A 72,089-nucleotide genomic window follows, 5' to 3' on the forward strand; every position below is an offset into this window, starting at 1 on the left:
TATTAGGGACATTTAATTTAGAAAGGATCCCGAAGAATATCAAAAGAAAGAATAACAGCTGTCATACAAATGAATCCCCCGACAACAAAAAGAGATGTCAGGATGTTTTTGGGAATGGTGGGTTATTGCCGCCAATGGATACCCAATTTTTCAATTATTGCAAAGCCCTTGATAAAATTGACAGGGAAAGATGTCAAAGATGAACCATATACAATCACTTTGACAAAAGAAGAACTTGAGTCATTTGTGGAGCTGAAGGAATGCATGTGCAGGGCCCCAGTATTAGGGATGCCCGATTATGAAAAACCTTTTCTGTTGTTTTGTCATGAACGTGATGCTTGTTCTTTGTCTGTTTTAACACAGGTCCACGGAGATGCAAATCGCACTGTAGCATATTTTTCAGCTACTTTGGACCCTGTCGCAGCAGCCCTACCGGGTTGTTTGCGAGCAGTTGCAGCAGTTGGTCAAAGCCTTTCCCAATGTGAGGGCATAGTCATGGGATACCCCCTAACAGTTTTGGTTCCACATTCTGTTGAAATATTGCTGACAAGAACGAAAACACAGCACATGACAAATGCACGACTTACCAAATATGAGACGATTATTTTGGGGTCACCAAATATCACATTGAAAAGATGCACAGTACTGAACCCGGCAACTTTGCTTCCCAATGAAAATACAGAAGTCAAAGAAGGGGAAGAATTTGAGCATGATTGTCTTGAGGTAACTGACCTCTGTACCAAACCTCGCCCAGACATACAGGACACCCAATTAAAAGAAAACGATTGCATTATGTTCGTAGATGGGTCCTGTTTAAGAGATTCAACTGGAACATTAAGAGCTGGCTATGCAGTATGTACAATGGCTGGCATAGTCGAAGCCTCCTGGCTTGAAAAAGTATTTTCAGCACAAGTGGCAGAATTAATAGCTCTTACAAAGGCCTGCCATGCTGCTGTAAATTTGAAAGTTACAATTTATACGGATAGCAGATATGGATTTGGAATTGTACATGATTTTGGTCAGATCTGGTCACAAAGAGGTTTCATGACCTCTTCCGGATCACCTGTGAAAAATGGAGAACGGATAAGAGACTTGTTACATGCGATTCAGTTACCTCTTGAAATTGCTGTGGTAAAATGCAGTGCTCACACCAGATCACAAGACTTTGTGTCAATGGGAAATGATTATGCAGATCAGGTAGCAAGATTTTGTGCATTAAATTGTATCTCATTCAAAGAGCAATGGGAATTGTTACCTCAGCCTGAAAATGACACAACTCTGAATCTAGCATTGCAAGTGGTTGATACTCTAGATGAGTTAAAAACACTACAGAACCGTGCTAACAAGGAAGAAAAACGCTCCTGGCAGAGAATGCAATGTACACAGAGAGCAGATGAAATATGGGTCTCGGATGATGGAAAATTAGTCTTACCCAATAGCCTACTGTCACAATTTGCCCGATTATATCATGGGCAAGCACATTTAGGAAGAGACGCCATGATCAGATCTTTTAAAGTTGATTGGTTTAATCCAAAATTCAGACATGCTGCAGAAATTATTTGTCACAGGTGCATCATCTGTCAACAGATGAATGCTGGAAAAGGAACAGTGGTAAATTTGAGCCACATTGGAAGAGCTGGAGGTCCATTTAATAGAATACAAATGGATTTCATTGAGATGCCTGTTTGTGGAGGATTGAAGTACGTGTTGGTGATTGTGTGTGTTTTCAGCCATTGGATCGAGGCATACCCTACACGTAGAAATGACAGTCTCACAGTTGCAAAACTATTACTGAGGGAATTAATACCACGATTCGGGTTCCCGGTTTCTATAGAATCAGATAGGGGAAGACACTTCGACAATGAGGTGATCAAGCTTCTGTGTGCAGCACTCAACATCGTGCAGAAGTTACACTGTAGCTATCGCCCTGAAGCATCAGGACTAGTTGAACAGATGAATGGTACCTTAAAATCAAGAATAGCGAAAATGTGTGCAGCAACGAACATGAAGTGGCCAGATGCATTACCGCTAGTACTGATGTCCATGAGAAACACACCAGATAAGAAAACAGGATTGTCACCCCATGAAATCCTCATGGGTAGAGCAATGAGGTTACCAGCGGTACCTGCCAATGCACTAGTGAATATTACAGATGATATGGTGCTGGATTACTGCAAGAATTTAGCTGACGTGATACGCTCTTTCTCTCACCAGGTAGAAGCTAACACGTTACCACCAATCAGCGAACCAGGACACTCTCTGCAAGCTGGAGATTGGGTGGTTGTCAAGAAACACGTAAGAAAATCGTGTCTTGAGCCGCGTTGGAAAGGGCCATATCAAGTGATATTGACAACCACTACTGCTGTGAAATGTGCTGGGGTTCCCAACTGGATACATGCCAGTCACACAAAAAGGGTAACGTGTCCTGTTGAAGAGGAACTTGAAAATTCCGGTACAGCAACTTCAAGAGAAGAAGTCTCGGAGTCAGAGATCAGTCAAGAAAGATCTGAGACTACAGGAGAGCCCGCTGAGAACAGCCGCGTCCCTCACACTATCAGAGAGATCGAGAGAGGTGACGGAGTGCCAATCTCAGTGGAGGCAGCAGGAGAACAAAGACAAGGAGAGGTTCTCCCAGAAGCAGACAAATACAATTCAGAACCTGAATACAGTATTGAACCAGAAGGAGAGCGAGACGGAGTAGCGACAAATACAGATCAGAACGAATCAAACTATTCTGATCGAATTCCAAGCCTGCCGAGCGAAAACACCATATCCCGAGAGGAGGGTACTGTCCAGAATCCTGAAGGAGATCACCGACACAAGACTCACAAAGGTGATACATGGCCAGAAAGGTCGTCCTTTAGAATAAGAGAATTAACAAACGAGTCAATAATAGAAGAAAGTGATACCTCACAGGTGGATGATCTGAGCGAAGGTGAACAGCAAGGTGAACGAAGATTAAAAAGAAAGAGAATAGCAAATCGAAGATACACAGGTCCTGAATGGGCATATGCTACAACCTCTGAATGGCAACAAGAATTCTTAGCATTCTGCTTTGATCGAGAAGTGCCAGGCCAATACTACGGTACCTGAAGGAAAACATCAGGAAAACTTTGTGGAAAATATATTAAAAGAAAAGAGACTTTATGAACCTACCGGAAAGAGACAATCAAATCTGGATTTGACATCAAGAAACCTGATTACGACAAGCTGCTAACCTGAATTGACAAAAAGGGTCCTGGAGTGAGAGAAGACGCTGTAAATACGCATAGAGAGTTTGCCATCTTAAGTTGATTATTGATCTACTATTCTGATTCTATACAAACATGGCTTATAGTAACAAGGGAAGTAAAGTGTGTGGTTGGTTAGGACTTATGATAGGTGTTGTATGCGCAATAATGATTGTGGGAGTGATTGTGGGAATGCCATGGAGAGAGAGAGAAACTATTAATGCAACTTCAAAACCTGAGACTACCACTACAACTAATAAATTATCACTGTGGGAGAAATTCGAACAAGATACTAAACATCTACATGAGGGAACTAATACAAAGGGGGAACTTTCTACTAATGTCTTCTATCGCTTATTGAATGAGTATGTGGAGACTATGGATACGAAAGATTGTTATGTGTGTACTAAAATTCCTTCATCTGTGCAGGAGGGGGTCACTTATCATAGTCTCCCTCTTACTTATGGGATTAGTTGTAGTTTGTTACTAACGAGATTCTATAATCAAGAACATGTACAATACTTTTATTCGAATCTAGATGTTGTGTTCTCTTTTGTGCCTGTAATTGAATTCCTAAATAAGGTAGCTAAAGAGCATGACATAAAATTAGTTAGAGGATTCTTTGAGCCAACACTAACATTTGGAGCCGCTTATGCACACCGCAACAATTTAACATGCTTACTATCTCCTGTAGAGAAAAGCTTTTTAGATCACACAGATGATAGACGCAAAGCATTAAAGGAAAAACTAGAAAAAGGCTTAGAAAAACATACCTATGCAAATGATTACGCCTTCACTGCTATTAAAACACAAGGCAAGCTAGCTATAGATGCACTACACGTAGGTAGGCTATGTATATACAGACCGAAATCTGATAACGACAATTTGTTTGTGGGTACGAGTGAATGCAGGCATGTGTTTTTGTTTCAGAGTAAATGGACCTTCATGTTAAATGGACAAGACCCAGCGATTCCTGGAATCTATTACATCTGTGGGTTAAATGCATATTATCGTCTCCCAAAGGGATGGTATGGGACATGTTATTTGGGAATAGTTTTCCCAAAAATATACCAGATTGATGACTTAAAACAAATACGTAAGTCTTCTGAAATACAACATTCTAGACAAAAATGAGAATCAGTGGCTGCTGTCATTGGTGATATATTTGGAGCAATAATCCCATCAGTTGGGGTTATCCTAAATTCTATGAAAATTCAAAAGTTGTCCACTATTGTGGATAACATGCTGACAAACTTTACAGGAGCAATATTATTAATGGATACTGATCTTGCTGCAGAAAGAGCTATGACTCTTCAAAATCGGCTTGCTTTAGACATTCTTTTAGCCAAAAATGGAGGTGTGCAAAATGCTTAATGAGTGTCACTGTTGTTCCTACATACCTGATAACAGTAAGAAAATTAGAAACATGCTTACTAACCTGACTAGAGATAGTACAGATTTGAAGGAACTGAAAGAACCTGGAGTTTGGGAAAAATTTGGAAAGGGAATTGCCCGGGTAGGAAACTGGTTTACCAATATTTGGAATGGTGTTCTTGCAAAAATTATGATGGGCCTACTAATTGTTTTAATTTGTCTACTAGGATTATGGGGAGCATGTAAAATTAATGACAAAATTAGAAGAAACTTATCAAAAAGAGCCAAACAGAATGAAGAAAGTGAAAGAGAGAAAATGTTCAATGAAATATGGGAAAGTTCACATAAAGGGCAAGATGTTGAAATGCGCATAATGCGCAAGGTGAAAAACTGAAAATGAAGAATTGTGTGATGACGTGCGTCATCAGAGGAGGGACTGAGAGAGCATAATTTAATATCATATACTATAGACGTGAAATGCTTACATTTGACTAAAACATTCTTAGAATATATTAAATAAAGGTATAAGTTTTGCTCATGTATGAACGCTAATGCTAAAAATAATAATAATCTTCAGTTATATGTAGTATTATGAGTTGAACTGCATTCATTAAAATCGTGTGTCTTAAATTAGCATGAGTCGCGAACTAGCTGTGTAACTCTCATTTAAAATCTATTTTCCTGCTTTTCCTGTATGCGGACTCGCAAAAGAACTATGACCCAGCTATTGTTCTCTTCTGTATTAAATCGTAACATGAACAAAATTTCTCATCCGCATTCTAGTAGCTTTTAGTATAAAGATATGTGCTTCGAAACAGTAATAGACACTCTCAAGGACGATGAGACGAGGGGAGAAGAACTCCTGACCCGAGACGTGTGCCAAGATGGTGAAGTAACCCCGGACGTACCACCTACGAAAATGCTGATTATAAAGACCAATTGGAAGATGAGAAAATATCTTAGAATGACAAATGCATTACTTAATGAATAATTTGATTGGTTACCAATGATGGGGTGTAGTTATTAACCAATAGAATTTTGGGGGAATGGGTTAAGAAAAGGGGATAAAAACTCATGACACAGAGGACGAAGTTCAGTTAGGAAGGGATGAAATCGATTGCATCCAGAAACTCTGTCACTCTATTTGGTGATTTGAGACTTAGACAAAGTATTACAGTCCATCGACTACCCTATTACACTGTCCTCCATATGAGGACAGGGACCCATGATTCTCTTTAGATAGATTGACGGTGAACCAACTGATGTCCTGAAGACGAAGACTGATCCTGCATGCTGACTTAGCTTGAGGAGGGTAAATATTATTGGTAACAGAATCTCTATGCCTTTCTTTCTAGGTACCAACTGCTGTATGTTTAATTAAGTATTTTAGTTAGATGTTTTTCTAAATTGATGTTCTAAATTGTTTCGCATGAAGCCCAACATGCTGATGTTAATTTGAGGTTAGGAGAGGTATTCAATTGACTGACGAAACTGACGTGACTGACATGAAGCTATGCTGAACTGATATTCTGATGTTTATCATGCACTATGGTTTAATCTCTGCTGTTATATCTATCCTATGATTCTGATTATCGCATTATTGAAAGTTTATTATAATTGCCACTCTGTGATTATGTTTTATGCTTCTTGGTTTTGAGATTAATACGTTTAATATTAGATTGTAATCAATAGGGAATAAAATCACAAACTCTTCTTTAAGGTGTGGTTATTTGAGTCAGAAGCAATTGAATGCGCCGATAATTCATTAATGATTATTGTAAAGGATATTTGATGTTTGATAATCTCGTCTTACGGAGACCTACCACTGGGTCAAAAGGTTCATCGACCTAAAACGAGTCCTGATGTGTATAAATTAGCATAGACGGACGCGTTAACATGTTCTTTGAAGCTAACTTTGGTGTCAATGGTAAATCCAAGTGATGTGAAGTTGTTGAAAGCTGGGCTTTGAATTTGTCCAGGTTCATGCTATCTTGTCAAATTTGGACTAGCTGATGGCGAATAAGAGGTTTGGTTTTTGGTGAGGTTAAGTTTCATGTAGCGGCCAGACATCCAAGTCTGAATGATTTTCAGGCAGTGCTTGAGATGTTCAAAGTCTAGAGCAGAGGGGACATTCATGTAGAATGTGTGTGTCTTCAGATGATTGATGGATTTTCATGCTTTTAATTTTGAGTACAATTCCAAGGGGTTCCATGAAGAGGATGGTGTATGAGAGGGACACAATGGATCTTTGGAGGATTCTGCAGTTGATGAAGGTCTTCTGGGACCTGGGAAAACATATGTGAATTAACTTCTATCAGTTGAAGGTGTAGTGGGAGAAAGAGTATAGCATGCTGCCAGTGAATTCTATCCATTGGAAACTTCAAGGAGTGGATGAGCATGGGATGCTTGACGGTGTGAAAAGGCAGTCAATAAGTCCATCATTATCAGGAGGCAGGGGTTATCTATATCAGTGGCCAGGAAGGCATCATTCAGGATTTGGAAAGGTGTTTGTCTCTATGCTGCAGCCTGATCTGAAGCTGGACCAGTAAACATGCAGGAGGTAATGGGCACTGATATGTCCTTAAAGTTGTGTGTGGAAATATTTTTCCATGCTCTTGCCAATGAAGGGTATGTGACTGGTAGGCCAGTAGCAGGCAAAGGCATCAGGGTCTACTATGAATGTCTTCATAAATGGGAAGACCTGACGTTTTTGAAAACTTCTCTGATGTTGCCTTTGTGAAGGATGCATTGTCAATGTTGGGTAAGGGTTTGAAGGCTTGTCCTGAGAGAAGTCATAATCTTCATAATAGATAGCTTTGAAGGAGTTCAAGATGATGGAGAGGTCTGCAAGAGATGGGCTTGAAGGATGACTTGTGTGAAATGCAGCTTGGATAGGTGGGTCTAAGAGGAGAAGCACGGTTAGTGTTGCTGATGTGCTGTCAGATCTTCTATATTTTTCACTGAAGAAGCGGTGGATGGCATTACCCTTGTATGTGGAGTATGGGATATGAGGATGAGGTAGGGATTTGTTGAAATGCCTGTTTGTCTATGAATGTTTTGCTTTTATTGGCTACTTCAATAATGAAGTTGGTTTCATCTTTGGCTGCTATGTTGAGTTGCCTGCGCACCGCCTGAAGTGACTTTTGTAGGGTAATGTCATCAAGGGTTCTTCTTTTCTTCAATGTTTCCTGTCTGCAGATGGAAAGGTTCTAGCTGGTGAGGTCACTGGAGTTCTACAGTGCTGAGGGGCTCATCTTGCACTTACATATTTGAGTTGGAGTGCGAGTGTTCACAAGGTGCTACAGAAATTAGCTGACATTCTTTAGAAGAGAGTTGTTATTCAATGTTGGGTTGGAGATGGCAGGGGGATAGATGAGTATGTGCTTTAAGTTGACTATAAATTATTTTTGAATATTATTAGAGTAGTATTCCTGTTGGAGTATTTTCATAATGATTGGTCATATCAAGTATTTATGCTCAGGAAAAGATTTCTTCAGAAACATAACTGTAGCCCCCATCAATGATCTTTCTCAGTTCAGGGTAGACAAAGTTTTAGAGAGGCATTAACTGGTGGTGTAAAAAACATCCATCTGAGGTCACCACTAGTTAATAGTAAAGCTGTTGAGAACTGAGTGAATATTTAATGCAAAAAAATATGGGCCTCATTATCACCCTGGCGGCCGGCGGTAAGCTGGCGGTGTTCCGCCAGCTATTATGACCGTGTCGCAAAAGCCACGGCCATACCGCCGGCCCCTCCACTATACCGCCAGGTGTCATAATCCAGCGGTGCAAGCACTGCTGCCCTGGGGATTATGAGTCCCCGACCACCAGCCTGGCCACGGCGGTAAACACCGCCATGGAAAGGCTGGCGGTAAGGGGGACTTGGGGTGCCCCTGGGGACCCCTACACTGCCCATGCACTTGGCATGGGCAGTGCAGGGGCCCCCAGGCATAGCCCGTCGCGCATTTCACTGCCTGAATTTCGGGCAGTGAAATGCGCGACGGGTGCTACTACACCCGCTGCACATCAGCATTGCCGCCAGCTCTATTACGAGCCGGCAGCAATGTTGATGTGACTTTTACCGTCCGCAGGCCCAGCAGAAAAGTCGTAATAAGGAGCCAGAAATACCGCCGAGGTTGTAATGAGAGCCTATGTACCTCCTTTTAACTGTGCAATAATGTAACAATATAAATTAAAAAAATCAAATAAGCAAAATACTAAATACACAATGGAGAGATGCTACAAAGGTACCAAAACAAAAAAAATTGCAAAACATCTTATACGGAAAAGTCAATTAAAAGAAAGAAAGAGAAAAAGAGAAAAATACATGAAAACATAAACACTGAAAAGGTAGCTTGGCAGCATGGAGCCCAAATAAAGGAAACCTTAAAAACAATCAAAACAAAAGCCAAAACAACCAGAAGGAGCAGAGAAAGGAGATTATGAATGTGAATAATACTAGTGGGGAAAAACAAAGGATGTAAATGAAGGAGTAGACACTATGGGATATAAAGAGGCAGACTGGTAAATTCGTGAAATGTGGGGGAAATACAAGGAAGCACATATGGGAAGAAGAGTAAAAAATATGTTGAATTTTTAAAAGTATTGTGTAAGTGCTTGTTGAGTTTGTGTGAATGCTTTACTGTGGATGTGAGAGTGGGTGCAGGGGGTTTGTGAACCGCCCCACCCCACTTAAGCAACTGTAAGGGAGTTGCCACTGGACCCAGTAACTCAGGAGACTGGGTAACACCCTAAGCTTAATTAGTGCTGTATGGGTCCATCCTGTCTGCAGGCCTGACACCAATAACACCTGACAGTAATGCTGTGACATAGCTAAAAGGTTGAGTTGAGGGCTGGCAAAGGAATTAAATATAGGGGATAGGAAACAAAAAATAAAAATTGGCAGGGAGAGTGCAGCAAATGGAAAAAGCAAGGGGGTATAGAAAGGAAATAAAGGAAACGTAAGGAGCTGTGAAAAGCAAAAATGGGGGGAATGAAGAAGGAAAAAGGACAAGGAAGGACAAAGGAACAAAGCCCCAAGAACAAAGGAACAAAGCACCCAAGAACCCTGGAGTAGGTCATACCCAGCATATTTGGAGTACTTTATATTTTGCTTTCTTTTATAGTTGCCCCTTCAGAACCATCTCAAACAAATTCACAAAACATTTGTGCTGTAAAATGCACAAAATGTCCTTCTTTAAAACAGATGTTCTAAGAGGTGAACACCCATTCAGCCCCAACATCCCTCTCCTGAACACCTTTAAGGATGGCTGCGCTCACCATGGATTTTTGGTTTGTGATCACCCAAGAGACTAGGATGGAGGCTTCAGGATTACACTACCTCAAGCATGCAAAAGAACTCAGGTGAACTACAGTTCCAAAGATGATGCTGGGCTCTCAAGACACTTGCAGCAAGGGCAGCCTTCTTCATCCTTTGAGTATAAGATTTCTCCTATTGTAGCGCATTCTTTGCTAGGTAGATTACCTATCTGTTGCTGCAGCTGTAATCCTTGTTGCTAGGAGTTTGATTTCTTTGTGTCCGAGAGATATGAACTCTATACTGGAGTCTTCTGTTTATGTGCTAGAATATCTGTACTGGAATCATCCGGTTTTGTGGTATGAAGTCAGTACTGCAATCATCTGGTTTTGTTTTATGAACTCTTTACTAGAGTCACCTGGTGTTGTGATGTGAACTCTGGAGTTATCTGGCTGTATTCTGAACTTTATACTGGAGTCCTCTTGTTGCTTTCTATGAACTCAGTACAGCAACCAATCTTAGGCCTATGCAGACTTATGTGGTACTAAAGTACTAGAGATGGAGAAATGACTGCACTTGATTAGTAGTAAACCAACAATACTAATGCATAAGTGATATTTTTGACATAATGAGCTGTGGAATGTAGAATTATTGAAATCACTGGGTTAATTCAAAATCTATTCAAGATGGTTATAGAGTGGGACATATATGTCAGTCGAGGCTGTTATATGTAGTGTTTCAAAGGATTAGTCATTTTTTTGTTGTAAGAAATTACATAGTTGTCAGTAACCTGAAAGAGTGGGCTATGCTGAGATTACTGCAAGATATATTGTGTATATAGAATCAGTGCATTGTTATCATGTTGAATCTGATCTCAAAGAATATTCTCCTCCACACTGCAGGTTGAGACCAGAACGAAGGTCAGGCAAGGTGAAGATATCTGGAGTCTCTGGGCCTTTGAGTTTAGAGGAGAGTATAATTGTTGTGACTTGAATTATTGCTATGCATTCTCTCCTTAGTTGTCAGTTCCCTGCTGCTCAGCCAGTATGTGTGTGAGGTCACGGAATGTTGATGAGTGTCTGGTTGGTGTGAATGGTCATTTGTTGAGAGTGGGCTGATCAGCAAGGATGCTGCTCCTAGTGGGACGTTACCTGTAACTAAGCTGAATAAACCTACATCATACAACCTACCAAGGATCCATTTTTAATTACAACAATAATCCATCAAAATGTATGCAAGTATCCCGTCCACAATATGACAAGAGCCATAGGCTGTAGACTACTTGTAATACAACAGACAGGACAGCCTCCACATTTGTTTATGAAGTATACCAGCCGTCAAACTCTAGAATAGGCCCTATGTTTTGCACTCTCTCTCTTGTCCTATTCCCCTTTCACCTATCTGGTTCTGACCAGCCTACTAATCCTTTGCATGGTCACTAGGGGAGCCAGTGAAGTTTGGATATTGGTATCATTCCTGTTGGATCCAAACTAGGTTACTGCAACCATGACAGTGCTGAGCTATGGTTCAACGTGGGGTATATTTTTAATTTCTGGCTATTCTACTGAGTGGATGAATGAGTCAGTGGGAGGTTGAATGGATGCCTTAATGCAAGGGTGAATGACTGTGTGAATGTAGAATGACTTAACGTGTGCCTAAATTCACCAGTGACTGAAGAAGAACTTTGTGAGAGTCAAAATGGCTGAGGCCAGATCTCATAATCAACTGCACATAGACCTTTGAGACATTGGTCAACCAAATTAACTAACTCACCAATTTGTTTAAGAAAGAATATCGCAAAAGGTAATGCAAAACAGAACACAGATAAGCACCAATCTTGAATGAACCAAGCTATACCTACAACTGATGCCAAAAGAACAAAGAATAATTTACCACACTTGTAGTCTCACCAGGTGTCTCAACAAAGAAGATGTGGGAATTTCCTTACATGTGATGACTAACCATGGATGCACTGCCACTCTATCTTTCACTATGGTAAAGCTAGGTTCAGCACCTATACTGAAGCCTGAAAAATGGATGAACATCAATCACAGGATACAGAAGGCTCAGGAATATTTCTCCTGGTATCCCTCATCCATGAAATGGAAACCAATCAACACCACAGGCCCTCTTGCTGAGATTTGTAGCCATCAATGCTTTGTACATAATTTGGTGACACAATATCAATTGCTTTGAAAATCTCACAAACAGAGCATGTGAAAAACCCCCTGCAGCAGGGTTTGACCTTTGAGAAAAGGGGGTGGTAAGAATGTCCAAATATTCTACGACAATCTGAAGTGGTGATACAACTGTGGCCTTCTCCGACCCATTTGGTTAGTGTTTAGCAAACCTGCACAGCAAGGTCTCAACCCTCTATACAAACCTTCAGGATTTCAACAGATGTATGATTACTAAGGTAAGACAGGGAATTGAATTTACACAGCATTCGTGGCCTCCATCTGTTCAAAACAAATCGCTACCCCCTTGCATTCAGTAGAAGGGGTTTTGCCTACTCTTCCATAAGCTACTTTGCCCCTGCACCCCTTACCACAAAGTATGTATGATCCCGGAAAGAAACTGGTAGAGGGTGAGAAGAAGAAACACACAAGCGCCCCATAGAGTAGCAAAATAGCAACCCGAGACACAGACCAAAGAAACCATTCTAAGGCAGAATGTGGGTTTGATAAACAGATTCAAGCCCAGATAGCACAGCTGTAAGAGTATCAAGTATTTTGTTTTATGGTAGGAACTCCAATGGAATACCAGGCCTCCATGATGTTAGTCTGTCTGGAAAGACTGTGTTTGAAAGTACAAAGAGGAGTGCAGAATCAAGTAGAAACTCGCCAGAAAACATTCCAAACAAATCAAAAATATAAATCTGAGAATTGGAACCAGTCAAGACATGAGATACAGTCAGCATAGTCTGTCACAGGGAAATAAGCAAGACCTCCAGGAGAGAGGCCAGATATGTATGTCTCCATGCCAAGGCAGAGAGACTAGAATGTTTTTTATTTACTTATGAGACAAGCACAGTTGCATCTTCCAAGCACGTGAAACAACCTCTGATTAGAAGTACAGTAACATGGAACATAATCTTGTGTACAGATTTGAAAATCCCTAACTTCTGGCAACCATTTCTGCCACACAGAACAGGTGCAGCATGTGCGTTCAGTGCAAGTTTCCATTACACTCAGAAAAGGTACAGTAATAAATAACTGTTGAAACAACCACACACACATACACAACGCTTCCCGCCTCCCCTGTCAATTAAAACACTGGCAGGAGCACAAGCTGCCTCCATATATACACACATGCAACACTTAGGACTACTGTGATGCTTGCTGGTTCCTGAAAATATGGTGATACAGAACTTGTTAGGTGTAACAGTTGGCATCTGCAGCGTAAAGAGCTGCACTGCAATGCGAAATGCACAAATATGACGTATAGATCACATGAAAGATCATTTCTGGTTCTCAAAGGTGGGCTTGGTGGTCCAGGCCCCTACAAAGGGAGCCTCCAGACCCACCCAAGACCAATTCACATTTCAAAATGTAAATGTTTCACATGGGCCTGCAGTCCTATGTTCTCTTCCTAAACACTTTAGTTGCATGATAATAATCAGACACTTGAGTTATATAGAAGCAATGAAAGAAATGAAGATAATGCATCTTTCCCCCATCCACAAACAAGAGGCAGGGTTATCCTGTGACACTCTCCATACAGAAAAAGGCAGATAATGAAAGCTCCAAGCACACGGTAAACAAGACAAAGCCAGTGGTATGACAGACACAGTGTAACAGGATTTATGATGATAAAATTCTCAGTAAAATACTGGCCACACGCCTGCTCCCTCACATGCCTCGGCTTAGACACCCGGATCAGGCTGGGTTCATAACACAGTCATCAATATTAGGCGCCTACTCTCGATCCTAGAGCAAGGGGCACCTGACCATGAAGGGGCAGCGGTGATGGCTGTTGTTATAGAAATTTAATAGCCTGGAGTGAGAATACCTATATGAAGTAATGTCGCTCATGTGCCTGGGGGACGGCTCTCTGGCATGGACCAGATTACTCTAGGCCGGTCCAACAATGCAAGTTCGAACGAACATGGTGATCTCACAGAGCTATAGGTTGGAGAAGGGGAAACAACAGGCGTGTCCTTTGTCAACCTTGCTCTTTGCTTTGATGGTGGAGGCATTGGTGGCCCAAGCTCGTCTGAGAGTTCATTACCAGGGACTGAGAGTGAGGGAGCATTGGCACGGGATAGCCTTGTATGCTGACAACCTGTCCTTATTTCTACATGATACTGGGGGCGAGCTCCATGGAACTAGGGCCATTTTAGATGCGTTTGGACTGTTATCAGGAATTAAAGTAAACAGACAGAAATCCTGGGTGTTTCCAATGATCGCGGAGCAGGCACCATCAGAAGTCATGGCCCCCATGCAGTGGGCCCCCAGGTGTATCTCCTACCTGGGGGTTAAGGTGCTTTTTTTATTGTTTATTTATGCATAGAAAGGAACACATTTAACTATGCACTACATCATAGCAGATTACATTTAAGGAAAAGTACAGTCAGTTGATCAACCAATGGCAGTACCCGTTCGAGGCCCTCACCCGAGTTCACACATTGTGCTCTGACCTAGTAGACATAGAGAAATAAACATTTATAGTACTAGACTAGGTCAAACCAACCACCGCAAACGTATTAGGTACATTGATTAGTGGCGCCAACCACTACATATTCAGTGCAGTGCACTTCAATACATTAACTATCAAACAGACAAAACACTGTGATTATAGTGAGCACTGACAGAACAGAAGCTAGTGCAACAATGCCCATATGACATCGAAGGTATCACGCACATGCGGCCAAGGGAGGGTACCCGGGGGGGCAACTAGACAACAGTCCATATACAAATCAGGGACAAGGATGAGGAGGAGTTCCACTCATAACGACCCCCACATCAAAAGCCAACCCAGGATACACACCCACAATGATACCTCGAAACTCACACCCATGCCTCTATAACCGTCAACCTCATTCCTTGAGTGGACTAACTATGTCCAAAGCTCAGCAGGTGGAAGCGTCTGTTAAGTGGTCCCCCCCCTCACTCTCTCGCTCACCAGATAACTCATTAATCATGTCATGCCAGAGCTCCAAGTTGCGGTCAGCATATTCATCCGCTCGAACCCTTTGCAGGCGACACTCCTCTGCGGTGGCCCATTCAGCCAAGTCACTCAGCCAATCAGCACGCAGCGGGGGATATGGGCTAGTCCATCGGATTGCAATACGCCTCTTTGCCAAGATAAGCCCCAGTTGTGCAAATCTATACGCCATCCTACGACCCTTCTTAGGGACAGGGAGCAGGCCCAGCAAACAGTGTTTCATTGCTACCTGCACTCGCACAGCCGTGACCTCCCTGAGTGCCTCCACTAACTGACACCAAAATGGCTGGACAGAGCTACAGACCCATGCCATATGATCAAATGGAGCCGACCGGCCACAGCTGCATGCATGCGTTGAGGTGTCAGGTATACTCTATGCAAGTAATAGAAGTGCGTCATCTTAAATCGAGCATTGCTAGTCGCATCTTGCACCAGTGAACAGGCTCTATTCCATTCCCCGTCCATGAGTTCTACACCCAGGTCAGCATCCCAGCAGCCCCTGCTTCTCTGCGTCCAAGTTAGCCTATCACCCTTGAGAGCTTTATAAGCTCAGAATAGGAGACCGCGGTCACCTCCAGGGTCAAGAAGAGTCACCAGGAGGTGGGATTCAGCTGGCTCCTCCGAAAATGTCACCCAAATCTCTCTGGCCATCCGGGAAATGTTCACATACTGTAGGAACTGCCCCCGGCCCAACCTGGGGGTTAAGGTTTACCACGATCGCAATGATCTCTTAGATGGGAATATAGGGGGTGCGCTCCGCGCCCTGGATTCCAGCATAGATTTTTGGAAGACCCTCCTGCTGTCTTTTATAGGCAGAATAGCGATGTTGAAAATGATTGCCTTGCCCTGTCTCTTGTACTTTTTTGGGGCACTTCCATTATGGATATCGCAGGCGACCTTTAGAGAACTAGTTTCGGCAATCATATTGTTTGTCTGGGGCTTAGCTCGTAGACAGGTAGCACTGACCACCTTGCAGCAGCCGGTAGCAGAGGGGAGATTGGTTGCACCGGATTTTGAGGAGTACTACCTGGCAGCCCAGCTCCAATGGTTTGTTCAGTGGTTGGAGGGTAGGCAAAGACCAGAGCGGGGCTTAGGCCCAAATGTGCCTGGGATGAATGAATTACAGCGAACCCTGTTGAGGGCTAGGCGCATCTCCATATCAGACACTGAGGAGTTCAGAGTGATTGCTAAATGTTGGGCTAGATGCCTAAGGAGAGTACATACCAAGGTCCCCTATTCACTGGACCTACCGAATGCCATGCTGAGAGCTCTCCCACATGGAGGGGACTAGATAGGCCTAACGGATAGGGTGGAGGCCGGGGCTTCTACCCTGGGAGACCTTTTTAAGGAAGGGGAGTTACTCCCCTTTGAGTACTTCAGGGTGGAATGTGACATCCCACAGGGGCATTTCCTCTTGTACAGGGCAGTCACTGCGACGATAAGACAACATTGGGGATATGGTACTGTTGAGCCTTCGGCCCTAGGTAGGTGTTGTTATATAGCCCTTTCCTCGGGCACTATCAAAGTCGTTTCTTGCCTGTATAGGGCACTCGGAGGGGACTGCTGCCTGCTTGAAAAGCAGAAAACTAGTTGGGAGGAAGATCTGGGGACTCTGATAACAGAGGATGCCTGGGACACCATACTAGATAGGACGCCCCGGGTGTTCCGCAATGCCTGCTTCAAGTTGATCAATGTTTTATGTGCTGCAGCAAGCATATTTAACCCCAAGCTTATTCAGAGATATTTTCAGGTCGCAGAGGCAGGATGGCCCAGATGTGGGAATAATGGCGCAGAACTAATGCATATGCTATGGCTCTGTCAACGGCTCCAGCACTACTGGGAGGGGATCACGGAACTAATGGTCACTGTCCTAGATAAGGCAATACCATGTGCACCGGGGCACTGTCTGCTGAGCTGGTTCCCGCACACAGCGAAAACTAAGGTTGCCAGTAGGTTCCAACATTTTGCATTCCTATTGGTGAAGCACAAAATAACCAGGAACTGGAAAGCAGCGGGGGACCAGGGGACCATGACTGCTGAAGTGGCGTAATGAGTTGGCAAAATAGGCAGCAATAGAGGGAGAAGTATTGCCTAGGGAGGCAAAGAGAGGGATTGATACACTAGAGGTGGCACATGCATGGGATGCTCTGGTTGCCGACCTTTTGGCGGCCCTACAGAAGAGGTTCGCATTGGCATGAAGAGTCTACTGGTAGAAGTGTAATACCAAACAGGCGCTGCACTGATTGGCCTATGGTAGCAGACTCCCCCTGGCTCAGGGATATACTTAGATAGTCACACTTCCAGCTAGGATCTGAATGAAGTTTGTAACCTGGAGACATACCTGGGATGTTACTGGTATTAAGGATTATTGTAGATGCAATTAATGGAGAGTGGGGCTAGCAGGGAAGGGGTGTTTTTGTTGTTAAGACTGGAGGCTTACTAAGGACAGTAGGACCAACAAATGCAAAAATATAATTAGAAGTAAATGACTTGAGTGATATGTTCATTGAAATATTGCTCCTATCTGTACAATGAAGTTGGGCCTTCTGTACATTAATAAAACATGTTTAAAAAAACAGTGTGACCGGATTTGGCTTGCCAAGAGTAAATACAAATGTGAACACATTTATACCATACTCCGAGTAATGGTTTGTTTTATTTCTTAATGCTGTGAGGCCATTGTAAGTACTGAATACTAAGAACAAGAATGTAAACTAAAAGTGACCAAACGAAAATCTCCATCCTGGATGCTGGTTAATAAAGAGTGTTCTATTGGTTATTCTATTGAATGCACATATGATATACATTGGTTTGTGGATAGGTATATGTGAGTGCTCTGCCTTCTGCAAGGATTATATTTAATCTGCAGGCCACATACTTGAATCCTATTTGAGACATTTCTGCATTGTATATGGAATTAAAGCCATTTGTATCACTGAGTGTACTTGCAGTGCTACAAAATGGCAAAATATTCTGTAATAAGCACTATTTAAAACAAACGTTACTACATATTTGTTTAATGACAATCAACAGACATTAAAGATACAACAGGAATAGACCACATTACTTTGAAAAATACCCCGCCCATCCACTGATGTGTTTTGTTTTTAAAACTGACAACACTGTGCCATACGAATTCCTTAACTTTTCCTAAATACAGGCCGGGAAGTCATGTTACAGCGAATTGGTGATCATTCTGAATTAGCTATGGGCTTTGTATGAGCCTGGGTGAAGTTTAATTATGCTGGAGTAATTTGTGTAATTGGAGGATTTCACGTTAAGCTTTTATGCGAAATTCCTCAAATTAACTCCATTATGTCAAATTACATCACAATGTAATGATGTGCCCTTTGTGTTAAAGTTTACTGTGAACGCACTGTTTGAGGTTAAAAATTAACCATAAACGTACAAGAACAACAGAAAACAAGTGGCTGATGTTGATGGTGGATTCGATTTTTGCACTATATTTTTTAGTGCAAAATGCGTCCTAAAGTCTCAGATTGAAGCATGGACGCATTTCATGTTTAATTTTATAGTGCTAAATAATAGGTGTGCATTTCACATCATTACTAGGCCTGGATGAAATTTTAGTTATGTCGCAGTAATTGGAGTAATATTGGTAATTTCGCGATACTCTTTTGATGTAAATTTAAAGAAAACCACGTGATAACACCCGTCTGCGTTATTACGAGTAATCTAACACAGAAATCCTACAATAGAAGCATAAAAATAAAGAACTTAGCAAGCGCGAGTGTCTGCTGCTGCTCGTGTTCAGTTGCATTTAGCGCAGTTATCCTAGCGCAAAGTGCATCCTCTGGTCTATTTTGTACCAGAGAATGTATTTTGAACTATGAAAATAGCGCTGGGTTACACTCCTCACGTAATTCATCATAATCACTGATAATTTTGCTGTAAAGAATCATTAGTCAAATACAAGCGGTGTTTGCACCCAATTTCCAACTCTTGCAAAAATGACTGCAATCTTGGGTTTTTACCCACACAAGTACTTTCAGTTCTGACCTGGTGGAATTGCTCTGGTAAAATAGGCAGAAAGAGTAAAAATGGAAATATTTTGAAAGAGTAAATCCATGCCTGCATGTTCTCCTTCTGTTCCACCTGATAAAAAAAACTCAGAATGAAGCAGCAATTCACAGTATCTCAGAATTAGTCCTTAAACTGAGTTATGACATGCACAGCAAGAATTTATCCAGTCTGCATACATATTTTCCCCACATTTGTTCAGTAGAGAGCATGCACACTCTGTATTGTTTTCCCTAAATAATATGACTTCCTTTACTAGGCACATGTTGACGCCTGTAAATGTGATGTGGTTAGTGGATCATGAGTGAATATACATTTGTATCTGTGAATTTACACTCATTTGTCTAAAAGAACATACTTTAGTGTGATTGCTGATTCATCTGTTCCAATTTATTTAGGTTTAAATGTTAATTGTATAGAATTAATCTACACTCATTTGTCCGGATGCATGATCATTAGCAGAATAATGCATTCTATTAAACATTAGTTCCATGTGTTCCAGATAGTTAATGAAGTGGACTCCACAGCCGCAGGAATAATTGCACTGTCAATTTGTACTTTCATTCCAAACCCACAATACAGATGTGTCTTAGGCACATTTAAAGTGTTTTGTCTTCATTGTATAATGTATTACTTTACACAAAGGCTGACTAGGTTATATGGGCATTTCACGCACATCTGATGCTATTTCAAGAAACATGTACTTTAAGGTTTCCTATGGAAAAAAAACATGTTAGAATAGTGCTGCAAAATTGACTTCCAATAATGTTCTGGTGTAACTATGAAGCTCTTAATCATTGTTCACCAGATTTCATATGTGTAAAGTAAGGTAGGTCCTAGGTAGGAAGTTTAGACAAAGATTTTTAAAGTTCTAGCCAAAAATATATTCTTCATATGGAAAATGTAACTTAACCTTCCCTATTTTGGAGCAATGTCTTGTGGCAGATTAGGGAACAGGTAAACGTACCTCAGGATGAGTCTGGTAATCCAACGTCACGAGTCCCACCCTGGATAGATGACCTAGAAAGGAAGAAATTACAAGTAAACAGAGAGTGGAAGGAGAAAGGGTGGAGACAACAAGACTGAAAGGAGGATACATTGAAAAAGGACTTGTTACAGCAGGAAGGGGGAGAAGGAGAATAAAAAGACCAGAAGGAAGAAGATTTGAGAAGGGAGACGGAGAAGCTGGACGGAGAAGCTGGAGACGGAGAAGCTGGACAAAAGGTGAAGGAGAAACAGAGTCTGGAAAGCGGAACAGAGTAGACGGATCCAAGTGGTGACAGTAGGGAGGAGGTGATAGGCTGCAGAGGAACGGAAGGACCTGGAACCTGATAGCAACCGTTGAAGAGGACGAGGGCAAGAAAGACAGAGATGGAGAGCAGCGGACGGAGGAGTGGTGGATGCCTTACACTCCCGCCACAACCCAAACAGTTTGTGGCTACCTGGGTGAGTTCTGACCACTCCTAAACTCATGCACATAAAAAATGAGCACCAATTATGGTATTTTTTCTTATGTTGATGAGGACTTTTCTTTTTCCACCTACTGCATAACTATAACAAACCGTTTGCCCTGTACAACTTGGGGTGCATGGGTGATGGTGGAATTGTTTTGTTTCACCACTCTCTTTTTCTTCCTCCCACACCTGAGGTGAAAGAATGAGCATTGGGTATTGAAATTCAACCGACCACAGAAAGACCACAGAAAGGGGTTAACTTTCCACAAACATTAAGTTTGTTTCATACCCCCATAATTTAGGGTGTGAGGATCCAGCTTCCTGGACACGATTGGCAATATGATTTGTTCCAACTCACAAACTCCATCCCTAGGGTTGCACCAATAGAGAATTTAGGAACTAAACGTTGGAGAATAGTTTAAAGGTAGTACAAGTACCAAGAAAGAAAAGAAACATTTGAGCCAAGTGAAATACTTACTTACCTGGATTATTTTTCCATTTCTGAGGAACACAGTGGCAATACCCTGGGTATCCTGCAAAGGAAGAAGTGAGAATTAGTATCAGTGTACCCTGAGGAGAACTGGGAAACCATTGCAGAAGCTAAAAATCATTATTTGTTTTGTAATTTTCACAATAAAGCCATCATTCACAAAACCTCCAAAGCATTATTTTCACCCATCCCTCCACACATCACCATTATACTATGTATATCTCTCTCTCTCATGCTCTACATATACAATTTTGGTAACTGTTTATTATGGTTTCATAATGCCAATGTGGGAGTAGAGGAGAAGTTTCAGGATAATCAACTGTGAGGCAAAGTGCTTATCACCGAAAAGCGTAACATTTTCCATTACTTATTTTTATATTACATTTTTTTTAATACGCGAATGTGTATAAAGGGTGTTTTGAAAACAGTACTACATATGACAGTATATTCCAGTATACTATACTACTTCCTATCGTTCTTATTGGTTGAAGTGCATTACTGATAGAGATAATAATTGTTCCACTAATAATGGAACTTAAATAATTCATTAATTTGACATAACGTCTTAGAAATATATGCTCTGAAACCACTGCAGAACGCACATTATCATTAAGATCCAACCACCAGCCATGGTTAGCTGTGGTATCATAGCACTGCCAATTCATTTTTCATGCCCTGTAGTCAAAATGCTTATGCCTGTGTAATCATTGGGTGTGGTTGTGCGGGTTATAGGGTACAAATACTGCATCTCCATTGTGTGTTCTTGCTTGTAATACCCGTTGGGCAGTTAGCATAATCATCGGGGATACCTTTTGTCCGGTACCCAGGGTTGCCCACTTTTCTTAGAAGGAAATATTGCCCTCATGTTTGCATTTTGCAGTTCTGGAACAGCCAGTCCATGTTGCGCAGGGTTGCTCTTATTCGCTAGAGCCAAGATACCAATCCTTGTATAATAATGGTGTAGCTGCAGCATATGATATGTCCCAGTCTCTCTCTGCCTCTGTTGATGTGCTGCAAGCTTCCTTATCTTGAGCGGCTGTTTGCAATGTCATTGTCTTCCAAGCCGATGCTCAGCAAGCCTCACAAACAGCTGGCCCTTTGCATCTAGGCTGCTCGTTGATCCTTTTGCTCTTTCACAGCTGGCAAATTCCTTCACAGCAGAATTAACCTATCATAGTGAACACTCTCAAGTTCAGACGTGGTGAGCAAGCTTCCTTGCCTTTACACTGCAGGCCCACAGCTGGCTTTTGTAGAAACTTGTTAGAAACGAAGACCAATCTTGAACAACCACTGACCACACAGGCCAGACTTTTATCACCTCTGATTAATAAGCTAATCCAACAGAGGGTCTGCTACTTTTGAGTCATTGGTGCCCCTCCAATTATGAGGCCTTTGTGTGTCATACTCACTGCATGAACAAGGCATGCACAGGATGAATTACTTTGCTTCAGGACAGGCTCATGGTATCAGCCTGGATTATTCTTCAGAGAGGAATTTGAATTAACTCCAGACCAGGAGGCACTGACCATCACAGAACAGAATCAGAGGGGTGGGGCAGGGGTCCTCCTAGCAGTTACTGCAGCTAAACACAGATAAGAGCCAGTGTTTACCCCCAGCCCACCAGGTTTCTCCAAGGAATAGGGAGGGGCACAGGCAAGCTGGAATGTCAAGCAGAACAGCTCAACTGACATTGAACACAATGGCTCACCTCACCATTCTCCCCTAGGAAGCCCAGTGGCTTGGAAACACACATCCCAGGTAGACAAAGGCAACAGGGCTACATGCAAAGGATCCTGCAAAGACTTGATCAGGAGGATGACTAGTAACCCCCTCCACCACCAAGGGTACAAGGATACAGGTATCCCTGACTATAGATTTATTGCTGCCACCACTGTCAGTGTACCGCCACCTTAGTAGAGAGGGCAGTAGCCACTCTCTGTGAAATAGTGGTGCACTATGCATGCCCCCCTCGACCTCAGTGTTAAGCTCTAGGGTTGCATCCCATGGAAACAGGGAAATACTCAGTGGACATACATGTTTGTCAAGTTCAATGAGGTAGGGATCCAGAAGCCATACAGTGTATTTGTATGTTTGTGTTTAGCAATAATGGCTTTAATTTTCAGAAATTTGTAAAAGTCTATGTCATCTAGATTGCATTTATCTTTAATTTGGGCAAATGGTAGGGGGTTTGTGGTGGTGCCTAAGTCTTCAATGTAGAGGATAACCCTACTTTTCAAGGAAGAATGTTTTCCGGTCCATTTTAAGTTTACAATTATTCCATAGTGACGCTAAGGTGGAATGTTTAATTTTTTTCATTAGTCTATTGTTGATTTTCCAGAGGGCCTGTGAGGCACCAGAGAGGATGATAGCGGAGTGGTCTTTCACTTCTTTTTATAGTAAGGACGTAAGGGAAAGTGGACGGCTAAGATTTTGTTCAATAGTGAGCTAGGCTGGAGAGAGATTACAGGGCGGGTTGAACCAGAAGAAGCCTTGTCTCAGAAGGCATGCTGTTTGAATCCTACGGTAGTCTAGGACTTTTAATTCTCTTATGTTTTGGAGGAGGTTCAGTTTTTAAGGGCTATATTTGGTTGAGGAAGTGTGATGAAGCTTTTGTGATGAAGCTATCTGATAAGCGGTTAGGGGGGTTATACTTATTAATAAGCAGAGAGATCAGCATCTTGATGATTTTGTTTGACCCCACCATATGATAAGCCTGACTGTTCATTTTTCAAGAAGATCTTTGATAAAGTTATTTTTTCATTGTAGTCAGTAGGCTTCTTAAGGTCCCAGGTGAACTAAATCCCTGTGTGTTTTATACATTTTGGAACCCATTTTAGTCCAGTAATTTCAGTTACAGAATTATTGCAATAGATATTGAGGGAAGAATTTCTGTTTTATCCTTGTAAATATTAAAGTATCATCTGAGTATGCTGCAGCTTTTTGTGGGCAGGCAGCAAAGGGGATACCCATGATGTTAGCCTTTTCTCGAATGCTGATGAGTAAAGGTTCCATAGACAGAAGAAATAGTAATGGGGAGGCGAAGTACCCCTGTCTTGTGTCTTGGTATAAGTTGAAGCTAGCTGGTAGGGTCCTGTTAATGCTCATTCTGGCTTTGGGTTCTTTCTTTAGTAAAAGAACCATTTGGAGACCTTTGGGCCGAGGCTAAAGGCAGTAAGGGTGTTGCATGATGAAAAGACCAAGAGGCCTTAATGAAGGCCTTGCTACTGCACATGTCGGTAGTGCAATAATGTGAGCCTTCTTGATGGCATAACTAAATAGTCTGATGTTGTCAACAGTTAATGTACCTTTTATGAAGCCAGTTTGGGAGGGATACATTGTAGTTTTAAGGATAGGTTCAAGTCTGAGGGACAATATTTTTGTGTACAGTTGCAGTCTGTGTTTATTAGAGATACTGAGTGGTCATTTTTGGGATCGGGGGTCTTTACTCTCTTTTGGTATGACAATAATTGTAGCCTCCAAGGAAGTGCCCTTGATTATGCCAGAACTAGTGAAGTTAGAGAAGAGGTCTTTGACTGGGGGAATTAGAACAGATCTCCATGTATTGTAAAAGGAGGTTGTGTCCCTGGTACTTTACCAGGTTTAAGGGATTTTATGGCTTTTTCAATTTCCAATTGAGGGATAGGTTCCTCACATGAGGATCTGATTTTGTCATCTGTTTTCGGTATAGGACGTTTTATGAGGCTTTGACGGCATGCCTCATAGGGTGTGTGATTGCTTTTAGAGTATACATTTTGGTAGAGTTGTTCAAAAGAGGTAAGGATATTTTCTTCTTTGGTAGATGGAGAACCCTGATAACTGATAATGGAAGTTACTTTCGGGCAACTGAAGTGTTGTTTGAGAAAGGATGCCAATAGCTTTCCCAATCTGTTACGGCCACAGAATGTGATACCTTTGCTTCTACTGACAATGAGTTGAATTTGCTTCTTAGAGTTTTACTATATTCATATTTTAGTTGAGTTAGGAGTGATAGTTGTGATTTGTCAGGGTTTGTTTTAGATTACTCTCCAGAAGTTTGATAAGCTGTTCAAGGTTATCTAAATGCGACTTGTCCTTTTTATTTTTCCTAAACATGAGTTTATTCATGTGGCCATGGCAGCTTTGAGAGCATCACAGATTATATGGGGGTTAGAGCCTGAACTTCTATTAGGGTCTACATAGTTTATAATTTCTTGTCTAACTGTATCTCTGAATGTAAGGTCTTCGTGAGGGTATTGTTCTTTCTCTCAGACCTCGTTTTAGCAACATAGGCCCTCATTACGACTTTTACGGACTTTTCACAAGACTGCCAAAGCCGCAGGTGCCAGAAGACTGCCAGTGCTGGCCCTCTTCCGGCCACCATAGTACGAGTCCTGCCAAAAGGACTCCACCAGCCGTATTACGACCTGTAATACGGCCTGGCAGTGTCCTGATGGCGGGGCGCTGCCGGCGGTGGAAGTGCCCATTCTCTGCCGGATGACCTCCTCGTAGGACAAGGTAAGTCGGGCGTCCAGCAAAAGAGGCGGGTGGGAGGATGAGGGGTGTTGTGTGTGCATGTGTGAGCGGGTGTTGTCTGTGTGTGTATGGGTGTGTGTATGCGTGTTTGTATGCGTGTGTGTATGTTTGTGTGTATGGGTGTGTGTATGTGTGTGTATGCGTGGTTGAATTCATGCATGAATGTTAAAGTGACTGCATGTATGGATGTTGAAGTGAGTGCGTGTATGAATGTTGAAGTGAGTGCGTGTATGGATGCATGTGAGTGAGTGTGTGTATGGATACATATAAGTGAATGCGTGTATGGATGCATGTGAAGGAATGCGTGTATGTCAGTGTTGGTGAATGAGTGTATGCGGGTGCGTGTGGGTGTCTGTGTGTGTACATGCGGGGAGGGGATGGGGTGGGGAGAGGGGGGTGCTGTTCTGGTAGGGGGGGTGGGGGGACTCTGGTATGGAGAGGGGTGTGGGGGGGTATTGAGCTTACTGGGGGGGGCAGTCATCTGCCAGTGACAGGAAAGACATTTCCTGTCACTGGTAGCCTTTCCGCCAGGGTTTACGTGGCAGTGCTACTGCTGTGGAAACCCTGGTGGAAATCCGACTCCTAATACCGCTGGCGGACTTCATTGGACTGCCGGGTCAGATATGCTAATCTCTGGCCCAGCAGGTCCGACCGCCCTGGTGATATAAGCAGGGATTTGGCGGGTTGGCAGAGGCCAACCCGCTACACTCATAATGTGGCGGTCTTCACGGTGAGACAGCAGACCGCCAGGGTCATAATGAGGGCCATAATGTGTGATATTGTAGAAGAGTGAGATACAAATATGATCATATATAAGTATTGGTTCAGTAGAGGTGTTGGAAGTATTAGTAATATGTGAGTCGTCCACCAGGAAGTAATCAATATGACAGAATGAGTTGTGTGGGTGGGAGAAGCAGGTGTAATCTTTACTGATGGGGTTAGCTAGTCTCCATACATCGTTAAGCCTGTTGCTATAGTAGAGGTTGAGCATTTGCTTGCAGGATGTGTTAGGTCTGAAGGAGAAACAGGAGTTTCTGTAGGTGACACCGTCCCACAGGAGAATGAAGTATCCCGCTACGAATATTCTGGAATTGTCAGGGATGAGTGAATTTTTTTAATAAACTGAATCCAGAAGTAAGGGTGATCATTGTCAGGGGGTAAATGTTCAGCACATATATTCTGTATCATCTTTTTGTAATTTGTTTACGAGACATCTACCTTCAGGATCCATTTCCAAGAAAATTACATGCAAGCCAGATTTTTTCCAAATAAGTGTAATTACACTGTTTTTATTTTCAATGGCCGGGGCGCATGTCAGATTGCTAACACAGTTTTTATATAGTAAGATGGCTTCTTTAAGGTCTGCTTTTTTTCTTGTAGGAGTACTCTGCCCTTGTTATATATAGAGATTGCCTAGTGTTTTTTGGCACTTAGTAGGATGATTTAATCTCTTCGCAATGAGGGCTAAGATCTTTATGTTATACATTTGGAGGGATGGAAGAAGAGTATGAACGAAATCATGTAGGTAAGGTTGCAAGAGGGGGGGAAGCAATGCCCACCCTGGGCGAACAAGCGAGGGAGAGAGGAGGACCACACAAGTATTGTCGAAGCTGAGGGGGGAGCAAGGGGAAGTTGGAACAGAGAGTTAAGGATTAAAGTCCAGACAAAAAGAATAAAAACCCACCCTAAACCACCCCACTCATAAAGAGACAATGGAGAGGCAGTGGAGGCCACAAGGAGGCAAGCCTGTAAGCTACCGTGCTAAAAGACTACGTCATGGTGGATATTAACAATGAGTGCATAGTAACAATAGACGATTGCCCCTCTAAACACTATGAACTGATAATCAAAGTAACTATAACAATATACTGTATGAGAGATGTGGATGTGTAATCATGTTTATCCTAGTGTAGCATTGTATTTAAAGTTAAATGTGAGCAAAGGACATGAAGGTATGCAGTCGCCAAGTGAGATGGAGTTATTGTAATTTGGTACACAGGGTGGAGTTTATATCTGTGCAAGTTATATCAGCTATACAGTAACTTATAGGTAGAAGTCACAGCAAGAGAACGTTAGTTCCAACCTGATAACGCCGGAACGATTGAGGTGAATGACTACACTTTGCAGAACAGGAAGAGGAGATTGACATCAGGACAAAATGGTTATAAATCGGGTGTCACCTGCTAGGTGGAGTGGAGAAAGGTGTATAGATGCTCCATTTATTAGTAGGTATGAGTACAGAAAGAGGATAAGAACATAGCAAGGAGGGAGTAGACAGTGCATTTAAAAGAGACACAATATACTTAAGGATTTTGGAGGAGGGAGGAGTATTAGTTAGTTAGAGTGTTGGTGTGGTTGTAGTCAGGCATTGTTGTGTTAGTGCATCAGTGGGAGTTCTTGGAAAAATAATCCTGTTTGACCTTACGTGGTATGCGTTTGCGAGGAAGAATGGTCAAGTTCCTGTGTCTGGATGAACCACAATATATTGTTTTTCATGTAACTTTATATAACTCATTACTTTTTCTATTCTTTATTTTCCTCTATTCTTTTTTTATTTTTTAAACATTTTATTGATTTTACAATGCAGGAGAGAATGAATGTGTTGAGTTTGAAAAATGTTTACAGTACAATAGCACATCATCAGGTAGTAATAAAGCACAGGCATTTTGTCACAGGACACAAGTCACCAAAGCCTCAGACAATAGTGTAGCATAGCATATTCCATGCCTCATATTGATACATGAAGAGTGTCGACTCCCAAGGGGAGCTTCTGTTGCCTTCCAGGCCCTAACCGTGTCTTTTTTAGCAATCACTAGTCTCATTTTCCTCTATTATTTTTGAGTTATTCATTATTCTAATTGGACTGAGACACTTGCTTTGACATTTCACGTTCAGACTGTATAAACATGATTAGGTAGACTTGTTCCCAAACCTTTGATTATAGTCCCTTTAACTGCACTCATGTTTGTGGATTCCCATCACAGATCAGTTCTCCTATTGGAATTCTAGCTTTCATTCACTCTGAATTTGCACTTCAGTCCTGTTGCTTAATTTACCTTTTCACATTGTTATTCCTTTCAGTATGGTGGATGTGTTCCCTGCTGTATGGTAGTCTGGGAGTTTGAGTTCTATGCCAGTGACCAACTTTCATATGTGTACTCCGTGCTACCATTTTTTGGGCGCTATCCTTCCACAAACATTTTTCAATGCTTCCTAATTTGTACAAAGACTAACACCCACCTTGTAATATTTGTTAAACTCAATCTTTGTCTTTTTTCCATTCTGTACTGCTTTGGGTTCATTGTTTACTTTACTATTGCTACTTGCAATATGGCAGCGGTTTTCCGCCTACTGACAACATGGGACTTTATTTTGAGCTCTATGCTCTTAGTCAATCTGAATCCAAATTGGAAGTTGACTATGTTAAATATCCTGAAAGTACAGCTACTGCATATGGACTCTGCTGACCAGGACCAAATTGGATCTGTAACTTGTTGAGACCGCATCAAATATTTATGCGTTATACACAGGTATCTGAGGTATCTGAGTGAGTGAGTTTCCCATTACTATAGGAGCCATATACATGCTTTGAGGTGCACCATCAGAAATGGGCTCTCTTTCTTTTAATTAGATATCGACCATCAGGAACGCTAAATAAATTAGATACAATTGTCTTACCCACAAGGTAAGCTTTTGCATGTTGATTCGGCCTCACACGAGAGGCTTGCTAACAATAGCATGGTCTTGGACTATAATTCAAGACTTCCAGGGACTTGGTTTTGACCTATTTGCGCCATATTTTCTTTTATCTCACCCTTGGGACAGATTCAAGTTCACTTTTTCCCCTCTTTTATATGCACTTAATTATGAGGTTAGGGCAGATCGCATACTATAAGACTAGAAAAATGCTTACATTTAAATATGTGTTTTTTTTCTCTATATTTGTTTTTTTGCCTACTGTTCTTTCTCTATTGATTCTGTTCGTACCCTTTTTCTAATATTTACATTTTATATAACTTCTACGGATCTGACTGGTATTTCTTCTTGGAACTATGATACATTGCTCATTCTACAATTATGTTTGGATAATAATTTCTTCTGTGGAACTACAATATCCTGGGACCATTATCAAACATTAAATTACTGTTATTTATATTCATGCATGTTGTGCTATGTGCATATTAAAGGATGTACTATTGATGACTATTAATTATTGATGGATTCATGTTGTGAGTATGCTTACTGTACACATATGTTGTTACCTATCCTGTTTCTTTTTGGAACCATGATACATTGCCTATTCCATAATTGTGTTTGGGTGATAAGTTTTCTGTTAATTACTTGGGACCATTATCAAATGTGCTATTTATATCCATGTACTTTCAGCTACATACATATTGATGACTGTATTATGGATGGTGTTCCTTTTCCTGTCACCTATGTGCTGGAAACTAGGTTATTGGTGGTGGTATGTATACACCTACCATTGGAAATAAGGCCACTAAAACAATATAGGGTCAGTAAATGTCTCAGTAAATTAGCCTCTTGCTCAACCCTTGGTAGCTGTAACCGAGCAGGAAGGCCTAACTTAGGAGATAAGAGTGTAAAGCATTAAAAAACAACAATAGAGTAAATAAGTAAGACACATCACACACTAAAAATCCCACACTGATTTATAACAATAGGCTATATGTTTATGAGACAATAGACACCAAAACAACAAAAATCCAATGTAGGGAACAGGAGATACACACTTTCTAGTGCTTAGAAAAACAAAGCTCCAAATTGGGACATCAGGTTGCAGTAGACCGGGACAAAGTCAAAGTTTGAGGCCTACCGCAATGGAGCCCTGGTTGGATACATTAAGCAGGAGGCCTCGGTCAAAATTTTACCTTCACACTTAGAAACTTTTCTGGAGCTTTTTCTTTTGAGAGCCCTCGCTGCTCTTCACCAGGCCAGATTCCGTGATGGGTTGCCGGCTTAACTTTCCGGGAGCTCCTGGTCAAATCATGGAAGAAGGACCTCTGCCGCTTTTCAGCAGGACGAGCTTGAAATCCAGGCTGGGTCGCAGTGAGGGTTCGCCGGCTTGACTTCCCGGGTGAAGTTGGTCACCTCCTGGAGCTTTTTCACAAAAGTTCTCCAAACTTCAGGAGAGCTTTCCTGAAGTCCTCCTTGCAGGCTCAAAGAGTCCAAAATACAACTCCAAGGGTGTGGAATCACCTGGATGGTCCTTGGAAGGTTGGGACCACAACTCCCACAATGCACCTGGCCAAATTCTTAAAAGTCCACTGGATGCACTCCAGGCTGGGGACATTTGCTGGAAATGATGCAAGTGATGCTCTGTTAACCTGCAGCTGCAGGGAGTCCACTCCTTAGTCTTTCAAACAAGGCAAAGGCCCCAGGGTTGTAGTACCAGATTGTGCAGCAGGCGCAATTCACTCTAAGTGCAGCCCAAGGGTGCAGATCCAGATTAGAGGAGGACAGTCCTTCTTTCTCTTGTAATTTCAGGCAGCAGAACTGAGAGGCTATGCACCTCTCACATATTTATTCACAGATCCTAGGCATCAGGAAGGGGGGCACCCCTGACCAGTAGAATGCAGGGTGACACCCAGGTGCATGACCACTTCCTCCAATGTGTGGCATATTCCTGTCCCAGAAAGCATCATTCTTCAAAAATCCATGATGGCTGAAATTTCAGCAGAGCAGTCAAAGCAAACTAAACCAACTCCCAGTGTGGCTCATTTCCATAGCTCTCCTCCTCCTGACATCTCTGACATCTTCAAATCCCTTCCTTAAGCCTGGTATCTGGCTGAGGGGCACAGATGTGGAGGTAGCTAGCCTGGCGTAACCTGCCTGTCCTTCTCTCCTTTGAGGCTGGATGGTTTATTATCCCTCCGCCTGCTCTGGCATTCCTATGTAGCTGCATAGCTCTCTTCAGCAAATGGCCTCTCCCATGGACAGGCACCACTTATCACCTAATCAAATAAGCCTTGCTAATCCTGTTAGCACTGACCAAACAGGGGGACCTCCACAAGGCTGAATTTTGGCTTATAAAAAGAAAAGACTCATAACTTATTTTCTTCACCAGTTATGATAAATTCACCGACTGCAAATTGCTGGATTTATCAAAACAAATCTTTTAAGTCCTGGAATGACATCTCTACTCCTTTCCTAACAATATTTACAATCAAATACAATATTGCAATGTTAGCCTATCGGGTCCAGTATCTACAATCGGGGAAAAATGAAATGAGCAGTTTTCCCTCACCAGGGTTCGTACAGCATGTTTGCAAACTATACATTGTACTCCAAAATTATGAAACACATTGGGTACCATTTTTTACAACTCTAACTGTTGACATAAAATCTTAACTCAGCAGAAATATTGACGTGTCACCAACTAACACCCATTTCACAAATAGACATCTCAATCAATACAAATATTACACTTTCCATATATACTACAAGTAAAATATACCTGCCATACATTAATATAAACAACAGACTACACATTATTAGCCACTCCGATTACATAGCACCTAACTCACTAGGCACCACTATGGAAACAACGCCAGGTATCTAGATTCTCATCACAAATATTTAATCAATCACTATACTATAATTTTCTTCTCCATTTTCTTGTTACCTTTCATATCTTTCCTCCTGTCCTGTACTGTGCTACTGTGCTATCTCCTTTCCCTCCTTCCTACCCCCTTCGCTTCCTCTCATCCATTCCATTTTCCCTCACCAAATGCATGCGAACTGACCAGCCCACCCCCGGCAAACAATAACTGGCATTTAGCTGGTTACATCGACGAGAAGACTCACCTCCTACAAAAATGCAGAACATAAAAAATACTCTAACTTAATGTCAAGGGTCTAAATCACCCAACCAAACAACAGAAAATCCTAGACTATACACACAAACTTAAGGGAGACCTCATTCTCACTCAGGAAACCAAGGTGGCCATGAAAGAAGCAACCCTCCTAAAAAAAGAATGGGTTAGTGACTTATCATGCACCCCAGCCACTAACAAAACAAATGGGCTGATCACACTTATCTCGAAAGCCTCTAGCCTCACTGTCCTGTCCTCAGAAGCAGACACCGAAGGCAGATGGCTTCTAACTAGATTACAGAGGCATAACACTGAAATTATAGTCATGAGCATCTATATCCCCAATAACAACAACCCTACCTTTTGGATTAATCTCAATAAAACATTCTTAACTTTACCTCCCAACTGCAAATTGATTCTAGGAGGAGATTTCAATTTACCCTGGGACTCCTCCCTCAACAAGAATTCTGCATGTCAATTTAAACCCAACAAATCTACTCCTAGAATCATTCTGCAGTTTGAAGGTTAAGTTGAGAGTCAAAAAAGAGACTGATGAATACACAGAACTCAATAAGTCTTCTGGTACGAATGCACAAATCATCTGGGATGCCCTGAAATGCACTATCCACAGGCATATGATTAAACTTATGTCAAAGAAAATAAACTAGACAACAAAACCTTAGACCAACTAGAACTAAAAATAAAGGCATTAGAGAAAGATCTCAAATGCACCAAAGACAAAACTCAATTAAACAATCGAATTAAACTCACGTATGACTACAACAAGATTCTGAATAACAAAGCCCATCTAATAGTTCAAAAATACAAACGTATCAATTTCTGTGGATGTAATAAAGCTGGCAAAATACTTGCGTCTTATTTAAAACAGACCCGGAGGAAGACAAGAATAACCTCTATAACCAACGGACATGGCATCACATCGATAAACGAGAAAGACATCCTAAATACCTTTGAAAAATATTACCATACCCTCTATCCAAAAGTAATAACACATCTTATGACATATGCTTAAACTACCTCAACAAAATTAATGTAACTAAGATAGATGAATCAACAAAAGAATCACTAGAACAACTGATTTCTTGCAAAGAAATCATAAACGGGATCAAAAGGATGAAAGCCAGGAACGCTCTGGGGCCATAGGGCTTCCGGGCATCATTCTATCAAACTTGAGGTACCTTTCTAATCATTTCCTTAGAAGACTTATTTGCCCACTTCTCCTCCACTGGCACTGTTGAGGGCTCCGCTGCAGACGCAACCATGATTGTTATACCCAAAGAAGGGAAAGACCTATCCAGTCCCAAGATATACTGACCCATACCCCTCATAAAGACAGACTGCAAAATATGCGCAGAGATCCTAGCCCTTAGAAAAGACCTATTCTCAAAAACATAATACATCCCTCTCAATCAGGATTTATCGAAGGGAGATTCAGCACGGATAATATCAGACTTTTTAGCCACTCAATGGAAATAGGCAAACTCTTGCGCAACAGCATTAGCTGCAGAGAAGGCCTTTGATAAGGTATTGTGGACTTTCTTCTAACCCTCATTCACCTCCTTCAACTTTGGCCCTGCTCTCTCAAAAATGACCCTTGCTCTATACAAAGAAATGAAAGCTAAAATAAACTTAGATGGAAAGTTGTCTAATCCCTTTTGTCTCCAACAAGGAACCAGACAAGGATGCCCTCTCTCCCCCTACTATTTCTACTATCGCTAGAACCCCTAGTTACATTGATCAGTGAAAATACATTCATCCTCTGTATCCCTTTCTCATCAGGCCCACAAAAACTAGCCACCTACGCAGATGACATTCTACTTTTGACCACCCAGGCAGACTCAGCCTTGCTGCACATCAACTATTACTCTAAGATGTCAGGCTACTGCCTCAACAAAGAAAGATAGAGGTTCTTCCTCTCAATGTGTACTGCAACAGCTCACACATCAGCCACTATGGACTCAAATGGGCCCCAGATAAGATAAAATACCTGGGTGTATGGTTCACCCATAACCTTGAAGACTCCATTGATCTCAACGAGAAAAAGACGAGAGATAACTTCAAAGATAGCTTAGACAAATGGTCAACCAGGTTCATTACTTGAAGGGGCAGAATAGAATCTATCAAAATGATGATTACCCCCCTCATTAAGTTTTTAATCAGCATGTCCACCATACACCTCTCAAACACCTTCTTACTAAAATAGACGTGTTACTTACCGAATTCCTCTGGATCTCTAAAAAATCTACAATTTCCCTAAAGTAACTGAGACTTCTTGAAAAACTTGGCAGCCTAAACTCGCCTGACTACTGGAGATACCAACATGCCTACCTAGCTAAACAAGGCAGCCACTGGCTCCTAACCACCACCAAACCCTCACCGCCACGGCTCGCTATTGAAATCACCCTCGCTAAACCCTTATCCCTCACTTCATTTCTAACTGTCAAAAAAATTAAAACACACCATTCAATAAACATTCTATCTAGCACAGCACAGGCACTCCACAAAACTGACAACAAATTACCCAACAAAATTAAACACTCATGTCTAGCTTCGCTATTGCACAATGAAAACTTAAAACTAGAGGGAAGAACAATGTACATAGAAGAATGGGCAGAAAATATATGCTCCTGGTGAGAGAATTGGCACCCCCTCAAAACCTATACCGTTCTCTCAAATTAAAGACAAATTTGACCTAAATGACTTAGACTTTTCCCATTTCCTTAAAATAAAATCACTTATAGCCAAACATAAACCTCCAACTCCCCCTGACCTACCCAACACATTAGAAACAATTACCAAAGGCAGTCACCTAGCTTCCACACTGTACTGCCTCCTATCCACCACAAAAACCTCACTATATAAACCAACACAAGACAGGTGGCAAGCTCTACTATCTGACTCCAACAACACTCCAAAGTACTCACCGGACTGGTCACTGACCTGGAGTAACCTCACTTCCAACATACGAACTCCATCACTAGCACAAAGTAGATACTGGATTGTCAATAAGGCCCACTGGACTCCAGACAAACTTTATAAACTAATCCTCCGATCCTCCAACACATGCTAGAGCTGTGAGAAGGAAACATGCTGATGGAGTGCACCTACACCAAAAAGTACTGGCAGGACATCAGTAATATAATATATCAAATACTTCATACAAAATGGACTCCTACTTTAGCCTCTATTACACTGGGCATCCTTCCCACTGACAATAAACAGGCATTAAACAAAGACGACCATCTCCTATGGGACATTCTAGTCACAACTGGCCTTAACGTTATCCTCAATGAATGGAAAGACTCATCCAAACTATCCCCCCACACATGGTGGGTATGTGTCCAATTCACCAGAACTGCCTGTAACTCACTATACATATACTTAACGACAACACCAATGAAGAATGGTAAACTCCGGTGCAAACTAGACAACTTTATGTCTCACTCGTCTATATAACCACTATCATCTGATCACTCGATCATTTATGCATTCACTCACTTATTCTCCCACCCTCCCCCTCCTCTGTCCACTCTTTCACCCCCTCCTCTCCCTGCCCACCCCCATGTACTCCGTACTTTTCACCCCGTCACCTTCTTCTTCTCTTCTCTTCTCTTGTCTCCGCTCTTTTACTCTCTCTCACTCATCTACAACTGAGGTACCTTTATCATTCACCACAACATCAAAAAACGCTCCATCACAATACATACACTGATTTACCTCACCTCACCACTGCAAACAAATACACTTATCTCTACCCTCTGCTTTTATAAATGTGGACCGACTCCTCATGCTATATCCTAAAATACTGTTACCACTTGATCTGATGGTACAATACAATGTATTGTTTATTTTCATTTATGTTATTTAATTTTCCTATTTTATAAAATCCCAATAAAACACTCTTGAAAATAAAAAAGGACCCTGCTTATAGTTACACGATCCCCCACCCCTGGAACACCTAAGGGAGACCCTGGCAGTACATAATATGTAAAAGTAATGTAGATTATCATTTTGAAGTGCCCATACACCAATGTCGAATTGGGACACCATTTCCATTTAAATGCAGTCTGCATAGTCAGCCTTCATTCAAAAATGACAGAAAACCTCCAGCAGTGTCCACATGCAAAGGCAGCAAATCTGCTGGGCCTCTAACTTCTATGCCCTATGATCTACTAGGGTCTTACAGGTAGTTGGCACTCTCTTTCCCTATTATATTCTAGGGACTTATAGGGGTTGTCATTCAAATGATAAGAATTTGATTTTTAAAAACAGGCTGCAAGGCAGGCCTGCCTTTACAAGGACAGAAAGCACGCAGCAGTGCACACATGCAAGTGCAGAAATTCTGCTGGGCATCTAATCTCCATGCCCTATTGTATACTAGGGACTTATAGGCAGATTGTACCCCCTTGCCCTATTAGCTACTAGGGACTTACAGGGTCTGTCAAGCCAATTGTAAGGGTACCCTAATACCTAGTGTACTCTACTACATTTGTGTGTTTTAACATGGTACTGGCCTGGGCCTGGCATGTAGGGCACAGTCAGAGTCAGTTACCATCAGTACCAGTCAGCAAAACAATGGGGGTGAACAGGGCAAAAGGATGACTTTGCAACACTGTGTATTATATGCTGAATTTTAAATTCTATCAGCCTTTAGAAAGCGCCAGGCCTGCGTGTGAGGAAGGGGCAAAACACGTTTGGCTGTTAGCTTTTCATGAGACCTGAATCAACATTCGAACCAGCACCTTTTTCTGATCTAAAATAAAAGAACCACTTTTAATACTTGGATTTATGAGTTTCCATAGGGAGCAAGACAAGGATATAAATGAACTCGATTTGACCTATAATCGTCTGTGATTACTGTGCCACAGTGGAAAAGGTGTTATCTTTTTGAGGACAACCAAGAATATTGGAAATCTTACCGAATAATAAAGGATTTGCAACCCCTTGTACAAAACCCCTCTCTTTTCAAAACATCCTGGTGTTAGTATATCAGTGGGAGTCAGGCCTGGTTCCAGGAATTCATATCTGGATGGGCCAAGGGTGCGTTTGGGTGGGCCCATGTGTGCCCATTTTTTGACAATTTTGGAGGTAGCCTACAACCTGGGCTCTGGTGCCACTGCACCTGCTACATAATTGGCAGGTAAACCTCCCCCCCAATTTCCTCTTCCCCAACACACCCCTCCCCACTACAGCTTGCCTCAGATGTGAGATCAGGTCGCCACCGGGCTGTTTTCTTTTCACGGGCATGCCCAGAGTTTTGTCTCAGACAGTAGAAAAATTGTGAAAATGATCTAACAGTGGTATTTTTCTCCCTATCAGTACAAAAGTAAAACAGCTATTATTAAAACAATGCACTATAAAATGTATACTATAGATTTCTCGTTGACCCCTGACTGATAATGAAAGTAAACAAAAAGTGAAAAAAAATCATATTTGCCGACATGTAGGAAGCACTTAACAGGTGCTTTTTCTGTGGCCTCTTTTGCTGTTACTGGGAGGGCCAAAGGTTATATTTGGGTAGGCCTGGCCCACCTGGCCCACCCGCTAGATCTGGGCCTGGTGAGAGTTCTAGGAAAAATAATCCTGTTGGATCTTACGTGGTATGTGATTGTGGGAATGAATGGTCGAGTTCTTTTGTTTGAATGAAGCACGTTGTAACTGACGGGTAATCAGGACTAATATATTACATGGTTGTAAAGGTTTGGGTGTTGATCAGACAACGTTTATCTGTCTGTTGACCCTCTAAAAAGACACATGTAAGTGTGCAAGTAATCAGAAGTCAGTTGACAGTATAAAGATACAATCAAGTAGTCATCCTCAAATCCTTTGCCAGCAATGAAAGAGTCCAAGTCTTTGAGATCATCAAACACCATTTGTTTGACATTGACCGAGATTTTCAGGCGTGCAGGACTGATGAGAAAGAATTGTATTGTAAGAACTTTAAGTATTGTCCTCTTGTCCAGGAATGCTTTCCTTCTTCTCACACTATCCTTAGAATAGTCTTGAGTAATGCCAGTAAAGACCCCCGCCAAGTGATTTTTTCATATCTGTGATGACCTGTTCTATATAAGAAGAAAAAGAGGTCTGAAAATTAGTGCTATGGGAAAGGCAGTGCTTTTTCCTCATGTGTTGGTAGCCTGTCTGTGTGGGTTATTTCAGACTCCTTTTTGAAGATGACCCCCAGGGCCATTTTAACATGAAGGCAGCACAGCATGGGGCTTGACCTTCACAGCCTTCTGGGAGTCCAAAGATTCAAAGATTACCTTGTCTATGGCCATCTTCCAGGTCTATGATGTTCCTTTCCAGCTGCACCAACCTTAGCATAGTAGTTGTTAAGTGCTTTAAACGACTTCTTGTTGTAGTCCTCAAGGATGCCTATTCATAACCGCACTTCTGAAGACTACCTCCCCCACTCACAGCAGCTGGATATCTTTCTTGATGCATGTGAGGTCGTTACGCACCATGTCTGTGCTGGCTTTTGTAGGCTTCACCAGGATGTCAAGGGTTTCTAGCTTCTGCATAATAACTTCTACGGTAGGGCTAAAGTCTTGTTTAGGTTAGCCTGGGGAGTTGGGAACAGGAGGAGCCTGCTTGGATCATTTGTTGCCAGGTCTCGGGTATTTTTGAGCCCCTTTAGAGTATTTACAGTTGTGAGACTTGGTGTCTGCCAGCCAGATATTTCTAACCAGGAGAGGGATTGTATTGCCACAAATTATAAGGAGGTATTAGCACCAGTATCAGTAGTGATAACAGTGTCTGTGGTGACCTTATATGGCCAACACAAAGTTGAGCAGTGGTGCCCTTATCTGGCAGAAGAGAGCCAGTGATCGTGTTGAGCCAAGCAGTCCCTTACTGGCAGTAATCGAGAGAAGAGTTCACTCCTTACAGGGAGAGAGCTAAGTGTTATCTACGAAGGAATTTATTATCCAGGAGCAGTGCCTTAATAATTTTATAGCACACAAGAGTGTTGTAGAATAGAAAAAAATTGGCTTTTTGGGGTGGGCCTACTTGCATTGCCTTGGTTTGAAGCGTGGGTGGCAAACCCAATAAAGATTAGCAGCTCTCCATCTTTTTGTTCTGACAGAAAGTGTTGAAAACAGCTGCATGTTTCTCAGACCGTTTAGCAGAGTGGGTAAAGCTTTAGAACGATGAAGGATAATATGCCCCTTAGAGTTCAGGTGTATGGAGGTTGGCAATTAGGATGTGGCTGTCGCACCGGCTGCTTAAGCAGCTCACTGTGTCTTGGGTGATTCTGTTCTCATGGCAGTCATTTTAGGGTCAGACAGAACGATTGTCGCAGGCAGGTGCTGTGCAGGTCGAAGAATTCCACTTGGGAGACAATTTACAATGTGTATGGTGGCACTAGAGGATCGCTACATGTTCCACTCATGGATTCTAAGCCTATTGATGTGTAGCGGAGGCAGGGAAAGCCAAATTGAGTAGTAGTAGTAACACTGCAGAGCTTGGAGCCTTGTCCCCCATCTTCTGGGGTGGTAGCCACACCCACGCTCTCAAATACTTTTTAATGATTTATTTATGTTTTGCAGGTTTAGCTTTATGTTTCAGGAGGGAAAAATACTAGGGGCCAGATGTATCAAAGGGTTTTACCCATTATGTGTCTATGGGAAAATGTGTTGGTACATATGGCCCTAGATTTCCCTGCTTTTCCTAATATTTTAAATTGCCTGAACTTAAAATTACAGGCCAGGCCGGAAATAAATCAGCCAAGTGGCAACCCTACAAGAAGGGCATAAATAGACATAGTCCCCCGATGATGTTAGAGAGGAGATTCCGTTCCCCTACCCCGAAACAAAGGGAAGCTGAGAGATGTCTTTTTGTGCCCCGGCCTCTTGCATATAGAAATACTGTGTGTAACTTGGCCTCAGGGCGTTTTCAAAACCCTTTTCCAAGGGTAGCATCCCCATTATGCTTAAAACATATGGGGATGGAAGCATCAGGGAAAAGTATTTGAATCTCTCATCAGAGTAGAGACAGAGAAGATCCCACGATTACCCTTATAGCCCCTAATGAACTGCAAATTTGCAGCGCTTTAAGGCTTTGAAACTGTAGAAATAAAAAACAGCAGAAAACAAACATGCACTAACAGTCCATTTCAGTCATTTCTGAGCAAAATTACCATTGATATATGGGAACTCTACATGGGATTTTTTTTTTTAAAGAAATAAAAAAAGCAAACCAAAAATGTTAAGTTCATCACATTCCTGCAAAATTTTAAACAGAGAACATGTTAAGACTTGATATTACTTAGTGTGACGTCACTGCAGTGACGTCTTATTTAGCCAAAGTTGAGCTTTTCTTGCTGAAGAGAGCCTGTGTTTTTGAGCCGAGCAGAAGAACCCTTTACTGACAGTAATCGAGAGGAGAGCTCACACCTTACAGAGAGAGAGCGAAGTGTTATCAACTAATGAGTAGTAAAATATGCTAATTAGACCGCCACTATGTTTCCTAGGACTTGAGCCCTGCCTACCAGTGCCCCACCACACCGCTGTGAAAGGGAGAAAACATTTGAGAGATGCCAGCGTATCTCAGAAGAAACACATTTCGGGGTCGCCTAGGGTAAAGCAACTTTTGGTCCTTCTCAAGATTTGACAGATTCTAAAACAGATCTCCCAAAATAGTTCATTTTTTTAACCCTTTTCCCCCATGCGTCTTAATAGCCCCCCACCACTTCTTCCTTTGCCCCCTCGGGTCGGCACTGGGGACCAGCTTGTGCAATAACAGCAGCTATAGAGGGCCCGGGGCCTGCGTTACAAGACCAGGAGCTGCAAAGCAGAAGGGGCGGTGGGATCGGAAGTACTGCGGTTTTCCTAGAGGGTCGGAAAAGCCGCGTGGGCCTGGTTCAGGGGAAGGGTTAGCGCGAGGACGCGAGGTGAACTTCGCGCCCTCGTGCGGGTCAGCGCGGTGGCTCCTGCCCAGGCCTAGCGTGATAAAGGCCCGCCACCGTGCTATCTCCGAGGCACAGCCCAGCGGATGCTTCGGATTACGCTGTTGTTTATTTAGTGCCTTTGCATGCGAGGCGCCGTGAGTGGTAAAAGATACTCGCAGGGCGTTGGTCGTCAGTTCGGGTTTCCTAATCTCTCTCCGCCCTGCGCGCGGCATGGCCTTTGATTTGTGCCTTCTACCTGGAAAGGACGATCCGGCCGGGCCGCCAGCCTGAGAACTCCGCCGGGCCTTCTCACGACATCTCTCTGTCACTCGCACGCAACTCCAGGCATGCTGTCACACACATACGGACGTGTGCGCACCGGGTGCACGCGTGTTCAAAGCTATGCGCGCTCGCATTCCCCACATACCATGTTGGGCAATCAAGGCACAGCCAATGCAAGCCTTAATAATATAGAATATTTGTGCAGCACTTAGCTGGATTGCCCTTTAATGAAAAGCCTTAAATTATGAGAATTTCAAGTTGCACAGGGATCTCTGCAGCCGGTGCATTAGTCTACTGAACTTCTTCCTGACTCACACTTGCAGTGCGAGTGCCACATGTTTAGGATTTAACAATATAGTTGGCGTTTCATGTTAAAACAGACAAATGATTCTGCTTGGAAAATCAGTCCGAGTATTTTTTCAGCTTTGAAGTATAAACTTAAAACACCGAATATAAGGCGAAATTAGTTCGACTGTTTAAGAGCCCTCCAATAAATTCCTAAATCAACAGATTCCTGAATAAATAATACATTGGAAAATTGTGATCTTAAAACAAGAATGCAGTTTACTAGCACGTTCCCGTTGATCAATCTCAAAACATAAACAAGTAACTAGTATTGTTCTCTGTTGGAGCCGTAGTAAACAGGTGTGAACGAACTGATCCCAGAGCATCAGACATTTCCCCGGGAGGCAGGAATGGTTGGGGCTGTTTTAGTAATGGTAGAGGCTGATGCCATCAGCACAAGCACTAGAATTCCACTCACCTTGTAGCTCTGGGGCAAAGGGTAGAGGTAGTGTCAGTGTGTGTCTTTTTTTAAGGTTTACGTACAGCGCGCATGCGCTGTCTGCTCTAGATATTGTTCTTTAAAAAAAAATTAAAAGGGGTTTAGAACCCACCCATTACTTACCTCTGCTTACGATTGGTTGGCTCCGACCTCACATGTGTTTCTTTACTTATCTTTGGTCAGCACCTCCTCCTCCCCTCAGCTTCGGGGCTTCTCTGTGTGTCCATGCAGTGGAGAATGGACCAAATACAGCTTCCTGTAGCCAGTGTCCTTCCACAGGCCGCATGCTACTGCTTCTACTTTTGGACATCCACTCTTATTAAGTTCAGGTCCAAAAGTAACTCACTTCCTTCATCCCACCTGTGTTTCCCCACCACCCGTTTCCTCCTTTTTTTCATCCACTCTCCTCCTGCTCTCCGATGTTTCCCACCCCCTCACCACCCTCCAAAAACACCCCCTACTGTTTTTAGGTTGAGCATGCTAGAGCTCTGGCCTGCTGTAATACGTCCATCACTATCACTCGTTCATGTGCTTGCCTTTAAAAAATCCTTTGTTATCATTGGTAAATGCTTTATGTTTGTCCCTCCTTGGGACAGTTTTGTTACCGCCTTGGCCATCAACCCTGTTACAAGGATAATTGCACTTTTACCGGTACATTTGACTGCAAGGAAACTTTTTTTTCCTTTTGTGTCTCTCCTTCGCGCTCATGCTCATGACGGCTGTGGCGCTTTGAATCGGCTCACTTATGTCAATCAATGTTTTACTTTTCATTTTCAATCTTTGCGGTAAGAAAAGTCCAGTTAGGAATTTACAACGCTAATAGCTCTAACTTGAGCAAACGTGAGACCCATTGCATTGCAAATGCTTGTTTTTGCATGTTGCAGAGCAGCTATAGTGCAGCAGGTGGACTGCCACTGTGGCCCTGAAGTGTGAGTGTCTGCTGGAGGTCAAGCTGTTATACTCTTCAAAAGGGGGCTATGGCACCCTTGCTACATCAATGTGGCTTCCTGTCTCCTGTTTGAAGTTGCAGCAGCATAAACACTGGGAGCCCAAACAATCAGCAAGTGAAAGATGGAGCCTACAGCTTCTGGTAGCTAAGGACGTCTGCCTGCCTTGTGTAATTCCCAGACTATCAGCTGGAATCAGGTAGGCAAATAACCTGAAAAGACACAAATTAGAGCTATTAGTAATCAGTTTAGTTTAGTGTTTGCTGCCACTGTGGGCTTGTGCTGGTGACGGTGGTTTGGCACAACAAGTACTGCGAGGACTCAAGTCACCAAAGATGGGGGTTCGGATCACTGTTACTCCATTTCGATTGAGCTCATCCACATTTCTCCACATCGGTACCTCACTAATTCGCAAATTTGCAACTTGCTAAAAACTTTTCACAACTTGCCAAAACCTTGTCAACGAAAAGTCACATAGAAGTGGTTTAGTATGTGCTATTGTGACAAGAAGATTTTAATGACATGTTAAGGTGGTTTTACAGCTGTGCTCTGCAGAGTCCCAGTAACATACCATTAGGGAAATCTTTTCATTCATTCATGCTCTCCTTCATCTACATACTTGTGCGATCATTCTCTCCCTCTTGCACATACTGGCTCGATCTTGCACGAATTACGTAAGTCATCGACCCACTTTTATTAACTCACTCAGTGGCACACTCATTGGCTCAGACACTAAAGAAGCCTTTGGCTGACCAAATAAGAGCTCTAATGTGCTTCCCAAAGAGAGAAGTCGCAGGTCCAAAAGATTAGGGAATGCAAAGACCAATTTTATGCCTTTTCTCACTGGAAGTTTTTAATTTACTGCTCACTATGCGCTCCCAACCTCATGTTTGCCATTCTATGATTTTTTTCTTACCAGTGGGCCAATAAAAAGATCTCTATGAAAAAAGCATGAGCAAAATGAGTTCTAGATATTGTTTACTTTGAGGCACTTTTAATAAATGTGACCTCTTGTTCATGTTTGGGTCAGCTATTCTGATTTTATCACACCCTTGTTAAAGAGCCCCTTTTTGAAGAAGCATTCTCTTGACCCAGAAAACCTGGAAATTATCCGCCCATCTCCCAGCTGCCCTACTTGGAAAAACCATTATATAGGCAGCCTTCCACTTGTTATCTGATTTGTTTTAAGGTTATCAACTTAAAAACCCAGCTCAAATGGGATTTCACCATGGGCACACCTCTTAATTGATAGTTGTGTCTGCTCTTGCAGACCTTTGTCCTTATGCAGAGTCTAACATAACAGCTGCGGTGATTATTTTAGAAATTTCACAGCTCTTGACATCATTAGCCACCAATCTTACGCTTTCTGACTTAGGGAGAAAAGATTTCACTCTTTCTTTGTTTTCTGATTTTTTTTATCCAATAAATCTTTTCAGATCTCACTTTTAATTTTTAAATCCTCTAGCACTGGTTCCCAAAGGCTTGTCATGTCACCTTTACTGTTCAATCTATTTATGATCCCTCTAGCTTATGTGATTCATTAATTTAGGTCCAGCCTGTTTCTTCATGCTGATAATAACCAACATCATTGTAAAGCTAGCTGGCAATCTCCTGCTACTGGTGCCTCAATTATATGAGTCCCTCTCCAGGATTCAGCATTGGATGAGTGCAAATCATCTAAAGGCCAGTGGGGACAAGACAGAAATCATTAGTCCTACTAAACTTTCACTGTTTTGGGAACTACCAGTAAAGTTTGATTCTTCTCTTACTTTTTCTTACTTAGTAGATCAGCTTTCTTCAGTTGTGAAATCTTATTTTTCTAACTGCATTCACTGAAACAGGTCCTCTACCTTTTCCCCTTCCCTCAGAAGGCTCAAATGTTAAATGCTTTTGTGTCAGCGCAAATGGATTTCTGCAACTCAATTTAATTTTACCTTTCAACTTTCTTGATCATGAAGTTGAAACAAATCCAAATTTATGCTGCAACACTGGTACTTGGGCTTTGTTGCAGGGATCACACCTCACTGGCCTTAACTTCACCGCATTGGGTGCCAGTGGAAGAGCAAATCTTTTTTAAAATCAGTGTGATTGGTGCACAAAGCTATTTTACTCCTGAATGGTCTCAGTTACACCACAGATTTAGCCTGAACTCTCCTAATCGCTATTTAAGATCTAAAGACAAGTTCATTTTGGAGATTCCTAAGGTTTGTCTAAAGACTATGGGCGGCATGTAGATTTGCACTGCAGCAACCATAAAATGGAATTTAATTCCATTGTATCTATGACCAGGTTCTGCTCTGTTGAAATTGAATAAACTGTTGAAAACATGGTTGTTTCCAGCTCCTCAGTTACTTGGGATCTCCAACTTTGCAGCAGCCTTTTAAGCCTATGCACTTGGTAATGTTGAGAGAGCTTGGCTTGTTAGTAGCAAGATGACATAGTTATTATATATGCTACACTTTACAGATACCAAAGCTAAAGTAAACCAAATCCTCCAGAGACTGTCTACAACAGTTTCAAATGTTGTGCTAATTGTATTGGTAGTTGTTGGGATCTAAATGTTCAGTGTATGATATAAGGGCATTTTCCCCTGCTCTGAGTGTCCAACTGCATGTGTATTTGATATTCAAACTTTTATTTTAGCCTTCGCTAAACCTAGCCTACAATACTCTAGTTAGTCTTATCTAAAATCTACTTTACATTAATCTAGTGTGAATGCCTAGGCTACCCCTGACACTGTGATGTTCTGTACCACTCCTGTGATCTGGAGAGATGCATCAAGCATGACCTAATGCTGGACAGAGGACTGCTGTGTCTGTCCTGGGAATAGCATCTAAACATTGGTGGCAGAATAGAGCAGTGGTTCCCATCCTGTGGTCCAGGGACCCCTGGGGGTCCGCAAAGCCTCCTCTGGGGGCCCGCAACTGCTTAGAAAATTAAATAATATTAACAGATTAGGTCCTCAGCTTTCAGTAATAACTCAGTTGGGGGGGGGCTCAGATTCCAATAATGATTCAGTGGGGTCCCCGCATTCCAGTAATGATAAAATGGGGGATCACAGAAGTCAAAAGGTTGGAAACCACTGGCATAGAGTATTTTTGAGACTGACAGTGTGACCAAACATTTTTATATGTTTCTGAGAGTCTGGCCTTCATGTTCTTCTCAGCTATTATGTGTATGCCCAGAACCTTGTGCTTGCATCCTGTGTAGATGTTAAGTGTGCATGCATGTGTGTGTGTGCATATAGAATATCTGGAGTTATTAGGTTTTGTGTGCGTGTGTGTGGTGTGTGTAAGCCTGAGTATTTAAGTCAGTGGAATCCTTTTTTTAATGCCCCTGGTTTTGCACAGTATAAGAAGGAAGGTGAGGACATCTTCCCCAACCAGTGTATTGCCTGCATTTCTGTGGCTGAAGGGTGGAGATCCAGACACTAAAGTGAGGAGGATGGAGACTAAACTACCTTTAGAAATTCCAAGGTGACTTTTTTTTAGCTAGGGACTGCTGATTAGTACCTTCTGGGCATTGTCGTAGTAAATAATGGGAGGAAGGGTGGTAAGTAATTTCTGCTGTGTTAGGTGAGGAAGTTTCTAGGTGAGGCCTGCCCTTTTCTCTACCCATGAGTGCTTCACAGAGAGGCTGATGGCAGACAGTTTCAGAAAGCTCACACTTTATTGTGCAAGTCTTGTTGTGCTGCAGTCTGTAGACAGCCCCAGGACTAACTGCTGTGAAAAGCATCACTGTAAACAAATGCTGTGTCTGGAGACCAGGCTTGGAAGGCCACTTTAAAGGAGAATCGCCCCAAACCACTCCAGAAACTTGAGGCAGTGGATCCACATACCTTTCTAAAAGTTGTCTAGAAAAGTGGGACACAAACCACCCAATTTGGTTCTGTTTCCATGTCCTTCAAGACCAAGGAAGGATGTGCACTGCAGCATATTTGAAAGACTGCTGTGCGACCATGTGTGGGGCCAGATTTATGATGATTTTGTGTTGGGGTTGTGTCACTTTTGTGGTGCAGCCCCAAAGGAAAATCATTTTTACCATTTACTAAGCCACAGAAAGCCACTTTGCGTGGTTTAGTAATTACAAAGTAACACAAAGCAGCACTTCCTTGCGTTACTTTGCGTTGGGGGTTGGGTAGGTGTTGCATTGGGTGGAGCATGGACATTCTCACGTGGAGCTGCATAATATTAGTGCTCCATAATTTTAATAATCATATGTTCATCTATGTGCTAACATATTAATCAGGATGTTGAAAACTGTAACCAGGTCACATACATACATATATATATATTTCTCCCAAGAGGCCCAATTGAAGCGCGCTCTTTTTGTCGGTGCCCACGTCAGGGAAGGACCTTTCCCTTCATTAATCACCATACAAATTCACAAATTTGACACACGGTCAACGACGCAGCACTCACAGGATTGACAATCCTGTGAGAGCCGCTTCATTGACCGTGTGCGAAATTTGTGTGGTGATATATATTCTTGTTGGCTTATTTTTCGAGGGTCCTGGTCTCAACCCTATGCTGGCAGTCAGAGCGCGCCGCTTTTCAGACCAATTGTTTTGCAATATAGCAAATATAAGCCAACAAGAATTGATGCACTCCCAGAGGTAAAGTTTAGCAGATTCCATTTATTCACAGAGCAGCACTTCAAACACCACTACGTGTTCAACATTTTGTCTTCCTCAGGTGGTTTTAGCTTGTAGGCACACATGATTCTCATTTACCTGCCTTATATAGACACAAGGGCATTCTGGGAGTTATAGTTCAAAAGTGCCACTTTCAGAGTCCTTCTTTAAATATTACTAATCAATATTTGCGTTCTGCTTATTTCACAAGTAAACAAACTATGAGAGGTCATAACTGTGTAGTTTATGCTCAGTACTGCTATACTTATACTTCCATTAATAAAAACAACATTCCCACGTGGAGCTGCATAATATTAGTGCTCCATAATTTTACTAATCATGTGTTCATCTATGTGCTAACATATTAGTCAGGATGTTGAAAGTGGCAGCATATCACTGTAACCAGGTCATATATATATATGAAAGGGCCTTGGTTTGATATATAGGACGTATAATTAATGGACTGCTTTTGATTGTGTGCATTGATTTGACTATGGTTTCTTAACGTTAGTCAGACTGCAAGAAGACTTGAGCCACTCAAAGTATTCCTTTAAAGCTTGTATTGTTGATTTCTATGTGTTATCACGTCATTGCAGGTAACTTATCATCTTTGTATGTTAGAAAAATGAGTTAATGTTTTAACTGTAGGAAAACTGCAGATTAGAATGGCAATTGGACCCTTGTCGTGATTTTTACTGTGCGTGGGGATGGGAAAGAGCCTCCTGTGCCAAGGTGGACCGGACTGCAGATACTCTCAAGGCTATGCAGCTTTGTACCTTTTTGTTTGGTGATGGGAACTTAGGGAGTGTACCTGCTCCCAGAAGACAGTGTTTCCTCATTGGCCTATTTGGAGGGAGCTGATGAAAGCAAAGCTCCTGGAAACTTCTGTTAGATCTAATTGCATGTCTTTTAGAATAGTTTAGCAGATCTTGTCCTGATTTGCTGAGGGAAGATATTTTCCTAACTCTGCTGCAGCAGACCCTATATTCTAAGTTCTTGATATAGACTCGTTAATGTTTCTGCTTCTTGCCAGAAACTGTAATTTGGTTCAACTGATCCTGACACCATCTGTTTAGAATTTCCCATTGCCACTTTGATGGTTTTTTAGCTTTGGGAAGTTCCTTTATGGAACCAATATATGATCTGTTTTCTGTCCTATATTTGATTATGAATTGTCTTTCCATCTATCTGTTATAGAATTTCAGATTGTACAACCAAATAGATATGTACATGTTTATTTGATATTGATTTACCAAGTGATTAAGCTTGTAACTTTGACTAATCTGCTTATAAACCTTCATAGTTTGAAACTATCCTCTCTGACGTTCTTGTGGGGCCAAATCGGTTTCACTGTAATTCGGTTTGCCTTATTGATGTTAGCTCCCTTTATGCACTTCTAGTAGATAATCAAAGGTCTGTACGACCAGTGGAGCAACTTGTTTGAGGACTGCACGAGAATTTACAGGTATAAGAAAATGTACCGAATCACATGCACCCACCCATGTTTTTTGAAGCAAACCCAGAGTTTCAAATAGTTATAAACCTGGGTTTGCGCCAAAATGGTGTGCCTACCCAACAGAGGGGTAATGATAGTTCCTTCCGTGTGTGCTGCTTGCAGAATACATAACAATAGGAATATACCCCTAAGGGTTGTTTTTGTGCAGGAAGGTATCCCTTCCTGCACAGAAGGAATCATACCCATAAGACAGACCTTTGTATCACAGTGCAAGGGTGCCTGTGTTGACCCCAGGCAGCCTCAAGTATTCTAGTGCAAGGAGAGAGCTGAAGAGCTCGATATCTTAGTAGATATGGTGCTTTTCAGCTCTCTCTCATTCATAGAGCGCAGCACAGGCAACATGCCTTGCTGCACTGCTTTGCATGAATTCTTAATAAATCTGCTCCCAGGTATCTGCCTGACTACCAGTCTATGACATGAGAGTGGCCAGCATCTTAAGTATGCATTTTGTGCTAGAGGAAGTGGAGGACTGTCTGAATAACTAGAAGCCTGCCTGCTTGCTGAGAAAAGGAAGGAGCCTGCCTGGCCCTAAGGGATGAGAGATTGTCTAGAAGGAGAAGCCAAGCACACCTCCTGGGCTGTGGACCATCCAGAGGAAGCAGACTACTGAGAGCTGGCTAGGTTCAACCTGTGCTGAAAAGGACTGTCTTGGTCTTTGAACCTGTTTCTTGCCTGTTTCGCTAAAATGGGGCTACATTTCTTAGCGACATTGGCCCAGTCGGGGCTGCAACTGCCTGTTTGGGCTGCAGCTGCCTGCTATGCCATGACATTGCCCTGTCAGCGCTACATCTGCTGAAGTGACAGACTAGCCCTGTTGAAGACCAAGACCCACTTTGCTGCACAAACAGAAATCAGAGGCGCCAGGTTGCCTCTGCACTCCTCACACTGGAAAGAACTGGACGGGTGTGTGCTCGAAGACAAGGCTGCTGAAGCTGTCCTTGCTCACTGTGGGCCCTCCACGGGAAGAACTAAGAGACTGCTAGATACGCTCTGGTTGGAGCATTACACATTTCTGCATACCCAGTAGATCACCACTGGCAAACAAACTTGAATCGAAGTAACCATGTTTGCATTTGATTGGATGTAAAATTTGAGGCGGGGCACTAGAGACAACACCTGTGCCTGCTTCATGCCATTGCCACCACCATTTGGCAGGTGGAGTAAGCACAGAGGGGGCTTGGCAGGTGCGTAGCTTCAGGGGGCTGTTTGGGGTACTACACCCCCCTAATAAGTGCATTACCTGATAAATAGTTGGGTGCAGAAGCTTTCAGTTGGGTATGGTGATGTGTCTGTCAGATTTTACCAGGAATGGTTACATACCCTCAGACAAAAATGCACTCACACTCTCTCCTGCTCTCTATTTTGGAAGTCCTAAAAATATTACATATTTTATAAAATATTAAGTTTTATCTCAGTTAGGACTCCCACCAACCCACAGTCTTCTCCCCCACTTTCCACTGCCCCATTGGCCCCACTCACGCACCCGCTTGTCACATAATGTATTTTAAAATTATATGCCAGTGTGGTTGTCGGAAAATCTGAAGCTCACACCTCCCCAATCTTACAGACCAAGCTACGCCCCTGGCGGTTGTACTGGCAAATTAATTTGAATTGTATAATATTTAGTTCTTCCTTGCTAAAAGATAAGGACGGGGCTACACATTGAAATTATTCTATATGTTGGTTGATTGTTGTGTCCTAACCTTGGGCACCTGCACACTACCTTGCAGAGAAGTGTGTGACTGCTCGCCCCTGCTATTCCTATAGTCAAGCGCAGAATGGATTGTATTTGGCCCAGTTTGCAGCACTGTAATAGGACAGACCCCAGGACACCAGTGGTAAATGCCCTCAAACACCATGATTGGGGCGCAGTAGCCCCTGTCTGCTCTTTGTCCCTCAATCGGGGTCTGTCAGTAATTTATTGTTTAAAGTAAGGTAGAGAAGCTATTCACTAGACAAAGCATGAGGTAGAAGAGAAAGGAGAGTTTTTTGATTATAGTCAGTAAGGAGTAAATTGAGTGACATAAAGTGCATGCATATGTTCTTGTTTGTGCAATTGACTAATATCAATTGGTATTGCTCCTTCATGCTCCTTATTCCACATCTCTTCTCCCATTATGCCGTCTCAACAAATACCACTACTACCTCCACATCATCTCAACTGTTTACTTTGCTGTCTCTACGGCACTTGCTCTTGCTCTCCTGCCACATCTCTCACAACACCATCTACAATGTTGTATCACTAATTAGAACAAGGGCCCTTACTTGACTGCCACCTTGCTCCTTTTGATCTTTTTCTGACCTCTGTTTACTAAAGTAGTCCCAACAAATCAGCGAGCTCACTGGAGATGCGCCATGGTCTTTGCTGTAGTGGACAGAGAGCTCAGTCAATGCACCCCAACCACAACTAAGGGTGGGACTACACCCTCATACCATGCTGCGGATTAACTGATGGACCTTTCAAGGCACAATTTCTACCAGCGTTGTCATTGTAAATTCCTTGCACCCCCTCATTTATTTGCTCCTAAGGCATAAGGGGGTGGGGGTTGTGTTTTTTGGGTCATGATTTTCACATGTGTATGGGACCAGAAACAAATGTGCGACCTAAATAGCATCCATTAAGAACAGAGTGTGTGCTTCAGAAAAATAGGGATTCCTCGTCATCAAACATGCCAACCTGCATGTCTGTTCTTTGATCTTTTGCCCTGACTTGCCAAAACTATGTGATGGGCTGGGGACATCTAACTGTGCTTCCTGTAAAACCACTTTCTAACGTTCTGTGCATGGACCTCCACCCCCATCCCTTTGTTCTGTTGGCCTTTTCCTAGCAACTCTGAAGTCATTGACGTGGCTCGAAGCAATGTAAATAGAAGCAGGTATCACTTGCTCCCTCCTGCTATTAGCCATAGGAAATACATACCTCATGAATCGGAGAGTGATCAAAGTTTGCAGGCAGCTCACCTTTTTTATGTATGGGTTCCTGCCAGTGCCCCCAAACGAGGATAAATACTGATTCTGTTAAGCCAGTGGCTTAGTTAGGGTGTAAGCACTCTGCACCAGTCTAAACAGTCGATGTAACTGTTAGGGCCTCTGTGGAAAGTGAGTAAACCTAGGATTTTGTAGGTGCCTGCTCGTGCGACCTAGGGAAGACAGAAAAGTAATGCCTGGTTTGAGGAGATGAGTTACCGGCTGGTTTCGAAGACTAGAGCATTGTCGAGCTGACTAAAGTGATATGGAGGGTGCATGAAGATGTGAGCTGCACATGAACCTTGTAACACAGCTGGCAACAACAAATCAAAGAATCAAGTCAGTATTGAGCAGTCGAAGGTCAAAGTCCTGAAAAATGCATTCCAGGATTGCTAGTATAATAGTCTGCCTGATACCATGTTGCTCTCAGGGGCCCATAATGTCACATTACCAGCACCAGAGGGATTTAGAATTTTTTGGTCTTCATCCAACGCCATAGAGTATTGTCTCGTTAACTGCAGGAGATTTTTCCTATTCCAAGGCCATTTGGATGGTTGGCCCCTTACCGTTTCAGAGTGATCATCATTTAAAGTTGTGGTTGTTTCTTGGTCCCCAATTCCAGTCCCTACTGATCAAGCTGCAGTGCAGTGTATTAAATGTCTCTGCAGTCCCTTCCTTGGATGCCTCTGCTCTGCTGTCTGAAAATCTAGACACTGACAAGCCAGTTCTGAGATGCCTGCCCCTGAGGTTTGGTACCTCTATAGGACGTTGTGGATGCTAATCTACATCCATACAGCTTGTCCCTCATCAACTATCTGACATTGGGTCCTCTACTGGTTCCACATCTAAATAGTTCCTTGTGCACTGTCCCTTGACTACTTGATCCCTGGTATCTTGTTTGAACTGGCTTTTGGCATCCTAACTATTATTTCCGAATTTGTCCTGTTCCACTTTCGGTGAAAGATTTTTTTGTGTTTTGTTTATTTCTCATTTTTTTTATGCTGACACGCAACTTCTATTTTTTGCATGGCACTCACTGTCACATAGGGGGAAGCAGTGTGTTAGACACATCTGGTTGGACATAGCCACCATTTGGGCACACTTTTAATAGGTTGACCTCCATGAAAGTCATCCAGTGTATCTACGTGCCAAATACTGCCAGCAGCCCATGCTCCTTACACAGAGCTTTGACAGAACATTTAGGTAATACAACAATGCTATTTTTCAATGTGTTGGGGAGAACTATTTCTGTGGGATGGATGCATTCAAATGATTCTTTAGATTATTTCTTGAATATTATTACTGTCCTCTTCCTCATTTTATGAATATCAAACTCAATTCCTATAGATTGAACAGCAACTTGCTCCACTTACGACAGCCTTCCAATTAGACACTGCTGATTTGGTGTAACTCTGGAAAAGGTCACCATTGCATCTGACCAAAGTCAAGGCGATCTGCACCTGTCCAATCCAGGCCACTACCTGGTTATCAAAGTGGATGCTACTCCACAAATTTCAGTACAAGGGGTTAAAGTTTCTCAGATAACATGCACAAGACCCTTTCAAGTACTGATTTATGAAACGTCTATGGTGACAGGATAGATATCTTGACACACTTGGCCTTAAATTAGAAAATCAAGGACTTATAATCAAACCTGAACATAGAGGGTACCCAAATAGGACTACAATCAGCAAACACCTCAAGATGTATTGCTAAGTTCTTGAAAGCAAAGGCAGCGATCAGAAACCAATTCATGATCTATGATATCTATAATCATGGGAAAGTTCAGATGATGTTTTTAACTGAAACATGGATTGCTGATGGCTGTGCTGTACAAACTGTAAAAGCAGACTGGACTATAAAGAAAGGGGAAGGCATGGCTATCATCTATTACAACTCCCACAAGAACGTTAATTTAAATATTGCAGGACTGGATTCATCTGATGGTGTTGCTATTGTGTTTATTGAGCACAATGAAACAAGATGGATAGAATGCTTGAATTTATCAAAAGTATTGTCATTCCAATAGGTAGTACTCCACCTAATCGTTTGTAGGTCTCGCCTGCTACACAGTTCATGAGCTATATGTCACGTGACACATTGTTTGGAATCAACCTGTGACTTACCATTGGTTACCTTCATTGTCACTCTCATGTGCTTGCTTTTTATTCGTTAGCTTGTTGGGCTTACATTCCTCTTATTATGTTTGTCCCTCCCCTGCAGCTTGGAGGCATTATGCTATTCCACTGGTCATTTTTCAGGTGCTAATTTTACCTTTTTTGTTTAAGCGCTCCTTGAGACTGCTTATTTTCCAGCTAGCTGCATAGTGTGCCTCTCTTCCTTCCTCTGCGCTTCGAGTTTCACTCTCTCCTACCCGTGTGCTTCTCCCCTGCCTGCTCATCTATTTACTTTGCTTCCCTATGCTCGCCACATTGCTCTGTTCCCCTTTAGTTTGCGTTGCTCCCTGTGCCCTCTATGTTGCTTCCCCCAACTGTGCCTCTGTGTTGCTTGCACCCTACCCTCTGTGTTGCTTCCCCCTTCTGTCCTGTTGCTTTCCCTGCCCTCCTTATTGCTTCTGCTCCCCAGTGCTCCACGTTGCTGTCTCTCGTCCATGTTTCTCTCTTTATGCTTGACACCCAGAGAAGCTGACATTAGTTGTATCTGCTTCACCAGTGATCAAATGATTACTTTAAGACTTTTGGATTAAATTCATCTGGTAACAAATAATGCAACGCCACTTCTAAAAGGGTGCAGTGGCACCAAGAGCTCAGGGACTTATAATCATGGCTGGGGTGTCCCAGTGGAGGAAGTCATGCCCTCTGCTTTCTTTCACTGAAGTGCATTATTCTCCCATCTAATTCGTAATACCACTGTTCTTGAGCCTACCAAGAGATGCTGCAGAGTAGCAAAGCAATCTCTCCTTTTTTAATTCACAAGTTTTAGATTTGACTCCAAATACTCTTAGTGACATGAAAAAGGTGGGGTGACCTAGGTAATTAAAGGCATAGGTTAAAACATGTACTACAGTCCTATACTTAACAAAGTATGTTGCCTGACCAGCATTTAGGTCACACTTTGTGAGTGTTGTGTTTTTGCATCCAGACATATCACCCAACAACAAACAATAGCCCTAAAAAAAGCCAGACCTATTGGCTTTGTGAGTGCTTGCTAGCTGTTTGATGTAAATGAGTAACAACAATGATTTCATTCTAAATAATTAGAATTGGCAATTACAAATGGTACAAATGTGACCATCACTGTGTGACACTGCAGAGAGGCCAGTGATTGGATGGACATGTAATCTGAGTGCTGTTATTTTTCACAGAATAATGCCCCATTATGAACAACCTCCCAGAACCAGAACGTACACTTGCCATACAAGCATTAGAATACCCAAAAGCTTAGTCTTTGAGAGCTGAGACCTCTTGACTTTGCCAATACTTAGAAAAGTAAAGTACTAGATACTATATCACAATATAGAGTGTATCATTATCATTAAGGGAGACGTGGTATGGTGTCACCACATTAGTAAAAGCAGAAACTTGTTATAATTCATAATTACAATTAGGTTTGGGAGGAGTTTGCAGAGTTTCTATAACGGAACTCTGCGTAGTGACCAAAAAACTCTGCCCCACTACGCAGAGTTCCGGAAGCGGCGAAGTGTGTTAGGTCACGCCGTTTGTGCAGATTTTTAGCGGCAGGTGTTTGTCCCGCACTGAATAATCAGTGCAAATGGCACCACAAGCAGTGCAAAAGGGTGCTGCTTCTTTTCTGCCACACAAGTAGATTTTCTACTTGAGCGGCACCTTCCTCAACGTGAACGGAACGTTTCTCAACGCGAGCGGTAGCAACGATCCGCGTTGTGAAATCTCGCTGGGAGGTGGTCTGAGTAAGACTTTCTTCGCTCATGCTCGCCAACTTAACGTTGGCAAGCACGAATGAGGGAAAAGACTCTGCTATGCAGAGTTTTTGGGATCTCCGCGCTCTAACCGTAGTGTTTGCAGAGTGGGAAAAACTTTGCAAACTCCGTAAGTGGAGCAGAGTTCACCGTCCACCCCTATTTACAATACCATTGAAATCAATGGAGACAATATCAATGTACACATTTGTATGCATTTATTAATTTATTTATTATTAACAACAGAAAGAATGTGGCTCTATACTCGAATTTACATGTGCCCACTTATCTGATGTTGCTACTAAAGTGCCTTTTCCTGGTTAGGCTAAGTAGGCCTCAGCTAGGCCTCATAGCCATCTTGCTCAAAGTGGATGTATAACTTTGCATCTTCACTGTTTATTATTTCTGCAGCACGCAGTCAAGCAAAGTTGTTTGTCTTAAAGAAAACTTTCCAAGGTGGGCACAGTAATGTTACGGTTGCCCAAATTTCATGAATATGATCCCTTAAGAAACTTAAGGTGACTTTTGGCATAACTTCATGGGATAATTAGGGTTGCTATTCTTCTGGCAGCCCCCCAAACAGTTTACAGCAACGTTGGTGGAGTTCTGTTCCTCCTGGAACACTATAACAAAAGAGCTATGCAAATTTAAAGCCCTCCCAAAACTTATGGGATGCTCTTAGCCCCCAGGTGTGCATATGTGATGAGCATCTCAGGGATGAGACATTGCCTTTGTTCTTTTACTGTATTTTTTAATTTTGTTAAGCAGCTTTGCACCACACGTATCATTTTTTCAAGCCAAGTGCCCCTACCTCTATGATGCGGTATGCTGAGCGATGAGGGACGAGCAAGAGCCCAAACACTTGCAAGCCCATCTGACAGACTCCTGTGCAGGACCTGGCATTCTCCCTGTCTCCTGTCTGCAGTCCATGCGAGTGGGAAGTTGAAGCCTGGCATGCCCCACTCTCCCCCTAGAGTCAGGTGCACAAACTTAGTCTCCTCTTTAGTCCCTGGGACCAGGGGCACCCGAGGACCAGCTTCACAGGCGCGTGGCACTGCTCATTTCTGAGTTTCTCCTGGGGTCTCTAGGACAATTCCTACTAAGTAGGGCCATTGGTTCTTCCCCCCTTGAACCCCTCTTCCTATTACAAATCAATAGTGGAGGTTTCATCAACGCCCGGGGGCATGGAAGCCTCAGCAGCAGAGTTCTTTATGCTCTGTTTCCACTCAGTCCTCCAGTTCCATAGTCCTACTCTATAGTGCTAGACTGTTTTGGGGGCGTATCTCAACCCCAACCTTCTGGTCTTCTGTGTTGTGACTAACTGTAACAACCCTACAACTTCCAACTGCAAGTAAAGATCTATTCTATTTTTAATACTGACCATGGCTCTGATAGAACATTGTCTGTAATTGTGCTGTTCCAAACCTTCTGGATTAAGCCTTGTCTGCTTGCTCAAGGTGCAATTTGTGACTCCGCAGCAGCCTGAAGGGAGTACATGGGTAATCCAACAAGAGCTCAATAATACCCAAAGCCCTGGGACCTTGTGATACACAGGAGCCCTGTGAGAAGGTAGCCTCTTTCTAGCCTTGTTACCCCCACTTTTGGCCTGTTTGTGAGTGTATGTCAGGGTGTTTGTCACTGTTTTCACTGTCTCACTGGGATCCTGATAGCCAGGCCTCAGTGCTCATAGTGAAAACACCATGTTTTCAGTATGGTTGGTATGTGTCACTGGGATCCTGCTGGTCAGGACCCCAGTGCTCATAGGTTTGTGGCCTATATGTATGTGTCACTGGGACCCTGTCACACAGGGCCCCAGTGCTCATAGGTGTGCATGTATATGTTCCCTGTGTGGTGCCTAACTGTCTCACTGAGGCTCTGCTAACCAGAACCTCAGTGGTTATGCTCTCTCATTACTTTCAAATTGTCACTAACAGGCTAGTGACCATTTTTACCAATTTACATTGGCTTACTGGAACACCCTTATAATTCCCTAGTATATGGTACTGAGGTACCCAGGGTATTGGGGTTCCAGGAGATCCCTATGGGCTGCAGCATTCCTTTTGCCACCCATAGGGAGCTCTGACAATTCTTACACAGGCCTGCCACTGCAGCCTGAGTGAAATAACGTCCACGTTATTTCACAGCCATTTTACACTGCACTTAAGTAACTTATAAGTCACCTATATGTCTAACCTTTACCTGGTAAAGGTTAGGTGCAAAGTTACTTAGTGTGAGGGCACCCTGGCACTAGCCAAGGTGCCCCCACATTGTTCAGAGCCAATTCACTGAACTTTGTGAGTGCGGGGACACCATTACACGCGTGCACTACATATAGGTCACTACCTATATGTAGCTTCACCATGGTAACTCCGAATATGGCCATGTAACATGTCTATGATCATGGAATTGCCCCCTCTATGCCATCCTGGCATTGTTGGTACAATTCCATGATCCCAGTGGTCTGTAGCACAGACCCTGGTACTGCCAGACTGCCCTTCCTGGGGTTTCACTGCAGCTGCTGCTGCTGCCAACCCCTCAGACAGGCAGCTGCCCTCCTGGGGTCCAGCCAGGCCTGGCCCAGGATGGCAGAACAAAGAACTTCCTCTGAGAGAGGGTGTGACACCCTCTCCCTTTGGAAAATGGTGTGAAGGCAGGGGAGGAGTAGCCTCCCCCAGCCTCTGGAAATGCTTTGTTGGGCACAGAGGTGCCCAATTCTGCATAAGCCAGTCTACACCGGTTCAGGGACCCCTTAGCCCCTGCTCTGGCGCGAAACTGGACAAAGTAAAGGGGAGTGACCACTCCCCTGACCTGCACCTCCCCTGGGAGGTGTCCAGAGCTCCTCCAGTGTGCTCCAGACCTCTGCCATCTTGGAAACAGAGGTGCTGCTGGCACACTGGACTGCTCTGAGTGGCCAGTGCCACCAGGTGACGTCAGAGACTCCTTGTGATAGGCTCCTTCAGGTGTTAGTAGCCTTTCCTCTCTCCTAGGTAGCCAAACCCTCTTTTCTGGCTATTTAGGGTCTCTGTCTCTGGGGAAACTTTAGATAACGAATGCATGAGCTCAGCCGAGTTCCTCTGCATCTCCCTCTTCACCTTCTGATAAGGAATCGACCGCTGACCGCGCTGGAAGCCTGCAAACCTGCAACATAGTAGCAAAGACGACTACTGCAACTCTGTAACGCTGATCCTGCCGCCTTCTCGACTGTTTTCCTGCTTGTGCATGCTGTGGGGGTAGTCTGCCTCCTCTCTGCACCAGAAGCTCCGAAGAAATCTCCCGTGGGTCGACGGAATCTTCCCCCTGCAACCGCAGGCACCAAAAAGCTGCATTACCGGTCCCTTGGGTCTCCTCTCAGCACGACGAGCGAGGTCCCTCGAATCCAGCGACACCATCCAAGTGACCCCCACAGTCCAGTGACTCTTCAGCCCAAGTTTGGTGGAGGTAAGTCCTTGCCTCACCTCGCTGGGCTGCATTGCTGGGAACCGCGACTTTGCAAGCTACTCCGGCCCCTGTGCACTTCCGGCGGAAATCCTTCGTGCACAGCCAAGCCTGGGTCCACGGCACTCTAACCTGCATTGCACGACTTTCTAAGTTGGTCTCCGGCGACGTGGGACTCCTTTGTGCAACTTCGGTGAGCACCGTTTCACGCATCCTTGTAGTGCCTGTTTCTGGCACTTCTCCGGTTGCTACCTGCTTCAGTGAGGGCTCTTTGTCTTGCTCGACGTCCCTTCTCTCTGCAGGTCCAATTTGCGACCTCCTGGTCCCTTCTGGGCCCCAGCAGCGTCCAAAAACGCCAAACGCACGATTTGCGTGTAGCAAGGCTTGTTGGCGTCCATCCGGCGGGAAAACACTTCTGCACGACTCTCCAAGGCGTGGGGGATCCATCCTCCAAAGGGGAAGTCTCTAGCCCTTGTCGTTCCTGCAGTATTTACAGTTCTTCAGCCTAGTAAGAGCTTCTTTGCACCAACCGCTGGCATTTCTTGGGCATCTGCCCATCTCCGAGCTGCTTGTGACTTTTGGACTTGGTCCCCTTGTTCCACAGGTACCCTCAGACAGGAATCCATCGTTGTTGCATTGCTGATTTGTGTTTTCCTTGCATTTTCCCTCTAACACAACTATTTTGTCCTTAGGGGAACTTTGGTGCACTTTGCACTCACTTTTCAGGGTCTTGGGGAGGGTTATTTTTCTAACTCTCACTATTTTCTAATAGTCCCAGCGACCCTCTACAAGGTCACATAGGTTTGGGGTCCATTCGTGGTTCGCATTCCACTTTTGGAGTATATGGTTTGTGTTGCCCCTATCCCTATGTTTCCCCATTGCATCCTATTGTAACTATACATTGTTTGCACTGTTTTCTAAGACTATACTGCATATTTTTGCTATTGTGTATATATATCTTGTGTATATTTCCTATCCTCTCACTGAGGGTACACTCTAAGATACTTTGGCATATTGTCATAAAAATAAAGTACCTTTATTTTTAGTATAACTGTGTATTGTGTTTTCTTATGATATTGTGCATATGACACTAAGTGGTACTGTAGTAGCTTCACACGTCTCCTAGTTCAGCCTAAGCTGCTCTGCTAAGCTACCATTATCTATCAGCCCAAGCTGCTAGACACCCTATACACTAATAAGGGATAACTGGGCCTGGTGCAAGGTGCAAGTACCCCTTGGTACTCACTACAAGCCAGTCCAGCCTCCTACATTGGTTGTGCAGCGGTGGGATAAGTGCTTTGAGACTACTTACCACTCTTGTCATTGTACTTTTCATAAGAGAAAAATATACAAAACAAGGTCAGTGTATATACACATAGCCAAAAAGTTTTGCATTTCCTCTTTTCACTCTTTTCTAAGTGCTGAAAAGTACTTCTAAACTTTCAAAAAGTTCTTAAAAGTTTAAAAAGTTTTTTTCTGTCTTTCCAAAAAGTTCTGAAAACTTTGTTCTCTTTTGCTATCACTTTAACTCTCTCTAAAAAATGTCTGGCACAGGAAAAAAAGTTGAACTGTCCAAACTTGCATATGATCACCTTAGCTGGAAAGGAGCAAGGAGTCTCTGCATAGAGAGAGGTTTGAGTGTAGGGAAGAATCCTTCCTTAGAACTGTTAATTAATATGCTTAGAGTACAGGATAAGGCCATAAGTGCCCAATCTGTAGAAAAAGTAGCTAATGGTTCTCAATCTGATCCAGGGACTCCCCCAGGAAAAGGTTCAGGAAAGAAACTTCTCAGCCTGCCCATTACTAGACAGTCTAGCATAGTTGGTACAGAGGTTGAATCACATCATACTGATGATGTGCTCTCACATTATGCTGGTAGCCAAGCTGTTAGGGTGCCCTTTGTAAGGGACAGGTCTCCTTCTGTTCATTCCCATCATACCTCTGTATCTAGAAATGTCCCTCCCACCCACCCTGATGACAGATTGTTAGAAAGGGAGCTCAATAGATTGAGAGTGGAACAAACCAGACTGAAGCTCAAGAAGCAACAGCTGGATTTGGATAGACAGTCTTTAGAAATAGAGAGGGAAAGACAGAAGATGGGTTTAGATACCCATGGTGGCAGCAGCAGTATTCCCCATAGTCATCCTGCAAAAGAGCATGATTCCAGGAATCTGCACAAGATAGTTCCCCCTTATAAGGAGGGGGATGACATTAACAAGTGGTTTGCTGCACTTGAGAGGGCCTGTGCTGTACAGGATGTCCCTCAAAAGCAGTGGGCTGCTATCCTATGGCTATCATTCACTGGAAAAGGTAGGGATAGGCTCCTTACTGTAAAAGAAAATGATGCTAATAATTTCCAAGTTCTTAAGAATGCACTCCTGGATGGTTATGGCTTAACCACTGAACAGTACAGGATAAAGTTCAGAGAGACCAAAAAGGAGTCTTCACAAGACTGGGTTGATTTCATTGACCAGGCAGTGAAGGCCTTGGAGGGGTGGTTACATGGCAGTAAAGTTACTGATTATGACAGCCTGTATAACACAATCCTGAGAGAGCATATACTTAATAATTGTGTGTCTGATTTGTTGCACCAGTACCTGGTAGACTCTGATCTGACCTCTCCCCAAGAATTGGGAAAGAAGGCAGACAAATGGGTCAGAACAAGGGTGAACAGAAAAGTTCATACAGGGGGTGACAAAGATGGCAATAAGAAGAAAGATGGTGAAAAATCTCAAGATAAGCATGGGGATAAGGGTAAAACCAAAGATCCCACTTCAAATCTTAAACACTCTTCAGAGGGTGGGGATAAAACAAATTCTTCCTCTTCTTCCCAACCTGCGCACATTAAAAAGCCTTGGTGCTTTGTGTGTAAAAATAGAGGCCATAGGCCAGGGGATAAGTCCTGTCCAGGTAAACCCCCTGAGCCTACCACCACTAATACATCAAGCTCTAGTGCCCCTAGCAGTAGTGGTACTAGTGGTGGGACTGCCGGCAACAGTCAAGCAAAGGGTGTAGTTGGGTTCACTTATGGGTCCATAGTGGAAACTGATGTAATCAGTCCCAAGACAGTTTCTGTCACACCTAGTGGCATTGGCCTTGCCACACTGGCTGCTTGTCCCCTTACAATGGATAAGTACAGGCAGACAGTTTCAATAAATGGTGTTGAGGCCTTGGCCTACAGGGACACAGGTGCCAGTTTCACTTTGGTGACTGAAAACCTAGTGCCTCCTGAACAACACATCATTGGACAACAGTATAAGATTATTGATGTCCATAACTCCACTAAGTTTCTTCCCTTAGCAATAATTCAGTTTAGTTGGGGTGGAGTTACTGGCCCTAAGCAGGTGGTGGTATCACCTAGCTTACCTGTAGACTGTCTCTTAGGTAATGACCTAGAGGCCTCAGGTTGGGCTGATGTAGAGTTTTATGCCCATGCAGCCATGCTGGGCATCCCTGAGGAATTGTTCCCTCTCATTTCAAGTGAAATGAAAAAGCAAAGGAGAGAAGGCCTGAAAACTCAGGATCCCTCTCCATCAACAGGTAAAAAGGGTATCACAGTATCCCCTAACCACCCTACCATTCAGGATACTATTCCTGTGGTGGGAGAAACCTCTCCTGGGGTGGCACCTGTTCCAAGGGAATCATCAGCTGGCAAAGCTGGACTCCCTGAGGTGGAAGTACCTCTCTGTGGGATAACTAACATTGGTGAGAAAAACAGCACCATTTTAGTTAACATGGAGCATCCCTCCAACCCTCCCAGAGAAACTTTAGTGCAGAAACCCTGCACTACCTCACAACACTTAGGACAGCATCCCTGCCCTAGTGTGGAGCTCATAGGACAGCATCCCTGCCCTGCTCCAACTCAAGAGAAACAGCATCCCTGTTCTCTCCTCCAGCCAGATGGACAAAGTTTTTGCCCAGCTATGGCTTTTCTGAGACAGCATCCCTGTCTGACATTTCCATCACTACAAATAGGTTCAGTGGACAATTCCCACTGCTCTAAACTAAAACTTACTGATAGAAACTCTGAAAATACATCTTCACATTGTTGCTTAGCTAAAAAACTTCAAACAGGGTGGTTTACATCCCCACAGGGAAGTAACCATATAGTGGATGATAAAGGGAGTAACCAGTCTATTGCAGAGCTACTCTCTACTTATCACCACTTAGACAATAAAGTCTCAACTGGCCAAGGTTAGCCTTATTGTCCTTCGTTTGGGGGGGGGTTGTGTGAGAAGGTAGCCTCTTTCTAGCCTTGTTACCCCCACTTTTGGCCTGTTTGTGAGTGTATGTCAGGGTGTTTGTCACTGTTTTCACTGTCTCACTGGGATCCTGATAGCCAGGCCTCAGTGCTCATAGTGAAAACACCATGTTTTCAGTATGGTTGGTATGTGTCACTGGGATCCTGCTGGTCAGGACCCCAGTGCTCATAGGTTTGTGGCCTATATGTATGTGTCACTGGGACCCTGTCACACAGGGCCCCAGTGCTCATAGGTGTGCATGTATATGTTCCCTGTGTGGTGCCTAACTGTCTCACTGAGGCTCTGCTAACCAGAACCTCAGTGGTTATGCTCTCTCATTACTTTCAAATTGTCACTAACAGGCTAGTGACCATTTTTACCAATTTACATTGGCTTACTGGAACACCCTTATAATTCCCTAGTATATGGTACTGAGGTACCCAGGGTATTGGGGTTCCAGGAGATCCCTATGGGCTGCAGCATTCCTTTTGCCACCCATAGGGAGCTCTGACAATTCTTACACAGGCCTGCCACTGCAGCCTGAGTGAAATAACGTCCACGTTATTTCACAGCCATTTTACACTGCACTTAAGTAACTTATAAGTCACCTATATGTCTAACCTTTACCTGGTAAAGGTTAGGTGCAAAGTTACTTAGTGTGAGGGCACCCTGGCACTAGCCAAGGTGCCCCCACATTGTTCAGAGCCAATTCACTGAACTTTGTGAGTGCGGGGACACCATTACACGCGTGCACTACATATAGGTCACTACCTATATGTAGCTTCACCATGGTAACTCCGAATATGGCCATGTAACATGTCTATGATCATGGAATTGCCCCCTCTATGCCATCCTGGCATTGTTGGTACAATTCCATGATCCCAGTGGTCTGTAGCACAGACCCTGGTACTGCCAGACTGCCCTTCCTGGGGTTTCACTGCAGCTGCTGCTGCTGCCAACCCCTCAGACAGGCAGCTGCCCTCCTGGGGTCCAGCCAGGCCTGGCCCAGGATGGCAGAACAAAGAACTTCCTCTGAGAGAGGGTGTGACACCCTCTCCCTTTGGAAAATGGTGTGAAGGCAGGGGAGGAGTAGCCTCCCCCAGCCTCTGGAAATGCTTTGTTGGGCACAGAGGTGCCCAATTCTGCATAAGCCAGTCTACACCGGTTCAGGGACCCCTTAGCCCCTGCTCTGGCGCGAAACTGGACAAAGGAAAGGGGAGTGACCACTCCCCTGACCTGCACCTCCCCTGGGAGGTGTCCAGAGCTCCTCCAGTGTGCTCCAGACCTCTGCCATCTTGGAAACAGAGGTGCTGCTGGCACACTGGACTGCTCTGAGTGGCCAGTGCCACCAGGTGACGTCAGAGACTCCTTGTGATAGGCTCCTTCAGGTGTTAGTAGCCTTTCCTCTCTCCTAGGTAGCCAAACCCTCTTTTCTGGCTATTTAGGGTCTCTGTCTCTGGGGAAACTTTAGATAACGAATGTATGAGCTCAGCCGAGTTCCTCTGCATCTCCCTCTTCACCTTCTGATAAGGAATCGACCGCTGACCGCGCTGGAAGCCTGCAAACCTGCAACATAGTAGCAAAGACGACTACTGCAACTCTGTAACGCTGATCCTGCCGCCTTCTCGACTGTTTTCCTGCTTGTGCATGCTGTGGGGGTAGTCTGCCTCCTCTCTGCACCAGAAGCTCCGAAGAAATCTCCCGTGGGTCGACGGAATCTTCCCCCTGCAACCGCAGGCACCAAAAAGCTGCATTACCGGTCCCTTGGGTCTCCTCTCAGCACGACGAGCGAGGTCCCTCGAATCCAGCGACACCATCCAAGTGACCCCCACAGTCCAGTGACTCTTCAGCCCAAGTTTGGTGGAGGTAAGTCCTTGCCTCACCTCGCTGGGCTGCATTGCTGGGAACCGCGACTTTGCAAGCTACTCCGGCCCCTGTGCACTTCCGGCGGAAATCCTTCGTGCACAGCCAAGCCTGGGTCCACGGCACTCTAACCTGCATTGCACGACTTTCTAAGTTGGTCTCCGGCGACGTGGGACTCCTTTGTGCAACTTCGGTGAGCACCGTTTCACGCATCCTTGTAGTGCCTGTTTCTGGCACTTCTCCGGTTGCTACCTGCTTCAGTGAGGGCTCTTTGTCTTGCTCGACGTCCCTTCTCTCTGCAGGTCCAATTTGCGACCTCCTGGTCCCTTCTGGGCCCCAGCAGCGTCCAAAAACGCCAAACGCACGATTTGCGTGTAGCAAGGCTTGTTGGCGTCCATCCGGCGGGAAAACACTTCTGCACGACTCTCCAAGGCGTGGGGGATCCATCCTCCAAAGGGGAAGTCTCTAGCCCTTGTCGTTCCTGCAGTATTTACAGTTCTTCAGCCTAGTAAGAGCTTCTTTGCACCAACCGCTGGCATTTCTTGGGCATCTGCCCATCTCCGAGCTGCTTGTGACTTTTGGACTTGGTCCCCTTGTTCCACAGGTACCCTCAGACAGGAATCCATCGTTGTTGCATTGCTGATTTGTGTTTTCCTTGCATTTTCCCTCTAACACAACTATTTTGTCCTTAGGGGAACTTTGGTGCACTTTGCACTCACTTTTCAGGGTCTTGGGGAGGGTTATTTTTCTAACTCTCACTATTTTCTAATAGTCCCAGCGACCCTCTACAAGGTCACATAGGTTTGGGGTCCATTCGTGGTTCGCATTCCACTTTTGGAGTATATGGTTTGTGTTGCCCCTATCCCTATGTTTCCCCATTGCATCCTATTGTAACTATACATTGTTTGCACTGTTTTCTAAGACTATACTGCATATTTTTGCTATTGTGTATATATATCTTGTGTATATTTCCTATCCTCTCACTGAGGGTACACTCTAAGATACTTTGGCATATTGTCATAAAAATAAAGTACCTTTATTTTTAGTATAACTGTGTATTGTGTTTTCTTATGATATTGTGCATATGACACTAAGTGGTACTGTAGTAGCTTCACACGTCTCCTAGTTCAGCCTAAGCTGCTCTGCTAAGCTACCATTATCTATCAGCCCAAGCTGCTAGACACCCTATACACTAATAAGGGATAACTGGGCCTGGTGCAAGGTGCAAGTACCCCTTGGTACTCACTACAAGCCAGTCCAGCCTCCTACAAGCCCCCAACAGCTCCCAAGTGCTCAGAACATCCATGTATAGTATGTCAATTTCTTTTCAGGTCAGATGTACTCTCTCATGGGATGTAAATGGTTCTTCTGTGTGACCCTGGAGACAAGGATGCATGCACGTTGTGTCATTAGGGACAACTGAAGCTGGGGGTTGGCTTTTCTGTCTAGTCCAACAGAGAAAGGTCCATGTTGCATTATTAGGGACAACTGGAGGTAGGGGGATGCCGACTCTTCTGTTTGTCCCAGGTCAAAAAGTGCTTGTTGTATGAACAACTGGGGGCGGCGGCTGACTCTTCTGTCTAATCCAGCCTACAGTGTTGTGTGTTTTATTGGTAGGGGTAACTGGAAGGAGGACTGGCTCCTCTGTCTGGTCCAGCAGAGAAGGGTGCATATTGTATTAGTAGGGACAACTGGAGGTGGTGATTGGCTCTTATGTCTGGTCTAGCAAAGATGTGTGCTTGTTGTATTAGTAGAGACAACTGGATTTGGAAAGTGGGTAATCTCTCTGGTCACCGAGTGTGAGAGATTGGGTTACTGGTTGCGGGTGGCGAAACCCTACCCAAGCAGACACCACACTTCCTGCCCTTCCGAAGTCCAGTTGAGACAGGTGGCGAGCTGCAGCGAAGTCACTCTGAAGTCCTGATGAGATGCGTGGCCGACTGCAACAAAGCCGTACTGAAGTCCTGGTGCAAGGAGCGGCAGGTTGCAAAGATGCCGCAATGAGATTTTGTTGAAATGAGTGACAGGCCACAACAAAGCTGCACTGAAATCTTGATTAAATGATCGGCAGGCTGCAATGAAGTTGTGCTTGAAGTCATTGATGTCCCAAAGTCCTGGCACAGAATCAGGGGAAAGACGGCAAGCCCTTGGAGTCACTCTGGGGGATGGTTGATTCTTTGCAGGGCAGAGATCAGCAGGACAGCACAGCAAGGCAGGACAGCAGTTTCATGAAACTGTCAGGCACAGCAAAGTGGTGATCCTCCAGCACAGCAGTCTTTTCTCCAGCAGAGTTTCCTTAAGTCCAGAAGTGTACTGATTTTAGTGGGCAGAGGCCCAGTACTTGTACTTAAAAGTGCATGTGATGTTGGAGATGTTTGACTCCAAAAGGTTTCTGTGAAGTGCACAGGTCCCCCTTTCAGCTCAGCCCTGGCTCCAGACTCACAGTGGGAGGAAATCAACCCCTTTGTGAGGGCTCTGGCCACTATCCTTTGAGATGTAAGTGGGAGCCCTTCCCAACCTTCCTCCCCAGGAAAACCCATCAGAATGCAGACTCTTGCAGATGCAGCTGAGTATCCTGTGTTGTGGGTGTCTGAAGGGGATGCACAAGTGTAGCTGTCACCTAGCCCAGGCCAGACATGTATTGGAGATAGGCTGTATGCACATAGGACAGTGAGGGCAGAGAAATGCCCACTTTCCAAAAGTGGCATTTCTAAAATAGTAATAATAAATATGACTTTACCAGAAAAGAGGATTTAGCCTCACCGTTCCAATGACACTAAACATGATGCAGCTACTTCTCTCTGATCAGGAATTACAGATTAACAGTATTATAATGAATTCCGAACATTGGTCTGTGAGAGGGGCAGGTCTCACAGTAATGAAAAATGCCTTTGGGAGCTTTTCATTACCAGGACATGAGAGACTTAAAAGTATATGTCCTGCTTTTTGCTTACATGGCACCCTGCCCGATGGGCTTCCTAGGGCCTATTTTAGGGGTGGCTTATATGCAAGACAAAAGGGAGTTTAAGACTTAGCAAGAGGTTTTGAATGCCACGTTAGGGTGGCAGGGAGACTGCACACAGAGGCTCTGTAGTGGCAGGCCTGAGAGATATTTCACAAAGTTACTTAAATGGGTGGCACAATCCCACATCAAGGGATCATATCACAGTGGGGGATCTTACGAAGCTGCGGGCCTGTAGTGCACTGTCCTGCACCATCACTGAGGATGCCATTGATGAGGGGCTTCTGATGCAAAGTCTGGTGTCGGGGATGGTCGTGCAGTGGTGGTTCCAAAGAAGCCATTGTCCTACGATGCGGAGTCCTGCACCATTGTCGAGGATGCGGTTGACAAGGGGTTTTCTACGCAAAGGCCTGTGTCGAGGATGCAGTGGAGGTTCCAAGGAGACTGCGAGCTATGATGCGAAGTCTGGCATCAGGGATGTTTCGCTTTGCGTTGGTCCTGAAGCAGAGCTGTAAGGAGCTGTGTCACACTGGGTCGGTTCTGCTACAGGACCGCAGCTGGGCTGGCGACTTCTAGCCCACTTCCAAGGATTCAGGACTGGGGTGGCACCACTTGTGGGGTTAGGACTCGTAGCTGACCAGGTGCTGGGTTTAAGGTGGTTGGTGCCTTTTCTGTCTGCAAGGCCAGGACCAAGAGGCCAGCCAACTAGCCCTTGGAGTGAATCTGATGGTCCTGGATTCAAGATACAGGTCCACTTCCTGCCACTTGAGCAGCAGGGCAGTAGAGTAGCAGTCCTTCTTGCAGAGCAGCACAGCAGCCCTTGAGAGTTTGCTACAGGTCCAGAGGTGTACTGAAGAGTTGGGACGGAGGGTCCAATATTTATACCTGGTGCCCACTTTGAGGTAGGAGAAGGTACTGGAGGTTGCCACCCCCAGAGGTATCTGGAATATTCTGCCCCCTGCACTGGCCTCAGTTTGTCTGGGTCACAAAAGACTACTATCAACCCCTTTGTGCATGTGCTCAGGCAGAGGGATTTGGATGTATGATAGGTGACAGCTCCTCCCTCTCATCAAGTCAGAGATGGTCAATCCAGCCAACACCTTTTCCCCTTTGTCTCACTTTCTGCAAGCAATAAACAAAGACCAACTGCCAGCTATACCTAGCCAGGTGATCCAAGATACAGGCTGCAGGCACTAAATGGTTGTGAAAAGTGCCATTTTCAGATTTGTGACTTAAAAACCGACATTACCATTAAAGAGGGTTTTAAATAACAATGCTTTAGACATCAAACCTGATATTCCTATCTGCTCCCAAAAGAAAGTTATCCCTTATTAAATGTAATAAGATAACCCAAAGTTATCCACGGGAGAGGTAGGCCTTGCAATAGTGAAAAAATAATTTAAGAGTATTTTTACTACAAGGCCATGTAAAATATAAAAGTACAAATGTAGTGCAATCTGCACTATGAGCTTTATAGAGCCTACCCTAGGGGTACTAAAACGGACGGTTTAGGCCTGGCAAAAGGTTTATTTTGCCATGTTGTAATGGCAGTTCAAACCTGCATACACAGGCTGCAATGGCAGGCCTGAGTCTTGTGTAAGTGCCTACTTAAGTGTGTGGCACAATCAGTGCTGCAGGCGGGGGCGTGGGTACAAAGCAAAGATAGCAGTCACATTATCCAGCGACTCAGCAAGAGCCCCGATAAAATCCCGCCTATATCCTTTACCCGGAGCCCCATCCACCCCACTACATGCAGCTGGCAGAAACCTCCACACCTCTGAAAGTGGGGACCCTTGGGCTGGATGTGATCAACTGGCATCTGGTGGTGGCTTTCAAGCAAGGCTGCTGAAGCCTCGTGGTGAGGTGCTGAGGTGTGGCCGCAGCCTGCAGCGACTTCAATGGCTGTGGAGTAGGTGTTTGCTGCGGGGAGAGGCTGATGGCTGCAGCCCCCAGTTCCTTGTTGTGCCCTGAGAGAGACAGAGGAGTGAGGCCCGGAAAGAGGGGAGGCAGGAGAAAAGCTCTGGGGTGCATGCAGTCATCTGGCAGCCTCGGCAGCTGGATGAGGCAGGCCTTTGTGAGTACTCGATCAGTGCACTGAGGATAGGTGCACAGGGCAGGACTGCCCCCAGTGGGTGGGGGGGTGAAGGAGAGTTGTGTTGCCCCCTATACCTCAGGGTATCATCAGTCATACAAGATTCTAGAGGCTTGGCTTGAAGCCTGTGTCAATATGTAACCCGGACAGAGTACCTAGGTCGCACCTACTCTGTCCACAGTTGACTGTTGATGACATTTTGGCCAGGCGGAGAGCATCCAGCGGTGCCCACATGGTGACTGATCCCATCGGTGTTATCTGACGCCCTCTTTTCTGACTCCCTCAGGGACGCTATCACAAGATTCTTTAAAACGGACCAAGGTACAGCTTCAAGATGTTTAGTAGAGTGGGAAGCCTTAAAGGTGGTCGACCGTGGGCCCTGCCTAGGCAACTCTGTTGGTATGAGAAGGGAGTTGGATAGGGAGCTTCGTGGACTGGAGGATACCCTAGCCCGACTGGACAGTGCTGACTGAGAAAGAACGTTATAATATGGCACCGGAGTGGTTGAGGTGTCATAGCTACAAAGACTACACAAAGATTTACAAGATGAGGAGGAAGGAGGGGCTGGGAAGTTACTAGTTTAGCTCATTAGGCCACAGACCCTGAGCATGCCCATTAACCGCTTGCTTGCACTGAACGGACACTGTACACTCCTGCGACTATTAATGCAGCCTTTCCGGCCCTATACTGGCAGCCGGAGCCAGCACCAGTGGGCCTGGTGAGCGCCTATCTAGGGTGGCTCCCTCTTCGAATGCTTCCGCAACTGGCAAGCAAAAGCTTATGAGGGCCAGTGACATCCCAAGAAATTGAGAGCGCCATAAAGGATATGGCTTTGGAAAAGACCTCAGGTCCTGATGGCTTACCTGCTGAGTTTTACTCAGCCTATGCAGATATCATGCCCCCCAGGTTAAAGGCAGTTTATACTGAATTGCTTATATCAGAGGTATTGCTGGTCTCGATGAGAGAGGCAACATAGTTCCACTGTCCAAAACTAAGATGCAGGAATCTACTGCAGTCGTATACCACCCTCACTCCATGTTAAACATGGACTTCAAAGTACACAGTAAAAGCTTGGCACTCAGATCACTGGCCCACATGTAGGAGTTGATTCATGTTGACCAGAATCGATTTAGTCCTGGAGCACCTCGCTAAAACTACAGCATCTGTACCATGTCTTGTACCACCTGGCGGTGCGGGCGGC

This window comes from Pleurodeles waltl, chromosome 3_1 (genome assembly GCF_031143425.1).
Source record: "Pleurodeles waltl isolate 20211129_DDA chromosome 3_1, aPleWal1.hap1.20221129, whole genome shotgun sequence".
Lineage (NCBI taxonomy): Eukaryota > Metazoa > Chordata > Amphibia > Caudata > Salamandridae > Pleurodeles > Pleurodeles waltl.